Below are 63509 nucleotides of genomic sequence, written 5' to 3' on the forward strand. Positions count from 1 at the left end.
CCTAAACTGAAACATAACCAGAAGGCAATCTGTAATATAGAGCGCTTTGTTTCAGACTTTCTCCTCACCTAGAGGACAGGCAGTCTGTCCCAATGCCCAGCAGCGTGCCAGCAGGCAGCTGGGGGTTCCTACAGCTTCCTGCTGCTGGGGGGCCTGGACTGGAGAACAATCCACCAGAATGTGAGAACAGCAGGACACAAACTGCCCTTTAACACATTATGAACTGGAGCTGACAGGAGTGAAAAGGACTCCCAAAGGCTAAATTTGACCTGCTTGTCATTTGCTTATAATTCCGCAAGGGAGGGGGAAGACCGTTGTAGATCTCAGTACCTCTTAAGTATCATCTCCTCTTCCCCTCCCCAATACAGGGAGTTAATTTCAGTTGAAATAAGATGTAGTCTTTATCTCTCGGACATCTGAGACACAAACTCACCTCTGTGTATTCCTGGATAAACAAGTTATTTTCCCTGTGTCTGAGGCTCACCGGGTGCCGCTGTCATTGCATACTGTTCTTAGAAGACTGCAGTTCATCGAGGTGCTCCGGGAGCCTCACTCGCTGTGATCTGAGCCTCACTGGCAGCAACCACCATCTGGGAGCTTCAGGTAGGTTTTCTCAGTACCAGTTTGTCCCTGAGAATGGAACTCTAATCCTTATGGGCCCGTATTCATGAAGATTGTGAGAGTTTTGTTAATAGAATAATGAACGTTTTCTATGGAAATGGGACAGTTTTGAAATTGGAGTCTCTGGAAGAAGAAAAGATCAACTTGAAGAGGGAAAGTGGCCCAGTTGGTTTTAGAGTAGCACAAACCAACCTGACCCATTCCCAAGACCTAAAGCACTCATAACTATTTGGATTTTAAAACTGGAAAGTACTGGTGTTTATAACTTTAAACAGTGATTTGGGGCCATCATGTCCTAATTATCTGCCTGGCTGAGGCCAGGGTCCAAAGCAAAACGAAGTGGAACCTGAGCGAATATAGGAATCCAATTTATAAACAGTAGGGTCAAAAGGAAAGCCACAATGTCATGGGAGAAAAAGAGGATAATCATAAAGTGAAACTGGGATTATCAGAATGTGTGAGTTACAGCCAATAATCAAACTGCACTAATGTTCCTGATGGAGGCAAATGATCAGAAGCAATTAATTCTGTCTCTCTTTGTAGTTATATTTTCACATTTGACCCATTCCAGATTTACTTTATCAGAGAGACAAATCCATGAGTATATTTGACGGCTTTGCTCAAAACAGGAAATTCAAACACATCATTACTTATTAAGCCAACCAATATTAGAGATTGTCTTTAGAAAGAAAACTGTCAGCAAGAGTTTAAGAATGAAGCATGTCTCTTTTTTTGCTAAAGATCTTGACAATATTTTCTTAAATTGTGATACCCAACCAATTGTTTGGAAATAAGCACAGCACGTTCAAGTCTGCTGAAACTTGTAAAATGAAACTTTAAATCCCAAACAGGATAACTGGAAAAAGAAATAAAGGGATTTTGAAAAGAATAGTTTAAAATGGAAAACGGGTTAACAACAAAAATTAAAACTAGGCTGACAAAAAGGGTGCAGGTATGTAGAAAAGCACTCTTCGATAGTTTCTCCCATTTTAAAATTTGAGTCAGGTAAATATTCAGTTAACTCAAAGTCAACATTGGGATTCTATGCCCCCAGTCTGTCCCTTGACTCTCTCACGTCCCCGGATGGGTCTGGAAGGAGCCTTTGGTGGTCCTGCCAGCCAGATAGGCACCTGTGATCTCTCGGACTCTGCTGTCTCCTGTTGATCCCTGGTTGAGAAGTAGCTTTTCTCATCTAAGTTTGGGGCACAGACTTCTGCCCCAGCTTTACCCACCACTGATGTCAGTAATGGTGTGTCCCTTCAGAACTTTTAGCAGGGCAACTGCTCCAGGAAACCTGGCAAACTCCCTCTGCTGACTGGGTCTCACTGCTGGCCCTCCACTGGTACTTGTGAGGCTCCGCTCGGCCTGCCTCTGGCTCCCGTCTCTGGGCTGTCCCCTGCCATGACACTCCTGTAACCACGCCCATACATGGCGAACCCTGGGCAGTCACAGTGACTCTTCATTCTGAGCGCTCTTCTAAATTATTCATGGGTTCTTCCAGGAACTCTTCCATGCCACAAGAAGGACCTTTTCAATGCTCCCTGGAGCCCATCTCTAGTCCCCCGATCCTACCAAAGCAAGCCTGGTAGGGCGCCAATGGGGAGAAGCAGAGCATCAGCCTAGGCAGACTCAGATTCTCTTTCAAGCTGTCTTAGCTTTTAAACTAATGTCTTATTCATCACCCAAGACCAAGACATGGGGACTGATCGTCTCTTACAGATCAGGAACAATCCTTGACACCAGTAAGAAACTCTGAACCTCAGTGTCTCTTCTCTCATTCCCTTTCCTGATTCCTCCCTTGTCCTTCCATTGCCATCTCACAGGAACCACCTTTATATCATAGAGCCATTGACTCCACACTGTGGCTTATAACACAATGACCTCTAGTCTTTGCTGTGAACGTGTAAATGAAGGCTTTTAGAATTAAGAAAACTCTTCTCATTCAACAAAACATGGCTCTCGAGATTACTTACTACTTTGATGAGGACTGAAAGCCAACCTGTGTTCAAGACAGCACCAACCACCCCTTGAAGGCATAAGGTATGCCAGTGGCACAGAGAGGACAATGAGAGGGTAACATGATTTCTAGGCAGGAAAGATACATCTTTTTAATATTAACTAATATCCCCATTGTGTTGTTATGTGTTTATTAAGTGTAAAAGGCTTTATATTGTTTGTCTCCCGAAATAATTTCAACAACCTAGTTAGATAGATACTGACATTACACCCATTTTGTAGTTGGGGAAACTGAGTCTTAAAGAAGTTAAGGATTTCTGAGGGTCACAAAGGCCAGAAAATGGTGGAGCTGAGCTTCAAATCCAGGAAGACTGTCTCAGTCACACTTTTTCAGTCTCAAAATCTTATTCAGAAGAACTGTATAGTGGTTGCCACCACTGTTCTTGACTCTTAGCTGTTTGTATTTCCAGCAGAGAAGGGAAAAGTGTAGGCAATGGCATTCTTCCTTTCTCTTAGCTCAGATACTTTGCTTTCTGTACCTACTTCATTTGGTGGTCTTCAGCCATTAAGGATATGAAATGTAGCTCTTAACTAAATGTTGGGGCATCCCTGACACAGACTCTGTAAAGAGATAGATAGACCATTCTTTTTCAAAACTATTGAAACAATACAGTTATTCCAATTAAAAATGAGGTAAGAATAATGGGGACCGTAACTCCCGACTCATAAGTGTGAGCTGTGCAATGACTTTATTCTAAAGAGTATGGGAAGGGGGAGAAAAGAGAAACTTTACAGAGGAGAACACTGAGAAATACCACATCCAGATGATCAAGGTCAACATCAACAATGAGGCTAGCTTCGGGACCAACAGACAAGGTGGGAAAGCAGAGTAATGGGTTGGAGACTTAGTGTGCCATTTTACAAGGCTAGGGGAGTACAGGGTGCCTCAGATTAAGATGTAGACACATCTGGCAAAGTCTCATTAGGATGGCAAGAGGTGGGATCTCTTGGAAAATGATGAGAATAAAGAGGAAGGTGTTATGGTGATTGAAATTGATAATATACGGAAAGTGTAGGGTATGTGTGTTTGGTAAAAGAAGGCATGAGGAATGGAAATGCATTTTTATTAAAGGAAAAGAAAGTAATTTTGTCCTAAAGTAAAATGATTGCTCCAGAATAAGAGAGGAAAAAGCTGAAGGATTTATGAAAGTTGTAGAAGGTTTGTGGAAGTTACAGAAGGTTTATGGAAAAGGAATCTTGAAAAAGAAATCTTATGTACGGTTAAACTAACCAAGATTGTGAGGGATTTATTTAACTTTTACTATCAAAAACACATTGATGCACAATTAGAATTTGTTTTTCTCTCTGTTAAAAGAACAAAATTTTTCTGTATTTTGCTATGCTCTTAATAAGAAATTTTAAAGGAATACAAATATTTTGTGTTTTATTAAGACGATTTCCTATGCTCTCCCTCATAAGGTCTTTGATTACTTAGGTAAACCAAATCTCCTTAGTAATAAAAGAGGTAAATTTTGCTTCTATCTATTATTTAACTTTCTATATTTGCCTGCGATGATTAAATGAATAGTTAAGTATTGTTCCACAATGACCTATGATCCTATTTGACCCAGTGTTCTAAAACATTTGATATATTTGAGAATTTCAAATTTTAAATAGAATCTTAACCTTAATGTGAAAATAACTTGAGACATTTTCCTAAGGAATCTCTCTTTACAACAGAGGGAAATTAAATTAATTAGGCCTATTCGATATGCTAGAATTGCTATTTGATAGGCTAGAACTAAGGTTTGAAAAGTGAATTTAATCCAATTGCCCTTTCTCAAGAATAAATATGTGCTAGTGATGAACGGTATGGATTTTCATTGGGTAGAAGCATTCCTATGTTAAAGCGCTATAGTCACAACAACCACTAAAATACTTCTAGAAAGGATTTTCCAATTTGGAGAACCCCCACAGAGCTGTATAGTGATGGGGGAACCCACTCTACAGGACAAACGCTATACCAGGTATGTGAAATTCCTCCAATATTACAACATGTCCATTATGCTTATTATCTCCATTCTTCTGGAATTGTAGAACAAATGAATGAAATAAGCAAAACTCAGTTAACAAAATTAATTGAATCTTTTTATCTGCCTTGGCCTAAAGCCCTTTCCTTAGTGTTACTTAAGATCTACTCCCTTTGGTAAACATTGATTTTTTCCTCTTGAAATCATTACTGGGAGACCTGTGGTAACTAGAATTGGAACTATTAATAGATGAAATCCAGGCACAAGCCAAATAATTAAATGCAGTGCCAGCTGACAACGTCATAGTTCTTTAATACCTTCAGCTGCCTGCCCTCAGGTATTGCCTCTCACTTCAGATCTGTTCTTCAAATTGACCTTAACATCTTATGTGTTATTATAGAAATTTTTGCTGTTATAAATCTTTGTTTGTTTTGCATAGCTTGATGTTAAAAAGACACTACTCTAATAACGGTTGCTCAACATTTTGAAATGATTACTAAGGCCTATGAGACTTCATATGAACAACCTTAAGAAACTACACAAGATATTTGCTTGCCCCTAGAAACATGACAGTAAAGCCTTCCTCTGTGCTGGCACCCTTGTTGCTCAAATGTGCCTAAAGCTTCTAAGCAAAAAACAAACTACTTTCCCTCCTATGTGGGACATGATATACTGGGAATAAGTCTTCCTTGTGACAAGGGACCGACAGTGGCATGACATACCCAAAATGAGCCATCCTGACAATAGAAGACCAATGATGCTTTCAATAACTGATCAGTACTGCTCTCTGATGATTAATTAACAGTGTTTTCAAGGAAAGATCTTAATCAAAAGGGAGGAAATATAAACAATAAAAAAAAAAAACATCAACAATGATAAGTCATGTTGATATTCTGTACCCTTGACATGATATGAAGTTAATGGCACTTTACCTCTGTGGTCTTCCTCCCATGAACCCATAACCCCAGTCTAGTCATGAGAAAAACTTCAGACAAATTCCAGCAAAGGTGTACCTTATAATATACCTTACTACACTCCTCAAAACTGTGAGACAGAGGTGACATCATCAAAATGGCGGCAGGAGGAGAGTCTCTGGAAATCTCCCCTGGAATTTAAAACAAACTGAACAACTATAACTCCATAAAGGACCCCATGCACAGCAGACAGGAAAGACGAAGAAGCTCACTACTGAATTCACCTAAAGGTGGGTGTGTGGACAAAGGCCCGGAGAGCAGTTTCCAGGCTCTCGACCTCATGCGGAGGCGTGCTGGCTTGGGTAGTGGATGGCCATAAGGTGTGGCTGGTTAGCTGTCGGCTGTGGCCGGTAGGCCAATTGGCCACTGATATGGCTGTCGCAGCTGCTCTGGGGAGTCAGTCAGTTGGCAGAAAAGCGGGCAGCAGGTCGCACATCTAGGCTCCAGTGAGACAATAGTGGTATGGCTCCATGGGTGTTCCTTTTTGGCCTTACCTATGGCTCTGTGCGTGTTCCTTTTTGGCCTAGGCACATTCTGCATTCTTATGTGGGGAGTGAGAGCTGACACCCCGCAGGCAGCCCCAAATGAAGGTTGGCAAATTGCGTGAACAGGGGAGGAGGGAAGGGAGAAGTGCGGAGATAGAGCTATGCGGGGTGTGGGATGCAGACCTAGCTTAGTGCTCCGAGATTGCTGCATCCGGAATTACCGCAGCTGCAGGAGAGGGAAGAACTCAGTCGGCTAGGGTCCTGTTTACGGCCCACAGGGCTGAGGGGACAGCATATGACACAGCTGAACCCAACGCTCACGGCAGAGACCTCGGAGCAAAGACTGAGGGAAGAAGGCTGAAAACGGTGGTTGAAGCCCTCACTGCCAGCAGAGAATGGAAGACTTAGGCAATGACTCTAGCCGTCCCATCCCCACCCTCCCAGAGCTCGCCCTGCCCCCACCTCCCCAGAGCTAGAAGTAGAACAGTAGCAGTGTCAGATCAAAAGAACAGAAGATTTTCAGTTCTGAGAACTGTGGTCCACAGACACAGATTCGCAGCCAACTAGTTCTGGCAAAGGGGAGGGAGCTGTGGCGGCAGGACTGGCTATGGTGGTAGTCACTGCCATTGCTCTGGGCCAATTCTCACAACTCACCCCACCCCTGTCCCCATCTATCTGGGTGGATACCTGCAGGAGTAAACAGAACTGCTGAAACACAGGGGCTCTGAATCTGGTGCAGGAAGAGTTTTGGAACTTCAAAAGCTTTCCACATCCCCACAGGGACGTGGTACCCTATGACCCAGGCGAACTGTTAACAGAGGAGAAGCCCGCCTTCCAGGAAATCCCACCATTGTGTGAGAAGCTGGAATAGTGCAGAGAAAACATAACACTACAGTGTGAAAGAGAAAAAGAAGGCTGCAGTCGGAGAAAAAATAAAACATTCTACCAAGAAGTACTGAAAACAAAGAAAGACCTCTTCCTATCAACCTGTTGGAGAAGCCACTCCTGTAGATGTCTAGGAAGAGAAATGATAAATCATTAATTGTCAGGAATAACCAAGGCAACAAGATAGCTCAGAAAGAAAGTGAAAAGTCTCCAGAAAATAAACTTAAAGATATGGAAATATGTGACTTAAATGACAGAGAATTCAAGATTGCAATTCTGAAAAAACTCAATGAGATGCAAGAAAACATAGAAAGGCAGTTTAATGAACTCAGAAACACAATCAAAGAACAACATGAATATTTTACCAAAGAAATTGAAATTTTAAAAAAGAACCAAATAGAAAGTCTGGAGATTAAGAACTCAATAGAAGAAATGAAGAACGAAATAACCAGCTTAGGCAGTAGATATGACCAGATGGAATAAAGAATCAGTGACATCGAAGATGTCACAGATTGAAGAAGAAAGAGACTTGAGACTTAAAAGAAATGAAAGAACTCTACAAGAACTTTCTGACTCCATCAGAAAGAGCAATATAAGAATAATGGGCATACCAGAAGGAGAAAAAAGAGAGAAGGGAACAGAAAGTATATTCAGACAAATAGTTGATGAGAGCTTCCCAAACCTGTGGACAGAACTGAATCCTCGAGTCCAAGAAGCAAATAGAACACCTAATTACCTCAACCCCAGCAGGCCTTCTCCAATGCACATTGTATTGAAGCTGTCAAAAATTAATGACAAAGAAAGAATCCTCAAGGCAGCCAGGGGAAAGAAGACGGTAACCTACAATGGAAAGCTCATTAGATTGTCATCAGATTTTTCAGCAGAAACTACAAGCCAGGATGGAGTAGAATCAAATATTCAAACTATTGAAAGAGAGAAATTATGAGCCAAGAATCATATACCCAGCAAAGATATCCTTTAGATACGAAGGAGGAATAAAGACCTTTCCAGACATACAGAAACTGAGGGTATTTTCTAATACATGACCTGCACTACAAGAAATACTAAAGGAGGTTATTCGACCACCATCAATAGGGACAATTTGTGGCAACCAAAACTTAAAAAGGGGGAGAGTAAAGGCCTGAACCAGAATATGGGAATGGAGAAAGGAAGCATGCTGAAGAAAATGGAATACTCTCCATGTGAAGCTTTTTTTATATATATAAACTTTATGGTAACCACTAAAAAAAAATCCAGAACTGAAATATGTACTGAAATAAAAGAAGAAACAGAGGGAAACATCATAGAATACCACCACACAGAAATAATAGACAACAACAAAAAGGCAAAGATACCAAGGCGACACAGTCTTATGAGAAAACTAAAGATAGAATGATAGGAAATCCTCACATATCAATAATCACCCTAAATGTAAATGGACTGAACTCAACAATAAAATAGCACAGAGTAGCAGATTGGATCAACAATCTAAACCCAACCATATGCTCTCTCCAAGAGACACATTGCAGCTAAAAGGACAAGCATAGACTCAAAGTGAAAGGGTAGAAATTGACACTAAGCAAATGGTACCCAGAGAAAATCAGGTGTAGCCATAATGATATCAGATGAAAGAGACTTCAGGGTGAAAAAGATAACAAGAGACAAAGATGGACATTTCATAATGGTAAAGAGGACTATACAACAAGAAGACGTAACAGTCATCAATATTTATGCCCCACATCAGGGAGCACCAAAATATACCAAGCAACTACTAACAGAACTAAAGGGAGCAATTGACCAAAACATAATTATACTAGGGGACCTAATTACATCATTGACAGCTATGTATAGCTCATCCAAACAGAAAATAAATAACGAAATAGCAGCCCTAAATGACACATTAGATGAAATGGACATAATGGACATTTATAGAGCACTTCATCATAAAACAGCAGACCATACATTTTTTTCTAGTGTACATGGAACATTCTCAAGGATGGACCATACATTGGGATATAAAACTAACCTCAACAAATTTAAGAAGAGTGAAATCATACCAAGCATTTTCTCTGACCACAAGGCTTTGAAATCGGATATCAACTGCAAAAAGAAAGCAGGAAAAAACACAAATACATGGAGATTAAACAACATGTTTTTAAAGAACGACTGGGTCAAAGGAGAAATTAGAGGAGAGATAAAAAATACATAGAAACAAAGGACAATGAAAATACATCCTACCAAAATTTTGGGGCTGCAGCAAAAGCAGTTTTCAGAGGGAAATTTGTATCATTACAGGTCTATCTCAAGAAATAAGACAAATCCCAAATAAATAACCTCACGTTACACCTTAAAGAACTAGAAAAAGAAGAACAAATGAAACCTAAGGTCAGCCAAAGAAAGGAAATAACAAAAATCAGAGCAGAACTAAATGAAATAGAGAACAAAAAGACAATAGAAAAAATTAATGTGACGAAGAGCGATTCTTTGAAAAGATGAACAAAATTGACAAACCCTTGGCTAGGCTCAGTAAGATAAAAAGAGAGAAGACACTAATTAACAAAATCAGAAACGAAAAAGGGGAAGTTATCACGGACACCACAGAAATACAAAGGATCATCTAAGAATACTTTGAAGGACTATATGCCACCAAATTCAATAACCTAGAAGAAATGGACAAGTTCTTAGAAACATATAGCCTTCCAAGGCTGAACCGTGAAGAACAGGAAAATCTAAACAAACCGATCACCAGTAAGGAAATTGAATCAGTCATCCAAAACCTTCCCAAAAGCAAAAGTCCGGGACCAGATGGCTTCACTAGTGAATTCTACCAAACCTTCAAAGAGGATCTAATGCCAATCCTGCTCAAACTCTTCCAAAAAATTCAAGAAGAGACATACTCCCTAACTCATTTTATGAGGCCAACATTACCCTGAAACCAAACCTGGTAAGGACAACACAAAAGAAAGAGAACCACAGAACAATCTCTGATGAATACAGATGCAGAATCCTAAAAAAATTCTAGCAATTCGAATGCAACAATGCATTAAAAAGATTATTCATCACGACCAAGTGGGGTTCATCCCAGGGGCACAAGGGTGGTTCAACATCTGCAAATCCATCAATGTGATCCATCACATAAACAAAATAAAGAACAAAAATCATATGATTATATCTATTGATACAGAAAAAGCATTTGACAAGACACAACAACTATTTATGACTAAAACACTTAATAAAATAGGTATAGAAGGAAAATACCTTAACATATTAAAGGCCATATATGACGAACCCTCAGCTAATCTCATAATTAATGGTGAAAAACTGAAGCCCTTTGCTCTACGTTCAGGAGCACGACAGGGCTGTCCCCTATCACCTCTGCTTTTCAACATAATGTTGGAAGTCCTAGCCAGAGCAATAAGGCAAGATAAATAAATAAAAGGCATTCAAATTGGGAATGAAGAAGTTAAATTGTCACTCTTTACAGATGACGTGATGCTATATATAGAAAACCCTAAAGAATCCACCAAAAAGCTATTAAAAAAAATGAACGAATACAGTAAAGTTGCCAGCTACAAAATCAATACACAAAAGTCCATTGCATTGCTATATACTAACAATGAAATCTCAGAAAAAGAAATTAAAAAAATTCATTTTGCAATTGCAGCAAAAAGAATAAAATGCCTAGGAATAAACTTAACCAAGGACGTGAACGACTTATATGCTGAAAATTCTGACATTTTTAAAAGACGTTGAGGAAGACACAAAGAAATGGAAAGACATTCCGTGCTCAAGGATTGGAAGAATCAACATAGTTAAAATGGCCATATTACCCAAAGCAATATACAGATTTAATGCAATCCCCATCAAAATCCCAATGGCATTTTTTAAAGAAGTAGATAAAAAAAAATCATCAGATTTGTATGGAACCACAAAAGACCCCGAATAGCCAAAGGAATCTTGAGAAAAAAGAACAATGCTAGAGGTATCACACTCCCTGACTTTAGCTTGTACTACAGGGCAACAATAATCAAAATAGCATGGTATTGGCAGAAAAACAGACACATAGACCAATGGAATAGAATTGAGAACCCAGAAATAAAACCACATAAATATGGACAGATAATTTTTGGCAAAGAAGCAAAAAACATACAATGGAGAAAAGACAGCCTCTTCAATAAATGGTACTGGCAGAATTGGAAACCCACATGAAAAGAATGAAAGTGGACTGCTATCTGTCACTGTGTAAGAAAATTAATTCAAAATGGATCAAAGACTTAAGCATAAGACCTGAAACAATAAACTGCATAGAAGAAAACATAGGTATTAAACTTATGCACATTGGGTTCAAAGAACATTTTATGAATTTGACTCCAAAGGCAAAGGGAGTAAAAGCTAAAATAAATGAATGGGACTATATCAAACTTAAATGCTTCTGCCCAGCAAAAAAACGATTGACAAAATAAAGAGACAACCAACTGAATGGGAGAAGATTTTTGCAAACACTGCCTCAGATCAGGGGCTAATATTCAAAATATACAAAGATCTCACGCAACTCAACAACAAAAAAAACAAACAACCCAACTGAAAAATGGGCAGAGGACCTGAAGAGACATTTCTCCAAAGAGGACATACAAATGGCCAATAGATATATGAAAAAATGCTCAACATCACTAATCATGAGAGAAATGCAAATAAAAAACACAACGAGATATCACCTCACTCCAGTCAGAATGGCTATCATCAACAAGACAAATATTAACAAGCGTTGGAGAGGCTGTGGAGAAAAAGGAACCCTTATACACTGTTGGTGGGAATGCAGACTGGTGTAGCCACTATGGAAGGCAGTGTGGAGGTTCCTCAAAAAATTATGAATAGAGTTACCATATAACCCAGCAATCCCTATTGTGGGTATCTACCCCAAAAATCTGAAAACATTTATACATAAAGACAAATGTGTTCCAATATTCTTTGCAGCTTTATTTACGGTGGCCAATACATGGAAACAATCAAAATGTCCTTCAATAGATGAAGGGATAAAGAAGTTGTGGTATACATACACAATGGAATACTATTTGGCGGTAAACGGTGATGAAATAGAACCATTTGTGACAACATGGATGGATCTTGAGATTATAATGCTAAGCAAAATAAGTCAGACAGAAAAAGGAGAGAACCATATGATTTCACTGATATGTGGTACATAAACCAAAAACAACAAAAGAATAAGACAAACAAATGAGAAACAAAAACTCATAGACACAGACAATAGTTTAGTGGTTACCAGAGGGTAAGAAAGAAGGGGGGTGGTAGATGAGGGTAAAGGGGATCAAATTTGTGTTGATGGAAGGAGAACTGACTCTGGGAGGTGAACATACAATGGGATTTACAGATGATGTAATACAGAATTGCACACCTGAAATATATGTAACTTTACTACAATTGTCACCCCAATAAACTTTAATTGAAACAAAACAAAACAAACAAACAAAAAAACTGTGAGACATCAAAAACAATTACAGTTTGAGATAATGTGATGGTCAAAGGAGCCTAAGACACAACAACTAAATGTAATGTAATATCCTAGATGTGCTCTTCGAACAGAAAATGAATTCAGGTTTAAAAATTACACATATATACACAATCATTTACACCATTTCAAAGTGGTGCAAAGGGGAAGTATAGTGTATTATGACCATGAATAAGAAGGATTATCAAAGGCTTTCTCTAAGGAATTTATGTTTGAGCTAAGAATTAATGTGTAATTAGGCATTGGCCTGGTGAAGACAAGGCAGTTGGACTCCAAATGGGGAGAACAGTTTTAAGGATCTCAGAATAACTAAAATGATAAGACTTAAATTGTGTACATGAAAGAATGGAGGTGATGTATGGGAGATATGTTAATTGACTATTATAATGTTTGGGATGAATACAAGCTTAAGGGGTTCAGTTTAACGAACGGCTAATGCCCTTACAGCTGATGTGAGGAATACAGAGGAAAGAACATCTTTGAGTGATAAGATGATCCATGGATTCTTTTGGACAAGTACTCAGTATAGGTAGACTTCTTTTCTGTCAGAGAGACAGTGTGTGCCCCTATATTGTTTCAGTTGCACTGTTCTCTTCCTCCATTTTGTGCTTCATTTTCTTTCACTATGCTGTAATAAATAAATAAATAAATAAATAAATAAATAAATAAATAAATAAGGACCACTTGTTAAAAGGTCCAAAAAAGTGCAATAAGTAAACACTGTGTGCCACTTCCTGTTGTCACACTACGTCACAATTAAATTATACAACAGTCAACCTCAAGAGTCATCCGAAGACTAGTTAAACAGAAGCCCTATAACTAAGGATGTTAAAAAGAGGCCACATCACAACTGGTAGGAGGGACGGAGATACAAAATGGGCTGACCCCAAACCCAGAGATAGTGGTTGAACACTGGGATGGACACTACTGGAGAACGTCCCTCCCAGAATAGTAAGGTGACCCAGCCCAATACTAGGCTCTCCAGCCCAGGGTTCTCGTGTCAGGAAGACGATATCCCATGACACCTAGCAGTGATAATCAGCCAGGATTCTCTCAGCCTATCCCAGTGACAGGAGGCCAGCTGGAAATATAGATGCCATCTTAAAGGGCAGGTGCACAGACTCACTGATGTGCTCTACAGCGGATGCATGACAGATTGGGAGGCACCAGATATATATGGGGAAAGACTAAGTTGTGTGGCTCCTGAGTGAGGGCTGAAGGGACAGACGTTATTATGATTGTGGGGAGCTTGCCTCACGTGTAGCTTACAGGAGGGCGCCATCTGATGTATGCTGAACTCTCCATCAAAGGACCAAATCTCAGACAACATTGATCTGCTAGAATCCCTGCCCCACCAAGCTAGTGAGGCATCACCGAAGGGACTCTCAACACTCACTACACCACCTTGGCAAATACATCTAAAGAAGCTGTCTCAAAGGCTCAGCCTTATGGGCAGCAAGCAGGTGGCAATAGGCCTAGGCAACCCAGGGCCTTTTGCTAAGCTATCTGAGGTTGACTACTAATGGCAGCCAGCCTGGGTTCACAGAGAGGCCATGGCCTCACACATTTAGGTCCACTAGAGGCAGGAGCCAACCACAATAGCTTTGTACCTCCTACCAGGTAACCAGTAAGCCAGTAACAGGCAAGGCTAACATTAGCCTACACAGGAACCCCCACCCATAGACACCAAAAACAACATTCCCAGAGGCCAACTTCAATCCATACCTGAGCACTACCGGGTTACACCCACAAGTGTCACCCTAACGGGGGGTCTCAAAAGGCACAGCGCCTGTGGGGGCAAATACCCCTCTCAGGGGTCAGCCCCAACACAGCAGCTCATTCACTGTGGTCATAGTCTAGTCTCAGTCAATGAGCCTGGAAGTCAATCTCACCCACTGAAGTTCCAAAAGCTATCAAGGCTCACCTACAACAGAAGAACACACTCAAGGGAAACTATTAGAACACACACATAGGTGACCAGGCAGATTGTGCCATGGACACAAAAGACACATACTACATAAGGCAATCAAGCAAAGACAGAAAGACATAGCAAATCTATCTAATACACAGAAGCAAACATAGAGAGGCAGCCAGAATGAGGAAACAAAGAATCATGTCCCAAATAAAAGAATAGCAGGAACCTCCCAAAATTGAACTAAAGGAAATGGAAGAAACCAACCTACCAGAGCAGAGTTTAAAATACTGGTTATAATACTGCTTAAGAAACATAGTAAGAATTTCATCAACGATATAATAAGCATAAAGACAGCCATGTAATCCACAAAAAAGAACCACACAGAAATAACAAATACAATAAGTGAAGAATACACTAGCAGGAATCAACAGCAGATCAGATGAAGCAGAGGATTGAATAAGTGATGTAGAAGACGAAGTAGAAAAAAAAATACCCAATCAGAAGAAGAAAAAAGAATAAAAAAAGAAGAAATTTTAAGGGACCTCTGGGACAACATCCAGCATAATAGTCACATCATAGGACTTCCAGGAGGAGAAGAGGGGGAGCAAGGGATGCAGAACCTCTTTGAAGAAATAAAGATGGAAAACTTCCCTAACTGGGAGAAGGAAAGAGACCTGCAAGGCTGGGAAGCGCAGTCAGTACCAAACAAGATAAAAGCAAGCACGCCCACTCCAAGACACATTATAATTCAAATGGAAAAGTTTAAATACAAAGAAAGAATCCTAAAACCAGCAAGAGAAAGGCAACTAGTTTCCTTCCAGGGTGCCCCCATAAGAGTGTCAGCTAATTTCTCAACAGAAATTTGCTGAGCAGAAGGGAGTAGCAGGACATATTAAAAGTGATGAGAAATGAGGGCCTACAACCAAGGCTACATAGAAAAGCTATCATTCAAAATTAAAATAGAGATATAGAGTTTCCCAGACAAGAAAAAGCTAAAGATTTCATTACCACCACACCAGTACTGCAAATGTTAAAGAGACTTCTTGAAGAAAAGGGGGAAAACAAACAAAGGAAAGAAGATAAAAAACGTGAATCATAAAATGACCATCACTTGTATCTATCAATGATCACTTTAATTATAAATGGTAAATGAATCAATCGAAAGGTAGAGGGTAGTAAAAGGATAAGAAAAGAAGACCCTTATGTATGATGTCTACAACAGACCAACCTCAGATCAAAGATACACATAGACTGAAAGTAAAGAGATGGAAAAGATATTTCACATGAATGAAAATGGAAAAACAGCTGGGTCAGACAACATAGACTTTAAAAGAAAGGCTGTAATAAGAGACAATGAAGGACATTACTTAATGTTAAAGGGATCAGTCCAATAAGGGGACATAACCCTAGTAAACATCTATGCACCCTACATAAGTGCACCTAAATATATAAAATAAATATTGACTGGCATAAAGGTAAAGATGGACAGTAACACAATCAGAATAGGGGACTTTAACATCCCATTTTCACCAATGGACAGATCTTCCAGACAGAATATCAACAAGAAAACTGCGACTCTAACTGACACACTGACCAGATGGATTTAACTGATATTTTCAAAGCAGCAGAACATACGTTCTTCTCAGGTGCACATGGAACATTTTCCAAGATAGACCACATGTTGGGCCACAAAACAAATTTAAATATTTCAAGACAATTGAAATCATATCAAGTGACTTCTCTGACCACAGTGGTATGAAACTAGACATTGTTTCCAAAAATAAAAAACTGAAAACACTCAAACACAAGGAATAACATGCTACTAAACAATGAAGAGGTTAACAACGAGAGCAAGGAAGAAATCAAAATATATCTTGAGACAAATGAAAATGAAAGGACACTGACAAAAATCTGTGGGACCCAGCAAAAGCAGACCTAAGAGGGCTAATTGTAGCCATGAAGGCTTACCTCAAGAAACAAGAAAAATCTCAAATAAAGAATCTAACTTTACATCTATGGGAACGGGAATAGGAACAGCAAACAAAGTCCAAAGTGAGTAGAAGGAAGGAAATAATAAAAATCATGAGGAAACAAACAAAATAGAGGCTAAAAAACTATACAAAACATAAACGAAACCAAGAGCTCCTTCTTTGAAGAGATAAACAAAATTGACAGAACTTTAACCAGGCTAATCAAGAAAAATAGAGAGGGCCCAAATAAATAAAAGCACAAATGAAGGAGGGGAAGTTACAACACACTGGACAGAAATGCACACAATTTTCAGAATGTACTACAGGAAATTATACTCTAACTAACTGGCCAGTAGGAAGAAATGTGTAAATTCTTAGAAGCATAACATTTTCCAAGGCTGAATCAAGGAAAAACAGAAAATCTGAACTGACGGATTACTACTAAGAAATTTGAATCGGTAGTCAACAAGCTCCCAACAAACAAAAGACCTGGACCAGAAGGCTGCACAAGTGAATTTTACCAAAAATTCAAAAAAGAATTAACATCTATTCTTTTCAAACTATACCATAAAATTCAAGAGGAGGGAAGCCTCCCAAACTCATTCTTCAAGTCCACCATTACCCTGATTCCAAAACCAGACAAAGACATTACAAAAAAAGAAAATTATAGGTGGATATCCCTGATGAATATAGATGCCTCAACAAAATATTAGCAAACAAATTCAGCAGTACATGGAAAGATCATGCACCACAGTGAAGTGGGATTTATTCCTGGGATGCAAGATTGTTTCCATATTCGCAAATCACTTAATGTGAAACACTTCAAAAATAAAAATAAAAAGAAAAATCATAGATCATATCAAGAGATGCAGAAAAAATGTTTGACAAAATTCAGCACCCGTTTATAATAAAACTTTCAGGAAAGGGAGAATACAGGGATACCTCAACATAATAGAGGCCATATATGACAAACCCATGCCTAACATCATGCTCAATGGGGAGATCTAAAAGTATTCCCCTTAAGATTAGGAACAAGAAAAGGATATCCGCTTTCACCAGTTTTATTCCACATAATACTGGAAGTCCTAGCCACAGCAATCAGACAAGGAAAAGAAGTAAAAGGCATCCAAATTGGAAAGGAAGAAGTAAAACTGTCATTACCTGTGGATGACATGATACTATATGTAGAGAACACCAAGGATTTCACCAAAAAATATTAGAACTGACAAATGAACTTAATAAAGAGCCAGGATACAAAATATATATTCAGAAATCATTTGCACTTGCTGTACCAATAACAAACTATCAGAGAAATTTAGAAAAAATCCTATTTAAAATTACATAAAAAAACAACAACAAAAAACTACAAACAAATTCAACCAAGGAAGTAAAACACCTGTACTCAGAAAATTATGACATTACAGAGAGAAATTAAAGAAGATACAAATAAATAAAAGCATATACCATACTCATGGCTAGGTAGAATTAATGTAGTTAAAATGTCCATACTACCCAAGACAATCTATAGATTCAATGCAATCCCTATCAAAATACCAACGGAATTTTTCACAGAACTAGAACAAATAATCCTAAAATTTAGATGGAACCATAAGAGACCCCAAATAGCCATGGAAATCTTGAAAAAGAAAAACAAAGCTAGAGGCATCATGCTACCTAATATCAAATTATACTACAAGGCCATAGTAATCAAAACAGCTTGGTATCGGCATAAACACATACACGTAAATCAACGGAACAAAAGAGAGCCCAGAAATAAACCTATGCCAGTATGATCATTTAGTCTACGACAAATAGAATTTACACTGGGGCAAAGACAGTCTATTCAATAAACAGTGCTGAGAAAATAGAACAGATATGAGGTCTGACAATTAAGTTCACAGCCAAAGTCGCAATGATGTTGCTAACCTTATTTGATATCAGAGGGATTATCACTGTGAATCTGTACCAACTGAACAAACAGTTAACTGAGTTTACTACTTCAAAATGCTAAAAAAGGCGGCATGACAAGATTAGACGACCAGAATTTTTCTGTAACAATTCATGGCTTTTGTATCATGACAATGCACCAGCTCACACAGCACTGCCTGTGAGGGAGGTTTTACCCAGTAAACAAATAACTTTATTAGAACACTCTCCCTGCTCACCTAATCTGCCCCAAATGACTTCTTTCTTTACCTAAAGATGAAGGAAATATTGAAAGGAAAACATTTTCATGACATTCAGGACATCAAGGGTAATAAGACGACAGCTCTGATGGCCATTCCAGAAAAAGGCTTCCAAAATTGGTTTGAAGGGTGGACTGCAGGCGTTGGTGTCGGTGCATAACTTCTCAAGGGGAGTACTTCAAAGGTGACTGTAGTCATATTCAGCAATGAGGTATGTAGCACTTTTTATAGGATGAGTTTGCAAACTTAATTTTCCAATGTTCATACAAGCAAAAAAAGAGAAAAAAAGTGAAAATGGACCACCTTCTTACTCCATTTACAAAAATACACTCAAAATGGTTTAAAGACTGAAACATAAAACCTGAAACCATAAAACCCTTAGGAGAAAATATAGGCAATAAGCTCTCAGACATTACCTGCGGTAATATTTTACTGATATGTCTCCTCTGCCATGTGATGTCTGTGAAGTGGCATGCCATTGGAGTTTTATTTTGCATTTTGTTGTTTACTATGGAGGGAGACATTTTTTTGTGAATTTCTTTGTCATTTGTTTTTCTCTTTCTTTATCCATTTTTCTCATAGGTTATTTCTTTTATCAGGAAGAGTCCTCCATGTATGTTGAATAAAAATTTGCAAAAGATACAGACTAACAGAAGATTGGTTAATTTAATGTTTCTTTCTAGAGGTGACTGTATTTGTTTTCTCCTTACTTTGAGCTGAACACAGGTCTCCTTTTAGTCCTTTTATAAATCAACTTCAGCTCAGCTGGGTCATTTAAGTTTTGGTTCACAGTGCTTTTGCTTTTATTTGTCATTTGTTTCTAATTAAATTTCATTTGTGACTTCCTCATTGACACGTGAGTTTTTTAGAAGTATATTTTTTGACATTACATAGGAGATCTTGTAACAGTTTCTGTTGAAGGTAAAATCATGTTTAGATTGAAATTGTGGCATGCATTAATACTGATTTTCTTCATATCTATTGGTATTTTCCTTTGCTGGCTTATTTAGTGTTGGGGGTCTTTGTTTTTCTATTTCTTCATCTCCTCTTTTCCTATTTAGCACCTTTGTCATTGGAACTCTGACTGAACAGAGTCATGATTGGTTTGGCAGTTTGGAGTTTCTACCATAGGGCCCTCTTGTGATATTTATGTGGAGGCCTTGGCTCAGTTACTGGTCTTGAGGGTCTTTTTTCCCCCTTAGTTTGTACTTGTTGCCGGCCTGGAGCGTTGCAAAGAAAGGACTGTACCAATGTATTGTAACACTTTGAATGCTATTTATTATAACTTGCATAAAATTTTGTAGTTTTATCAAATCACTTTTCTTTTGTCATTAAAGGTCTTTATGTCCATATGTTTACATTGTGAAATGGGTTGTCTTACCTTGTTTACGTAAGGAAATTAGTATCAACTGATGTAACATGAGTTTGTACTTTAGACAGGTTTTTATGTTTCTCCCTGAAATGTGCGGCCCTGCCTTTTTAAAGTTTATTTCTTTAGGAGAAAAACATCAGCTTGGTTTGGTGTGAGCCTGGTGCAGATTTGTAAATTTTGCTTATTTTCCTTCAGTTTCAATTTTTAAAAATATAACTATTTAACTGAATCTCAGGTTGACACCTGTAGCTCAATGTTAGCCATTTCACTAATTTAATTTGTGTTTATTCTGATTTTGCTGAGTTGAGACATTTGGGGCGTGGTGGTGGTGCTTAACTGTTTCTTGATTATTTTGCTCTTACTATCTGGTATAGTAACTGTCAGGAACTTTATGACCCTCTACACCGCCCCCCCCCCCCCCCATCTTACCTCCTCTCTTATCTAGGTCCCCTCCCTTCCTCTGTAGGGATTGTTAGTCACTAAACATTGTCATTTTGCCTCTACTGTGATGTCAATCTCATTTCTATAATGAAAATGTTCATTGATAGTGTTAATTGGATAAAAATAACCTTTTAGATAGTTCATCAAAAAAAGGGTTTATTCAGGTGGTGGCCAGTTAGCTCAGTTGTTTAGAGCATGGTGCGAATAGCACCAAGTTTGCCGATTTGATCCTCATATGGACCACTGTGAGCTGTGCCAGCCTTAAAAAAAAAAAAAAAAGAAAAAAAAAAGTGTACTGGGGATAAGAAAACAAAACCAGCACAGCAGTGTGGGAACACACACTTTCGGGCCATTATCCACGTGCAAAACAAGTGCTCTCTCAAGAAGGTTCCCTTATAACACCTCCTACAGGAAGTTAGAACCATAAAGTTTAACAGGAAGCTGGGACTAGAGAGTAACAGGAAGCCCAACTCCAGCCATAGACCTCCCAAGCCCTGGTCAGTTTCCTTAAACGGCCCGTTGGCTTTTACCAATAGAGAATAAGTGAGTGGTATATGATGAGACTGGTATTCGGGAGATTTAAATGCTTGATATTATCAGGTCAGGTACAGCCCTGCCACTTAGTGGCGTGGATGACCTTGGTAAAAGTAACCTTTTTATACATCAACTTCTTCCTTTCCTTCCTTCCTTCCTTCCTTCCTTCCTTCCTTCCTTCCTTCCTTCCTTCCTTCCTTCCTTCCTTTATTTGGAGAAAGTGAGCTGATGTTTTATGCTGTATTGTTTGTGGTCAGGAAGGTGCTCAGGAGCCCTGGGTGGGGCGAGCCTGCTTCCTCTTCAGTGTCCCTGGCTCCTGGCTGCGCAGGATGGCACTGGCGCTGTGGGTGTCGGCCATGCGCAGACCTCGGCGATCATGTTCCGGATGCTGCTGAGGGGGGCCCGAGCCTTCGTGTTGATGTTTGTCCTCATGTAGGAGGTGGATGGCTTTCACTGGCTAGATCTCCACTTCATGACGACCACCACACCTCTGCGGTTGGCTCCTCGCTCCAGGTCCATATTCTTGCGGTGAATCAGCCCGTTACAGCGGAAGGAGTTGCAGGCTTTCACATTATTGGGCTCAGTGCTGTATGTAGGCTTGTTCCTTCTGATCAGGATGCTAGAGCAGTTGCGCACAGCCTTCCGTTGCAGATGCGTGAACATGGTGACAGCGCCTCTCCTTGCAGCAGCGGTAGACAGAACGGGCAACTTCCTTCTCTTTAACTTGGAGATGTGAATAGTAAGTATATTTAGCTTGTGTCTGTAGGATGTCTGCTGTTTAAGCTACAGGATATTAGGCCATATATCTCCATGCCTCAGTTTCCTCTTGCACAGCAATGGTGTCTACCTCATGTGAGATAACCCAAGTAAAGGAATTATAAAGTTAACATATAGTAAGTCCCACATTTTCGGTGGTTGTGTTCAGTTGAGGTTTCTGTAAGCACCCAATTATAGACTTTCTTTTTGCCAGCTTAGTGGGACCCACTTCTGATCAACCAAGTCAAAATTTGGGTGAGCATGGTGGAATCAAATTTAGGGTTGTTTCAAGGTCAATATATAAGGAAACAGTATGTCCAAGCTTAAGGAGTAGGCGTGAGAACGAGGTTATTCAGTTGATGTGTCCAGGTGTTATAAGGTTCTAAAGGGAAGAAAATAAGACTAGTCGTTGGAGAGGGGAAGGAACATACCTACAGAAATAACCAAATATGTCTTTTGGTGTTTTTCTTCCCCCACAGATTTGATTATAAAATTCACACAGAAGAAATGTTGAAAGAAGTGTGCAGTGGACAAACATATTACCAGCACCCAGATACTGATATTTTGTTGTATTTGCTTTACCAAATGAATATCCATCCCATTATATTTTGGGTGTATTACAAACTAAACTTAAGGTATGAACACACTTCACCCCCAAATACTCAGCATGCATTGTTCGAACTAGAATTAAATATGTATTGTGTGTTTAATTTAGCAAGAATTTACATGTAGTGAATTGTAAAATTCTTAGGTGTACCACTGAATGAATTGGACAGGTGTTTACACCTGTGTAATTCAAAGCCTACCGAGGTGTGGAACATTTTCAGTCCTGCGGAAAATTCACTCATGCTTTTTCCCAGTCAATAATACTCATTGTCTCCCCCCCCATGGCAATCAGTGTTCTCATTTATCCCTGCATCTATTAGTTTTGCTTGTTGTAAATGATCATATCAGTGCAGTTACTCAGTGGGTAGTGTTTTCTACCCTGCTCTTATGAAAAGCTGCTGTGAACATTCTTGTATCTCTTTATAGACATATGTTTATTTCTCTTGGGTAAATACCTACAAGTGGACTTGCGAGTAATAGTTTGAAGGTGTGTGAACCTTTCCGTCACTCTACATCCTTACCAGTAGTTGGTTGCACTCTTTTAAATTGTAGCCATTCTGCTTTGTGTATGCTGCTGTGTCATTGTAATTTTACTGTGCATTTCCCTCATGACTAGGAGTACTGTGTTCTTGTTTATGTGCTTCTTGGCCACGTGCATGTCTTGCTTTGTGAGGTCTCTCTTCAGAACATTTGCCATTTAATAACTTGAATTGTCTTTTTATTATAGAATTATAGGAGCTCTTTATACATTCTGGACACAAGTACTTTGTCTGATACAGGCTTTACAAATATTTTTCTCCCAGTCTGGCTTGACTTTCATTTTCTTAATATTATCTCTTGATCAGCAGATGTTGTACATTTTATGAAGTCCCTATTTCATGTATTTTCTGCATTATTTCTACTGTTGTTTGTATTCTATGAAAACTTTGCCTCTTCCCAGGCTGCAAAGAAATTCTCCAGCGTTATCTTCTAGAAGATTTTAGGGATGGTTTTATGTTTTCTCTAAATTCCTTTGACTTCTCATGTGATCTGTGTGTGATTGTGATTCCTACTTAATCATGACTTTAATATTTTAAAACACCTCGAGACTCCTTTTATAGCCCAGTGTATGATGTGCTTGATGAGTTTTGCAGAAGTTATATTGTGTAGTTATTGGGTATTTTGACCTCTAGAAGTCAGATAAATGACTGATAGTATTTCTTACACTGTCTTTGTTCTTGCTGATGTTGTTTTTTTTTCTTTGTGGGTGGTGACTGGTTAATCTTTTAAAATTGAGTGATAGGAGTTAATATTATCAGCTTTCCATTTGGTGAATTTGTCTTTTTCCCTTAATTATGTCAATTTTTCTTCATGTATTTTGAGACCCTCATGACAGCATGCACCTTACATTTATTATGGCTCCTTGGTGATGTGGCCCTGTTATTATTACTGACTGTATTTTTTTTTAAGTGTTTTGAAATAATACTTTTTCTTGTAATCTACTTCATCTGGTATTCATATAGCCTGCCATTCTATTACTAGAATAACGCTTCTTACGGCAGGTTCTATCTTTTTCATCCATTTACTTTCAACCTGTGTGTTTATATTTAAAATAAGTCTCTTGGAGACAGCACATATGTGTTTCTTTCCTTCTTATCTTTCTGCCTGTTCATTGGAATGTTTGTAATTAATGAAATTATTTATACGGTTGGATAAATACCTACCTTTTAAAAATTGTTTTAATTACTTTTTGACTTCTTATCTCAATCTTTGTGGTTCCTCTTGGGATTGCTATACATGTCCTTAACTCTTTTACATTCTACTTTGTGTTTATCTTGTACCACTTCCTGTACAAATTTAAGAATCTTGCACTTTTATAGTTTGATGTACTACCCCCTTTCCTTGGTTGTGCCGTACTTGTCATTTCTATTTCATTTAAATAGACTATAATCCCACAGCATATAATCTTTGCTTTACACAGTTATGTGTATTTTAAAGAAATTTAGAGAAAAGTAATTTTTTTTTTTTTTTTTTTATGTCTTCTCACATAGTCTCCTTTTTTTTTGGAAATCTGCATTTCTATTTGGTCTCATTTCCCTTCAGCCTGAAGACCTCGTAGAGCAGGTTTCATGGAAACAGATTCTCTTAGATTTCTTTTATCTGAAACTGTCTTTATTTTCCTTTTTTGAGGGGAGGTTGACTTTACTGAGGTGTGGTTTATGTATAATAAACTGCATCCATTTGATGTTATTCAGATTGCTTTGGTGGCAGTGAACTTACCTGAACTCAAACCCTGTCTCCTCTGTGGTGGGCAGCAGCCGAGACTCTTTAGTCTGAGTTGGCTGTTGGGTGTCCGTCCATCTTCCACTCATGTAGTTACAGGTCTGCCAGGTATTTGGGCAGCTGCCATGCAGATCGGGACTCCCCTTCTGTGGCTCTTCAGTCATGCATCTCCTGTCATTTTCTAGCTGCTGTTGTCACTTAGTGTGTCCTCTGATTCTTCAACACATTTGCTGTTTTTCTGTGCATTTCAAGTGTCCAGTGGCCCCAACTCATAAAGAGAATAGGAAGCTCACTCAATGCTTTTCTTTTCTTCCAGATGGTTCCCCTCCAGTTTCTTCTTGTTGTGAATTATACTTTAACATTTTCAGATGTTTGTTTTCAATATTTTGGCCAGAGTTTGTAATTATTATGTCAGAGTGTTGGGCAGATACCAGCTACTCTACCAATAGCAGAACTGGAACTTGTTTTGTTTGTTCTTAATCTGGATCATGTGAGACTTGGGGTGGCCTTTGCTGTATTGGGTTAAAAACCAAGGCAGTTAACCAAACTCATGAAAAAAGACATTTATTAAATGTTTGATTTATATGCCATGACCCCATATCACTTTATGTTCCATGTTAATACCACCACTTGGTCTATTATTTTTCCCCTCATTTTCATCAACTAGGAGATTGGTACTTAGGGCTGTTAGGGTCCAAGTCGCATGGCTGGCTGGTGGCACAGCTGGGATTCAAATCTTGCTTGGCTTTTGATTCAAGAGTCACATTGTAAATTAATACTGCAGGATGCTACTTTCTCCCTGTCTAAATCAGTTATTTCTCCAGGGAACCCTGCTTCCTTGTCATGGAGGAACTCCTCAGTTTCAGGGAATCATTTGAAAAGGAATGTCTTTCTCAATTTGCTTGTATGTTTAATAGGCCATAAGAAGACATAAGTAAAAGTCTTTTTATGGTTGGTAGTGAATTAAGTTTGTATACTACCATTTTATTTAAAGCACAGTTGTGCTCAGTGACGTTTTATGTGCCAGTAATTACACCCTTACACGTGTGTACCATTCAGAAAACAGGGTATGTTACCAAGTTTAGGATTCATTAAGTGAGCACCATGAAATTCCTGATTCCAAATATTAAATCTCACAGACAGAAGGAAAAGAAAACAAATAAGCAAGCATTTAAATATGGTGTGTTCATTTTTTTGTAGACTGGAAATGAAAAAATATATGACACCAGGACAAAACAGAGAACAACAAGAAAGGTATTGTCATCTCTATAGCTAAACATTATATTGAATTTGTAAGGTTTAGATTTGATTCACATAAGCCTTTTTGAAGATTAAGTAAATTTGAAAAACAGCCTTTTACACAAAGAAATCTATCAGCTTTTAAAATCACATTCAGCTGTACCTTTATTTTCTTGTTAGTAGTTCTCTAATTTTTAGGTAATCAGTTCACAAATTATGGAGCAGAGTAATATATCATTTGCCTTAATTTCCTTTAATTTTTCTTTTTGCTTAGTGGTTTTTCTCCCCCCAATTTCAGTATATCTGCAACCAATGGTTTATCTTCTGGAGTAGATAGTGGAGGTGGCAAGATGAAATGGGAGAGAACACACATTGTGGTAACTAAACCCCCAGAGGAGGAGGTAGGTTATATAGTCAATACTGTTGATGTTTATTAAAGGCCTTGGTGTGCTGTGGTGGGGATGGGAGGTGTGGAGGGGTGGGCTTTGGGGTGACCCAGCACAAGATTAACCTGCCACTGAAACAGTCCCTTCAAATTGTGTGTGTGTGTGTGTGTGTTTTAAACTACCAGGCTTTTAAATTTTAAGTCATGTTCACTGTGACAACACAGAAAACCTAACCTAGCCCCTATAATTATGATTATCATCTAAAAGCCATAATTCGTCCAAACAGAATTGCAACTGAAACTATTTGACCCTCAGAATATTATTACATAATTAGGTTTTGCTTATTTCTGAAATGTCTTTAAATGGATTAATATTGTGTGTATTCATCTCACTTGCCTTTTTCTTCATAGGATTTATTCAACCTGTCAGTGTCATAAAAGGTAACTCCGGGTTATTCAATTTCACTGTTATATATTTATCCAGTAGGAAGATTTCCCACAATCCATTCTGCAGAGTGCATCCTAATACGTGCTGAGGGGAATGTACATGCACTGCTCCCTGGACAAGGTGCCGTCTGTTCTGTAGGCTCTTTATGTAGGAATGGGGTTGGATTATAGGGGGTCATACACACCTTCAGATGTGTGATGTGTTGACTCATTGCTCTTCAAGGTAGTTTTACAGCTTCCCACTTCCACATGACGGTGCGTAGCTCTGCTGTTCCTTGTCCATAAAGTACTGATTTTGTTTATTTCTAAACTTTTGCCGCTGTGGTGTCAGTGAAGCGGCACACCAGTGGAGTTTCATTTTGCGTTGTGTTGTTTACTACGGAAGGGAAAGATTTCTTTTTTTTTTGTGAGTTTCTTTGCCACTTGGGTTTTCTCTTTCTTTATCCATTATTTTGCATGGGTTGTTTCTTTTGTTAGGGCGAGTCCTTTATATGTTCTCAACATAAAAGTCTGAAAATGATGTAGACTGCAGATTGTTTAATTTATCCTTTCTTTCTGTACGTTTTTATTTGTTTTGTTCCTAATTTTAGGTGAACCCAGGTCTCGTTTCAGTCTTTTTGTAAAGGAATTTCAGCTTAGCTGGGTCATTTAAGTTTTGGTTTATAGTGCTTTTATGTGTCATTTGTGTCTAATTAAGTTTCATTTGTGACTTCCTCATTAACGTGTGAGGTTTTTAGAAGTAAATTTTTAGACCTTAAGTAGGAAATCTTGTAACAGTTTCTGTTGAAGGTAAACTCATGTTTAGATTCAAATTGTGGCATGCATTAAAATTCATTTTCTTCATGTCTATTGACATTTTCCTTTGCTGGCTTATTTAGAGTTGGAGGTCTTTGTATTTCAGTTTCTTCATCTCCTCTTTCTCTATTTAGCACCTTTGTTATTGGGACTCTCTGACTGACAGAGTCACGACTGGTTTGGCGGGTTGGGCTTTCTACCATAGGGCCCTCTTGTGATATTTATGTGGAGGCCTTGGCTCAGTTACTGGTCTTGAGGGTCTTTTTTTCCCTTAGTTTGTACTTGTTGCTGGGCTGGAGTGTTGCAAAAGGAGGGAATGTATCCATGTATTGTAATATCTTCAAAGAAGGTGTCTTGAATGCTATTGATCATAACCTGTATAAAATTTTGTAGTTTTCTTAGCAAATCGCTTTTCTTTTGTCATTAAAGCTCTTTATGTAGACACATTTACATTTGTGAAATGGGTTATTTGTCTTACCTTGTTTACATATGAAAATTAGTATCAAGTAACGTAACATGAATTTGTACTTCAGACGAGATTCTATATTTTTCCCTAAAATGTGTGGACTTGCCTTTTTAAAGTTTATCTCTGCATATGGAAAAAATCAGCTTGGTTTGGTGTTTGCCTGATGACAGAGTTGTAAGATTTGTCTATTTCCCTGCAATTCTAATGTTTGAGCTATAATTCCTGAGATATAATTCTTTAGGTGAATCTCTGGTTGGTACCTACAGCTCAGTGTTAGCCATTTCGCAGATTTGTATTTAGTCTGATTTTGCTGAATTGAGACATTTTGGGGGTGGTGGTGGTTAAATATTTCTTGATGATTTTGCTCCCACTACCTGGTATAGTAACTGTTAGGAGTTTTAAAACACTTTAACCCCCAGAACCCTCTTCTCTTTTCTGGGTCCCCACCCTCCCTCTGGTGGAACTCCGTGTCAGTCACTAAACATTGTCATTTTTCCTCTCCTGTTATATCAACCTCGTTTCTATAATGAAAATATTCACTGATGGAGAATAAATAAGTAGTATATGATAAGACTGGGTTTCAGGAGATTTAAGTGCTTGTTTCATCATGTCAGGTACAGTCTTGTCACTTAGTGGTGTGAGTGATGGTGATAAAAGTAACCTCTTTGTATAGCAGCTTCCTTCTCTTAATTTTATTTATTTATTTGGAGAAAGTCAGCTGATGCTTTATGTTTTATTGCTTTGGGGTTGGGGAGCTGCTCAGGAGCTGTGGGTGTGGTGAGCCCGCTTCCTCTTCAGTGTCATGGGCTCCTGGCTGTGCAGGATGGTGCTGGCTCTTCCGATGGCGGCCTTGCACAGGTCTGGACATACTTCTTGGAGATCATGTACCAAATGCTGCTGAGGGGGGCCCAGGCATTCGTGTAGATGGTGGTCCGCATGTAGGAGGTGGCCAGCTTTTGCTGGCCTGAACTCCGCTTTATGATGATCACCACACCTCTGCCGTTGGCCCCTAGCTCCAGGCCCACTGTCTTGCATTGAATCAGCCCGTTGTAGTGGAAGGAGTTGCCGGCTGTCAGAATATTGGGCTCGGTGCTGTATGTTGGATTGATCCTTTTTTTTTTTTTTAATTACACTTTGTTGAGTTGACAATTGTTAGTAAATTTGCATAGGCTTCATGTGTACAATTCTGTAGTACATCATCTATATGTCACATTGTGTGCTTACCTTCCAGAGTCAATGCCCCTTCCATGACCATATATTCGATCACTTTTACCCTCATCTACCACCTTCCTTAGCTCTGGTAAGGACTAAAGTGTTGTCTGTGTCTATAAATTTTTGTTTCTTCTTTTGTCTGTCTTGTTCCTTTGTCGTTTTCAGTTTTATATACCACATATCAATGAAATCATTTGGAGCTCTACTTTTTCTGTCTGACTTATTTCACTTAGCATAATAATCTCAAGATCCATCCATGTTGTCTCAAATGACATTATTTCCTCTTTTCTTGTGGCAGAATAGTATTCAATTGTGTATATATACCACATCTTCTTTATCCAATCATCTCTCGAAGGACACTTTGGTGTTTCCATGTTTTGGCCACCATGAGTAAAGCTGCAGTGAACACAGGAGCACATATATCTTTATGGATAAATGTTTTCATAATTTTGGGGAAGATACCCAGGAGAGGGATTGCTGGGTCATTTGGTAATTATATTCTTAATTTTTGAGGAACCTGTGCACTGCATTCCATAGCAGCTGCACCAATCTGCATTCCCACCAACAGTGTATGAGCCTTCCTTTTTCTCCACAGCCTTTCCAATACTTGTTATTATTGTCTTATTGATGATACCCATTCTAACAGGTGTGAGGTGATATCTGATTGTGGCTTTTATTGGCATTTCTCTGCTAATTAGTGATGTTGAGCATTTTTTCATATGTCTATTTGCAATTTGTATGTCCTCTTTGGAGAAATGTCTCTTCAGGTCCTCTGCCCATTTTTTAATTGGATTTTTTGTTGTTGTTGTTGAGTTGTATGATTTCCTTATATATTTTGGGTATCAGCTGCTTATCAGAGACATTGTTTGCTAAAATCTTCTCCCATTAGGTTAGTGGCTCCTTTAATTTTTGGATGGTTTCTTTTGCTGCGCAGAAGCTTTGTAGTTTGATATAATCCCATTCATTTATTTCAGCTTTTACTTCCCTTGCCTTTGGAGTCAAATTCATAAAATACTCTTTGAACCCGAGGTCCATAAATCTAGTACCTATGTTTTCTTCTGTGCAGTTTATGTTTCAGGTCTCGTGTTTAGGTCTTTGATCCATTCTGAGTTAATTTTGGAACACTGTGACAGATGGCAGTCTAGTTTCATTCTTTTGCCTGTGGCTTTCCGATTCTCCCAGCACCGCTTATTTATTGAAGAGGCTGTCTTTTCTCCATTGTACGTTTTTGGCGTCTTTGTCAAAAATTACCTGTCCATATTTATGTGAGTTTGTTTCTGCGTTTTCCATTCTAGTCAACTGGTCTGTGTGTCTGCTTTGCTGCCAAAACCACACTGTTTGATTGTTGTTTTGCCTGTGATACAATCTGAAGTCGGGGAATGTGATACCTCCAGCATTGTTCTTTTCTTCTTAGGATTGCTTTGGCTCTTCAGAATCTTTTGTGGTTCCATACAAATCTGATGATTTTTTGTTCTATTTCTTAAAAAAATGTCATTGAGTTGTTGATAGGGATTGCATTAAATCTGTATATTGCTTTGGGTCATATGGCCAGTTTAACTATGTTGATTCTTCCAATCTATGAATGCAGACTCTTTCTATTTCTTTGTGTCTTCTTCAATTTCTTTTTAAAATGTCTTATAGTTTTCATTCTATAGGTCTTTCACATCCATGGTTAAGTTTATTCATAGGTATTCCATTCCATTCTTGCAATTGCAAGAGGAATTTTTTTTTTTTTAATTTCTTTTTCTGAGACTTCATGGTTAGTATATAGGAATGCAATTGACTTTTGTACGTTGATTTTGTAGCCAGCAACTTTACTGTATTGGTTAATTGTTTCTGATAGCTTTTTGGTGTAGTCTTTGGGGTTTTCTATGTATAGCATCATGTCATCTGCAAAAAGTGACAATTTAATGTCTTAATTCCCAATTCAGATGCCATTTATTTCTTTTTCTTGCCTGATTGCTCTGGCTAGGACTTCCAATACTATGTTGAAAAGCAAAGGTCATAGGGGACAGCCCTGTCGTGTTCCTGAACGTAGATCAAAGGGCTTCAGTTTTTCACTGTTATTTATGAGATTAGCTGAGGGTTTGTCATATATGGCCTTTATTATGTTCAGGTATTTTCCTTCTATATGCATTTTATTAAGTGTTTTAATTATAAATAGATGTTGTATCTTTTGAAACATTTTTTCTGCATCTAGTGGTATAATCATATGAGTTTTGTCCTTTATTTTATTTATGTGGTGTATCACATTGATTGATTTGCATATGATGAACCATTCTTATACCCCTGGGATGAACCCCACTTGGTGGTGATGTATAATCTTTTTAATGCATTTTTGCATTTGATTTACTAGAATTTTGTTTAAGATTTTTGCATCTTATTCATCAGAGATATTGGTCTGTAATTTTCTTTTTGTGTGTTTTCCTTACCAGGTTTTGGTATCAGGGTAATGTTGGCCTCATAAAATGAGTTAGGGAATGTTGTCTCTTTTTCAATTTTTTGGAAGAGTTCGAGTAGGACAGGTATTAGATCCTCTTTGAATGTTTGGTAGCATTCACTAGTAAAGCCATCTGGTCCTGGACTTTTTCTTTTGTGAAAATTTCGGATGACTGATTCACTTTCCTTACTGTCGATTGGTCTGTTTAGATTTTCCAGTACTTCGTGGAAAGCTATATGTTTCTAACAACATATCCATATCTTCTAGATTATTGAATTTGTTGGCATATAATCCTTCATAATATTATGGATGATACTGTATATTTCTGTGGCATCTGTGGTAAGTTCCCCTCTTTCATTTCTGATTTTATTTATTTGTGTTTTCTCTTTTTATCTTAGTGGGTCTGGCCAAAGGTTTGTCAATTTCATTAATCTTTTCAAAGAACCAGCTCTTTGTTGCCTTAATTTTTTATATGGTCTTTTTGTTCTCTATTTCATTTAGTTCTACTCTGATTTTTATTATTTCCTCCCTTCTGTTGACTTTGGTTTTCATTTGTACTTCTTTTTCTAGTTCTTTAGGTGTAATGTGAGGTTATTTATTGTTGCCACCTAGCAGCCTACCCGTGTGTCCCCTCGTACCTGCCCCTAAAGAAAGGAGAGTCTGTGAGACTGATCCTTTCATGGACTTTGCTTCACCTTTTTGCTTACACCTTATGTCTGTCTCCCTGTTTGGCCCCAAAGGATGGCTGGTTAGTCAATGACAGGTAAGATTCCTCAAGGAAGGAACAATGTAAGCCAGGCGCAGTCACATATGGCCATCTGGAGAACTCACGGGGTTGATAGACGTGGGCAAAGACCCCCTTCTTCCCCTGGCTAAGGAGAGCTTTTGCCTCTGTGGCTACATTCCTTCCCACATCCTGCTAGGTAAGAGATTCAATGATGTGATAACATCAGCTCTCCATCTATACATATGCATAAAGGTTTTGTCCCTTGGGAGCTACATACATCCTGAGACTTAGAGTTCCAGCTGTCTGCAGGCAAGGGTAATTGGTTTGAATCAGTTTCCTAGTATAACGTGTGAGATTCAGATCTTGAGATTAACAAGCTTTAGTTTCTCATTCGTTAATCAATAAAAGCTATGTGTTGGCCCGATTCTGGTCTCTCAGTCCTTGAGGCTGGAGTCCTTTGGCCCCGCTTGCACTTTATTCGTGAATACTGAATTTCTTATCCCTGTGCCATACTTCTTGCTTCCCACAACTTTTGTCAAGTGACGCGACAATTTATGTGGGATTTTCTTGTTTCTTGAGATCAGCCTATAATGACATAAATTTCCCTCTTAAAACTACTGTCACTGCATCCCCCAAATTTGGGTAGGATGTATTTTCATTCTCATTTGTTTTTATGTATCTTTTGACCTCTCCTCTTATTTCTTCCTTGACCCAGTCATATTTTAAAAGTATATTGTTTAATCGCCGCATATTTGTGGTTTTTCTTGCTTTTTTTTTTTTTGCAGTTGATACCCATTTTCAAAGCCTTGTGATCAGAGAGTATGGTTGGTATGATTTCAATCGTCTTAAATTTACTGAGGCTTGTTTTATGTCCCAATACATGATCTATCCTTGTACACTAGAATGTTCCATGTACACTAGAACATAATATATAGTCTGATGTGCTAGGATGAAGTCCTCTATAAATGTCCATTATGTCTGTTTCATCTAATGTTTCATTTAGGGCTGATATTTCTTTACTTTCAGTTTGGATAGTCTATCCATAGCTGTCAATACTGTATTTAGGTCCCCTATTCTAATTGTTTCAGCTTTTCCCCTTAGTTCTGTTAGTGGCTGCTTGGTATATTTTGGTCCTCCCTGATTGGGGGCATAAATACTGATGACTGTTATGTCTTCTTGTTGTATAGTCCTCTTTATCAATATGAAATGTCCATCTTTGTCTCTTGTTACCTTTTTTATCCTGTAGTCTGTTCCACCTGATGTCAGTATGCCCACACCTGCTTTTTTGTGAATACCGTTTGCTTGGAGTGTCAATGTCCACCCTTTCACTTTGAGTGTATATTTGTCCTTGTAGCTGAGATGTGTCTCTTGGAGGCAGCATATTGTTAGGTTTAGTTTTTTGATCCAATCTGCTACTCTGTGCCGTTTTGGCGAGTTCAGTCCATTTACATGTAGGGTTATAATTGATATATAAGGTTTCCTATCATTCTAGCTTTGGTTTTCTGTTAGGACAGTGACTCCATTGTTTCTTTGTCTTTTTGTTTCTGTCTATTATTTCATTGTGGTATTCTATGATATTTCTGTTTCTTCTTTTTTATGTTATATTTTTCAGTTCTGAGTTTTTTTTAATGGTTGTCATTAAATTTATGTAAACAAAAGTTTCATATTTAGAGTATTCCACTTTCTTCAGCATGCTTTCTTTCTCCATTCCCTTTTGCCAGTTAAGACCTTTACTCGCTCCCATTTTATGTTTTTGTTGTCACAAATTATCCCTATTTATGCTGTGAGTTGATTTCTGTGCTGCAATAGCAGGTTTTCTTTTTCCTCTTTTTTTTTTAAGTGTATTTTTTATCCCTTCTTTACTCTGTATGTTATGTTTAAGTGTATGGTGTCCTATTTGATATAGGGACTGCCATATCCTACTCCTGTCTGTCTGTTCATAATACTACTCATGGTTTTGTATTCTTTGGTATTTTTTGGTTCAGGCTGAATAGCCTCCTTCAGTATTTCTTGTAGTAGCCTCCTTTGGTGTTTCGTGTTAGAAAATTCCCTCAGCTTCTGTATGTCTGGAAAGGTCTTTATTCCTCCTTCATATCTAAAGGATATCTTTGCTGGATATATTATTCTTGGCTCATAATTTCTCTCTTTCAAGAGTTTGAATATTTGATTCTACTCCATCCTGGCTTGTAAAGTTTCTGCTGAAAAATCTGATGATAATCTAATGGGCTTTCCTTTGTAGGTTACGGTCTTCTTTTCCCTGGCTACCTCAAGGATTCTTTCATTGTCATTAATTTTGGACAGCTTCAATATAATGTGCATTGGAAAAGGCCTTTTGGGGTTGAGGTAATTAGGTGTTCTATTTGCTTCTTGGATTCAAAGATACAGTTTGGGAAGTTCTCATTGACTATTTGTTTGAATATATTCTCTGTTCCCTTCTCCCTTTCTTCTCCTTTTGGTATGCCCATGATTCTTATAATTGCTCTTTTTGATGGAGTCAGAAAGTTCTTGTAGAGTTCTTTCATTTCTTTTAACTCTTAAGTCTTTATCTTCCATCAGTGTCATTTCAAGATTTCTTTCTTCGATGTCACTGATTATTTTCCTCCACCTGGTCAGCTCTAGTACCTAAGCTGTCTGTTTCATTCCTCATTTCTTTTATTGAGTTCTCCAGAAATTCTATTTGGTTCTTTTTTAAAATTTCAATCTCTTTGGTAAAATGTTCATTTTATTCTTTAATTGTGTTTCTGAGTTCATTTAACTGCCTATCTATGTTTTCTTGCATCTCAATGAGTTTTTTAAGAACTGCAATCTTGAATTCTCTGTCATATAAATCACATATTTCCATGTCTTAAGTTCATTTTCTGGAGACTTTTCATTTTCTTTCTGATCTGCCTTGTTACTTTGGTTATTCATGGCAATTAATGAATAATTATTTCTCTTCTGAGTCACCTGCAGGATTGTGTTCTGCAACAAGTTGATAGGAAGAGGTCTTTTGTTTTGCTTTCCAGTAGGGGTTGATGGAATGTTTTATTCTCTCTCGTTCTGCAGCCTTTTATTCTTTCCCATGCTGTAGTGTTTATTTTTTTCTGCACTCTTTGGGCTTCTCACACAATGTGAGAGGTGGATCCCTGGAAGGTGGGCTTCTCTTCTGTCAGCAGGGGGATGTGGAAAGCTTCTGAAGTTCCAAAGCTCTTCCTGCACCAGATTTAGAGCCTGTGTTTCTCAGTGGCTCTGTTTACCCCTGCAGGGATCTGCCCAGATAGTTGGGCCTGGGGCAGAGTGGGTTGTGAGAGGTGCCTCTGAGCAATGGTGGAGACCACTAGCACAACCAATGATGCAACCAAGCTCCCTCCCTTTTGCCAAAACTACTTGGGCCAACATTCCCTGGCTGTGGGTCCGCAGTTTTCAGAACTGCAAATATTCTGTTATTTTGATGTGACAATGATATCTTTCAGCTTCTAGCACTGGGAGGATTGGTGGCTATGAGTACTGGAAGGGTAAGGTGGGGTCGGCTAGGCTCCATGCCTGTGTCTTCTATCCTCCTCCTGGCAGTTAAGGTTTAAATCACTGTTTTCTCACTTCTTCCCTCAGTCTTTGCTCTGAGGTCTCTGCCGTGAGTGTTGGGTTCAGCCTGTTATATGCTGATCTCTAAGGCGGAATGTGGGCCCTAAGGGGAGTGCTAGCAGTCTGAATCCTTCCCTCTCCTGTGGCTGCGGTAGCTCAAGCATGCAGAGAGCTCTGAGCTCCAAGATTGGTCTGCTCCTGATCTCTTAGGCCTGAGTCTCCTAACATTCCCTTCCCTCTTCCCCGACTCACCCAATTTGCCTACCTTTAAATGGGTTCAATTGCGCGTCTCTTACTCTTGCCTGTCTGCTGCGCGTGGAGTCCTTTTTGGAATTACAGTTGTTCAATTTGCTTTAAATTCTAGGGGAGACTTCAACAGTCTCACCTCATGGCGTCATATGTATGTTGTAATCCTTGGCTAGTTCCTTTGGATCAGGAAGCTGGAGCAATTGGGCACAACCATCCATTGTAGATGTGCAGATTGGCGACAGTGCCTCTCCTTGCAGCAGTGGGAGATGGAAAAGGCAACTTCCTTCTCTTTAAAATGAAGATACGAATGCTAAGTATATTTAACTTGTTTCTGCAAGATGTCTGCTATTTAACAGCTATGTGGTATCGGGCCATATATCTCTGTGCCTCAGTTTTCTCATCCAAGCAATAGTGTCTACCTCATGTGAGACAACCCATGTGCAGGTATAAAGTTAATATATAGTATGTCCAATATTTTATGATGGTTGTGTTCCAGTTGAGGTATCTGTAAGCATACGATTTCAGTGGTTGGCTTTTTTTTTCCAAGATTTTTGGGACACCCCTTTGATCCACCAAGTCAAAATTTGTGTGACAAGGAATCAAATTTAGAGTTTGTTCAAGGTCAATATGTAAAGAAGCAGTATGTCTAATCTTAAGGTATTGGCGTGAGAACTAGGTTATTCAGCTGATGTGTCCACGTGTTATGAGGCTCTAAAGGGAAGAATATAAGACTAGTGGTTGTTGATGGGAAGAAACATCCCTATAGAAATAACCAAATGTGTCTGTTGTTTTTTTGGTCACCCCGCCAAGATTTGATTATAATTTTCACACAGAAAAATGTTGAAAAAATTGTGCAATGGACATACATCACACATGTTCTCAGCTCTTAGATTCTAATGTTTTGTTTTATTTGCTTTACCAAATATATATATATATATATATATATATATATATATATATATATATATATATATATATGTTTTGGGTGCATTGTGCAAACTAAGTTTAAGGTGTGAATACACTTCATCCCCAAATACTTCAGCATAGATTGCTGGAAGTAGAGTTAAATATGTATTTTTTTTTTTTAATTAAGGAAGACTTTACATTAGTGAATTGTAAAACTCTTAGGTGTACCATTGAATGACTTGGACAGATGTTTACACCTGTGTAACCCAAAGCCTGCCGAGCTGTGGAATATTTCCAGTCCTGCAGAGAATTCATTCATGTTCCTTCCCAGTCAATACTTATTGCCTCCTGCGCCAGGGCAGTCAGTATTCTCATTTTTCTCACCATCTATTGGGTTCGCTTGTTCTAAACGTTCATATCAGTACAGTTACTCAGTGTGTTGTGTTTTCTGCCTGACTCTTATGAAAAGCTGCTGTGAACATTCTTGTATCTGTTTGTAGACATACGTTTATTTCTCTTGGGTAAATACATATAAGTGGAGGTGCAAATAATAGCTTAAAGTCCCCCCAACAGTGTGTGAACCTTTCTGTCACTCTACATCCTTATCAGTAGTTGGTTGTCCTCTTTTAAACGGTAGCCATTCTGCTTTGTGTATGCTGCTGTGTCATTGCAATTTTACTGTGCGTTTCCCTCAGGACTAGTAATGTGTTCTTGTTTATGTGCTTCTTGGTCACGTGCGTGTCTTCCATTGTGAGGTCTCTCTTTAGAACGTTTGCCCTTTTAAAAATTGGGTTGTCTTCGTATTCTTGAGTTGTAGGAGCTCTTTATGAATTCTGGACGCAAATACTTTGCAGCATGCCTTACAAATATTTTTCGCCCACTTTGGCTTTCTTTTTTTTTTCTCCCTCCATCCTTCCACTGCTCCCTCCATTCCTCCCTGTTTTGTTTCTATTTTCCTTCCTTTCTTTCTTTCCACCTTCAACATTAATTTATATTAATTTTATGTGTACTCCATAGTGGTTAGTCATTTATATAAATTAAAAAGTGATCCCTCTGACTAGTGTAATGACCACTTGGCGCTACGCATAGTTTTTACCATATTCTGGACTACATTCTCTGTGCTGTACTTTACATCCCCGTGACTATTTTGACCCATTTGTACTTCTTAGTCCTGTCACCTTTTTCACCCTGCCCTCAACCCCCCTCCCAAGTATCACCATGGTAAACCTAATACCAAGTATCACCATGATAAACCATCTGACACCATACATAGTTATTACAATATTATTAACTGTACATTTTTATTCCATGCTCTACTTTCCCATGACAACTGTGTAATAACCAATTTGTACGTCTTGATTTCTTCCTTTTCTCACTCATCCTCACCCCTGTCCCATCTGGCAAGCATTCATATATACTCTGTATGTATGAGTTTGTTTCTGTTTTATTTGTTTGTTTATGTTGTTTTTAGATTCCACCAATAAGCAAAATCACATTGCATCTGTCCTTCTCTGACAGACTCCATCCAGCCCAGTACCCTCCTGTTCCATCCATATCACTGTCGATGGCAAGAACCCATTCCCTTCCATGGCTGAGCAATATTCCTTTGTGTATATGTACCTACTCTTTATCCATGCATCCATCAACAGACACCCAGGCTGCCTCTACACCTCAGCTATTGTAAACAATGCTGCAATGGATATATGAATGTATACAATCCCTTGAAGTGGTGTTTTGGTTTCTTCAAATAAATGCCCTGAAGTGGGATTACTGAATCGTTATTTGTCCTTTTTATCGTCTTTGTTTTAAATTCTGTTTTGTCTGGTACAAGTACTGCTACCCAGATTCTGTCTGTTGGGTTTTTCTGTTTCAATTTTCATGATTTTTTTTTTCTTTCCATTTCTTTACTTTCAACCTTTTTGTGCCTTTTGATCTGAAGTGAGTCTCTTGCAGTCAGTGTATTTAAGGGTCTTGTGTTTTTTGTTGTTGTTGTTGATTCAACCACTCTATCTTTTGATTGGAGCATTTAATCCAGTTATACTTAAAGTAATTGTTGATATATATGTAGTTACTTCCATTTTATTATTCATAGTTTTGATTTTCTTTGTTTTCTTCTTCTTATCACTTTATTCCTGCCAATCCTTCTGCGCTACAAAGTTTCTGTTGAGATATCAGCTGATAGATTTATGGGAGCTCCCTTGTAGGTGACTAATTTTTTTTCTCTTGCTGCCTTTAGGATTCTCTCTTTGTCTTTAACCTTGGTCATTTTAATTATGATGTGTCTTGGTGTGGGCCTCTTTGGGTTCATCTTGTTTGGGATTCTGTGTTTCCTGAACTTGTATATCTACTTACTTTGCCAGGTTAGGGAAGTTTATTGTCGTTATTTCTCAAAATAGGTTTTCAATTCCTTGCTCTATCTCTTCTTATTCTGGTACACCTATAATATGAATGCTGATACACTTGATGTTGTGACAGAGACCCCTTAAACTCTCCTCTTTGATTCTTTTTTTGATATTTATTTTCTTTTTCTTCTTTTTTTTTTTTGCTCTTCTGCTACCTTGTCTCTGAATCACTGATTTGATCCCTGTTTCATCTAATTTACTGTTGATTCTCCATTTGTTTTCTGAACAGTATTTCTTGAACACCAGATGTTCTAAATTTTATGAAGTTTGAATTTATGTGATTTTTTACCCCATTATTTTTACTGTTCTTTGTGTCCTAAGAAACGTTTGCCTCTTCCTAGGCTGCAAGGAAATTGTCCTATTATCTGTTAGACTATTATAGTAGTGCTTTTACGTTTTTTTTAAAAATTTCGTGATTGATCTCTTATGTGATTCCTGGATTAAAACTGATTTTATGCATAATTTCAATGTTTTGAAATGTATGGAGAGTTGCTTTATAGCCCAGTGTATGGTTTACTAGATGAATTTTGAAGAAGGTATATTACGCATTTGTTGGCTATAGTGTTCTAGAGAAGTCAGATAAGATGACAGGTAGTATTTCTTACATCTTCTTTGTTTTTGCTGAATGTTTTTTTAGGAGGTGGTGTATGATTAGTCCATTAAAATTGTTGAGAGATAGGAGTTAAAGTTATCTACTTACCTTTGGTGAATTTGTCTTTCCCCCTATACTATATCAATTTTTGCTTTTTGTATTTTGAGGCCCTCATGACAACATGCACCTTACATCTATTATGGCTCTTCAATCATGTACCCCTGTTAATATTAGTAATTGTCCTTAAAAAAAAGAACTTTGGAAATATTCTTTACCTTGAAATCTACTTTATCTGGTAATCATACAGCCAGCTATTCTGTTAGTAAAGCAACAGAGAACCTGCTTACTAATTGCAGTTCTATCTTTTCCATCCATTTACTTTCCACCTGTGTCTTTATATTAAAAATAATTATCTTATAGACAGTATATAGTTGAATATTTTCCTTTTATCTATTTCTGTCTTTTAATTTGAATATTTATATTTAAAGTAATTATTAACATGGTTGGATAAAGACTTGCCATTTTTAAATTGTTTTCATTACTTGTTGATTTTTTTATCTCTATCTCTTCATATTACTTATTGGTTCATTATGGAATTACGATACATGTCCTTAACTTTTTCCATTCTATTTTATGTTAATATTGGGCCACTTCCTGCCAAAAATGTAAGAATCTTGCACCTTTATATTTTGATGTACCACTTTTTCCCTTGTATCTGATGCAGTACTTAATTTGTTTATTACATTTAGATAGAGAGGATATAAACCCATGGCATATAATTTTTGTTTTATCCAGTTATATGTATTTTAAAGAAATTTAGTGAAAAACAGTGGGGTTTTTATGTTTTTTTTTTTTTAATGATTTGTCACATATTCTCCATTTTTTCCAAAACGCTGAGTGTCCATTTGGTACCATTACCTTCACCCTGAAGACCTCATACAGCAGGTTTTATGACAACAGATTCTCTTAGGTTTCATATATCTGAAAGTGTCTTTATTTTTCCTGTTTTTGGGGGAGGTTGACTTTTCTGAGGTGCAGTTTATGTATAATTAACTGCATCCATTTGAAGTTATTCAGATTGTTTTAGCTGGCAGTGAACTTACCTGAACTCAAACCCTGTCTCCTCTGTGGTGGGCAGCAGCTGAAACTCTTTAGTCTGAGTTGGCTTCTTGATGTCTGCCATCTTCCACTCATGCAGTTTACAGGTCTGCCAGGTATTTTGACAGCTAATATGCAGACTTGGGGCTCCCCTCCAGTGGCTCTTTAGTTGTGCATCTCCCATCATTTTCTAGCTGCTGTGGTCACCTAGTATGTCCTCTGATTCTTCACCAACACATGTGCAGTTTTCTCAGTGCATTTCAAGTATTCAGTTGCCCCAACTCATAAAGAGGTCAGGAAACTCACTCAAGTGTTTCTCTCTTTTTGAGGTCTCTTCTCCTCTTCAGGTTCTGCTTCCTTTTGTTTGCTCTTTAATGTTTTCACATGGTTGCTTTAATATTTTGTCCAGAGTTTATAATTGTTATGTCAAGGAATTGACATATATGATCTATTCCTCCATGAACAGAGGCGGAACTCTTTGTTTTAGTCTGGGTCATGTGAGACTTGGGGTGGCCTTTGCTCTATTGGGTTAAGAACCAAGGCAGTTCCCCAAACTCATGAGAAATGATGTTTATTAAATGCTCGTTTAATATACCAAGACATATATAACTTTGCGAATCATGTTAATACCATTACTGTGGGTATTATTTTTTCCTTATTTTCACCAATTAGGAGATTGGTACTTAGGGCAATGAGGTTCACATTCAGATGCCTGGCTGATGGCAGAGCTGGGATTCAAGTCTTGTGTAGTTTTTTTGGTTCAAGAGCTCACATTGTTGATTAACATGGCATGGCGTGTTCTTCATGTTCTAAATTTACCTCTAACTATATAAATTCTACCTGAAAAAATATAGAGATAAAAGAATGACAGAAAAGATGAACTATAACATTATAAAACATACTGTGTTCTAGGAAATGGAAGTACCAGTATTACCGAGACTCACTCAACCCATCACCAGTTTCACAGCCTCCAATCAGTTTTAGTTTTTCTGTGATGACTTCTTCTCCATCACTGATTAGTCCTGCACAGTCATCAGCAAACAAGGTTTCAAACCATAATACAATTTGAGGTGATTTTTGTGTTTTTCTTATTGTTTATTTAAAATATCTAATATTAAGTTTGAAGCAGTGATTAATTTTTGCTAATTCAAACCAACAACTCAGAGAAGAGAACAAAATGGAAATGCTATTTGCCTTTCTTTAGTGTACATTATAATGGGATCCATTATAATGGGAGTGTTTGTCACGTCTTACGCAAAGCATTAGGGAAAGCAATGATTGTAAATTTGTTTCCAAACAATGTTTTCAATGAAAATACTCTTCTTTTTGTACTCATAAATGCATGTTTTTATTTCTCAAGAAGAAATAATATCTTCAATCCGCTCATCATATTTGTCCTTTTGAGTTTGCATTTACTTTTTGTGAACGTATAGATGTTACTTTTCTCCTTCAGAGAAATATCCATCTCTAAAGGAGTGTATACTCCTATTCCAAGAGGAGGCAGATGTCGCAGAAGAAACTTAAGAATTTTTCAGAAGTTTTAAAGTGAGTTTTAAATCTAAAAAGGACAATATTTACTTTCGGCTTCTTAGGAGTAATTAATTTGCTTATGACCTATTTTATTGTAAATTTCTTTTTCTAAAAGGTTGTTTTTATATATTTTTTTAATTTATCGGGGAGACAATTGTTAGTAAAACTACATAGATTTCAGGTGTACAATTCTGTATTACATCATCTATAAATCCCATTGTGTGTTCACCACCCAGAGTCAGTTCTCCTTCCATCACCATATATTTGATCCCCCTTACCCTCATCTCCCACCCCCCACCTCCCCTTACTCTCTGGTAACCACTAAACTATTGTCTGTACTATGAGTTTTTGTTTCTCATTTGTTTATCTTGTTCTTTTGTTGTTTTTGGTTTATATACCACATATCAGTGAAATCATATGGGTTTCTGCTTTTTCTGTCTGACTTATTTCGCTTAGCATCATACTCTCAAGATCCATCTATGTTGTCACAAATGTTCCTATATCATGTTTTCTTACTGCTGAATAGCATTCCATTGTGTATATATACCACAACTTCTTTATCCATTCATCTATCGAAGGACATTTTGGTTGTTTCCATGTGTTGGCCACCGTAAACAAAGCTGCAATGAACATTGGAGCACACGTGTCTTTAAGTATAAATGTTTTTAGATTTTTTTGGTAGATACCCAGGAGAGGGGTTGCTGGGTCATATGGTAACTCTATTCGTAATTTTTTGAGGAACCTCCACACTGCCTTCCATAACGGCTACACCAGTCTGCATTCCCACCAACAGTGTATGAGGGTTCCTTTTTCTCCACAGCCTCTCCAACACTTGTTACTATTTGTCTTGTTGATGATACCCATTCTGACTGGGGTGAGGTGAGAGCTCATTGTGATTTTTATTTGCATTTCTCTGATGATTAGTGATGTTGAGCATTTTTTCATATGTCTCTTTGCCATTTGTATGTCCTCTTTGGAGAAATGTCTCTTGTGGTCCTCTGTCCATTTTTCATTGGGTTGTTTGTTTTTTTGTTGTTGAGTTTCATGAGTTCCTTGTATGTTTTGGATATTAGACCCTTATCGGAGGCACTGTTTGCAAAAATCTTCTCCCATTCAGTTGGTTGCCTCTTTATTTTGTCGATGGTTTCTTTTGCTGTGCAGAAGCTTTTAAGTTTCATATAGTCCCATTCATTTATTTTAGCTTTTATTTCCATTGCCTTTGGAGTCAAATTTATAAAATGCTCTTTGAACACAATGTGCATAAGTTTAGTACCTGTTTTCTTCTATGCAGTTTATTGTGTCAGGTCTCATGCTTAAGTCTTTGATCCATTTTGAATTAATTTTGGTACATGGTGACAGATAGCAGTCCATTTTCATTCTTTTGCACATGGCTATCCAATTCTCCCAGCACCATTTATTGAAGAGGCTGTCTTTGTTCCATTGTATGTTTTTAGCTTCTTTGTCAAAAATTATCTGTCCATATTTATGTGGTTTTATTTATGGGCTCTCAATTCTATTCCATTGGTCTATGTGTCTGTTTTTCTGCCAATACCATGCTGTTTTGATTATTGTAGCCCTGTAGTACAAGCTAAAGTCAGGGAGTGTGATACCTCCAGTATTGTTCTTTTTTCTTAGGATTGCTTTGGCTATTCGGGGTCTTTTGTGGGTCCGAACAAATCTGATGATTTTCTGTTCTATTTCTTTAAAAAATATCATTGGGATTTTGATGGGGATTGCATTAAATCTGTATATCGCTTTGGGTCATATGGGCATTTCAACTATGTTGATTCTTCCAATCCATGAGCATGGAATGTCTTTCCATTTCTTTGTGTCTTCTTCAATTTCTTTCTAAAATATCTTACGGTTTTCAGCTTATAGGTCCTTCACATCCTTGGTTGAGTTTATTCCTAGGTATTTTATTCTTTTTGCTGCAATTGCAAAAGATATTGTTTTTTGTATTTCTTTTTCTGAGATTTCTTTGTTAGTATATGGGAATGCAATAGACTTTTGTACGTTGATTTTGTAGCCAGCAACTTTACTGTATTCGTTGATTGTTTCTAATAGCTTTTTGGTGGAGTCTTCAGGGTTTTCTATATATAGCATCATGTCATCTGCAAAGAGTGATAATTTAACTTCTTCATTCCCAATTTGGATGCCTTTTATTTCTTTCTCTTGCCTGATTGCTCTGGCAAGGACTTCCAACACTATGTTGAAAAGCAGAGGTGATAGGGGACATCCCTGTCATGTTCTTATATATGGTTCTTATATTTGTGTCCTTATATATGGTGTATCGTTGAGAATGTTCCATGTACACTAGAAAGGAATGTATAGTCTGATGTTGTTAGGATGAAGTGCTCTATAAATGTCAATTATGTCCATTTCATCTAATGTGTCATTTAGGGCTGCTATTTCGTTATTTATTTTCTGTTTGGATGTCTATCCATAGCTGTCAATGATGTATTTAAATCCCCTAGTACAACTGTGTTTTGGTCAATTTCTCCCTTTAGTTCTGTTAGTAGTTGCTTGGTATATTTCGGTGCTCCCTGATTGGGGGGCATAAATATTGATGACTGTTATATCTTCTTGTTGTACAGACCCCTTTACCTTTATGAAATGTCCATCTTTGTCTCTTGTTATCTTTTTCACCCTGAAGTCTGTTTCATCTGATACATTATGGCTATGCCTGATTTTGTCTGAGTACCATTTTCTTGGAGTGTGAATTTACATCCTTTCACTTTGAGTCTATGTTTTTCCTTGAAGCTGAGATGTGTCTCTTGGAGACAACATATGGTTGGGTTTAGTTTTTTGATCCAGTCTGCTACTCTGTGCCTTTTTATTGGTGAGTTCAGTTCTTTTACATTTAGGGTGATTATTGATATGTGAGGTTTCCTATGATTCTATCTTTAGTTTTCTGGTAAGGCTGTGTCTCCATTATTTCTTTGCCTTTTTGTGTTGTCTATTATTTCTGTGTGGTGGTATTCTATGATGTTTCCCTCTGTTTCTTCTTTTATTACAGTGTATATTTCAGTTCTGGATTTTTTTTTTTTTTTGAGTGGTTACCCTTAAGTTTATGTAAAAGAAAGTTTGATATCTAGAGTATTCCATTTTCTTCAGCACACTTACTTTCTCCATTCCCATATTCCAGTTCAGGCCTTTACTGTCCCCCTTTTTATGTTTTGGTTGCCCCAAATTGTCCCTGTTAATGGTGGTCGAATAGCCTTCTTTAGTATTTCTTGTAGTGCAGGTCATATATTAGAAATTTCCCTCAGCTTCCGTATGTCTGGAAAGGTCTTTATTCCTCCTTCATATCTAAAGGATATCTTTGCTGGATATATTATTCTTGGCTCATGATTTCTCTCTTTCAATAGTTTGAATATTTGGTTCCACTCCCTCCTGGCTCGTAGAGATTCTGCTGAAAAATCTGATGATAATCTAATGGGCTTTCTTTGAAGGTTAGCATCTTCTTTTCCCTGGCTGCCTTGAGGATTCTTTCTTTGTCGTGATTTTATACACCTTCAATACAATGTGTCTTTGAGAAGGCCTGTTGGGATTGAGGTAATTAGGTGTTCTATTTGCTTCTTGGATTCGAGGATCCAGTTCTGTCCACAAGTTTGGGAATTTCTAATCGACAATTTGTTTGAATATATTCTCTGTTCCCGTCTCTCTTTCTTCTCCTTCTGGTATGACCATTATTCTTGTATTGCTCTTTCTGATGGAGTCAGAAAGTTCTTGTAGAGTTCTTTCATTTCTTTTAAGTCTCAAGTCTCTTTCTTCTTCCATCTGTGTCATTTCCAGGTTCCTACCTTCGATGTCACTGATTGTTTCCTCCATCTGGTCAACTCTACTACCCAAGCTGGTTATTTCATTCTTCATTTCTTCTATTGAGCTCTTAATCTCCAGAAATTCTATTTGGTTCTTTTTTAAAATTTGAATCTCTTTCGTAAAATGCTCACGTTGTTCTTTGATTGTGTTTCTGAGTTCATTAAACTGCCTTTTTCTGTTTTCTTGCAGCTCGTTGAGTTTTCTCAGAACTGCAATCTTGAGTGCTCTGTCATTTAAGTCACATATTTCCCTATCTTTAAGTTCGTTTTCTGGAGACTTTCACTTTCTTTCTGAGCTGCCTTGCTGCCTTGGTTATTCATGGCAATTACTGATTTATTATTTTTCTTCCTAGATATCGACAGGAGTGTCTTCTGCAACAGGTTGATAGCAAAGGTCTTTCTTTTGTTTTCCAGTACTTTTTGGTAGAATGTTTTATTTTCTCTCCGACTGCAGCCTTTTTTTTCTCTCTTACACGGTAGTGCTATGTTTTCTCTGCACTATTCCAGCTTCTCACACAATGCGGGGATTCCCTGGGAGATGGGCTTCTCCTCTGTTAATAGTTCGCCTGGGTCATAGGGCGCAGTGTCCGTGTGGGTATGGGGAGAGCTTTTGAAGTTCCAAATCTCTTCCTGCACCAGATTCAGAACCTTTTTTTCAGCAGTTCTGTTTACTCCTGCAGGGATCCGCCCAGATAGGTGGGGCCAGGGGAGGGTTGAGTTGTGAGAGGTGGCCCAGAGTAATGGTGGAGACCACCACTGTAGCCGGTCCTGCTTCCACTGCTCCCTCACCTTTGCCAGAAATAGTTGGGCTGCGAATGTGTGTCTGCGGTCCACAGTTCTCAGAACAGAAAACATTCTGTTCTTTTGGTCTGAGACTGCTACTGTTCTGTTTCTAGCACCGGGCATGTGGGGGCGGGGCGAGCTCTGGGAGGGTAGGGAGGGGGCGGTTAGTCTCAGTGCCTAAGCCTTCCGTTCTCTGCTCGGCAGTGAGGGCTTAAACCACCGTTTTCAGCCTTCTTCCCTCAGTCTTTTCTCCGAGGTCTCTGCCATGAGTGTTGGGTTCAGCCATGTTATGTTGCCCCCTCACCCTATGGGACATAAGCGAAGCCCCAGCAGTCATGTTCCTCCCTCTCCTGCAGCTGCGGCAGTTCCGGGATGCAGCGAGCTTGGAGCACTGAGCTATGTCTGTGTCCTGCGCCTGCGCGGCTCCGTCTCCTCACTTCTCCCTTCCCTCCTCACCCCCCCACGCAATTCGCCCACCTTGAGGTGAATTCAGTAGTGGGCCTGTTTGTCTTGCCTGTCTGCTGTGCAGGGAGTCCTTTGTGGTGTTATTGTTCGATTAGTTGTAAATTCCAGGGGAGTTTTACAGGGGCTCACCTCATGCCACCATTTGGATGATGTCCTTATATATTTTTAATAATCCTGAAAACCAGGTAGAAACAACCTCTTTGAACAACACTGGCCATCCCATAGGTTTTCATCTCCAATTGTACCACCTACTTATGCAGATGTGAGTAGTAACAAGGGAATATTTCATATGTATGTATTTCAAAGGCATAATGTATTTTTCTTAAATCCAAGATGCTGTTGGTGGTAACAAATACCATTTTTTTCCTTCCACCACCAACAACAATATTGCAATGTATAGAAAACTTGAATGAGTGAACACCTACATATTTTCTTTTATATATATAACATATATAATGCATATAATATATATTATATATATGTATATATACACATACACAGACGTGCACACACACAAACACACACACACACACACACACATACACAGACAAGCATATGTATTTTTTCACGTACCGTTCAAAAGTTAAGATGCAGACATCTTGAAACCCTAATACTTTTCCATATACCCTGAAGTAGTAGCACAACGTCTTTGAATACCCACAACTCGGTTAGTGTACCCTCAAAAATAACATGATATAGTAATAATACAGTCCATATTCAGATTTCCCCATCCATCCCAGACTGTCCTTTAATTGCTGTTAAGTTTCTCTTGGTCCCAGATCCAATTAAGTTAGGACCTAATCAATTACATCATAATGCAGTTAGTTAACATTATTAGTCTTGAATTGCCTTTAACCCAGAAAAGTCTTGTGTTTTTATCAACATATGTTTGTGTTTATTCCTTTATAAATAAGAAATATATATTTTCAAAAAGAATGAGTTCAGTCAATGTCCAATTTGCCCCACCTTTATCTGGCATGTTTATCAATTTGCTATCCTGTCCTTTCATTTTCACTATTTCCTTGTTTTCTCTGACTATTCATTTTGTGGTTTCTGTACTGCATTCCTGAGATCTATGTGTTGTCCAAAAAGTCTCATACTTTTTACTAGAAAATGACACTTGGAAACCCAGAATTGGACATTATGGACTGCATTGAAAGAAAAAATACCCAAGAAATTAAAACCACAGCTGTTATGCTATGACACACCATTCTTTATCAGCATCCCAATTTTAGATACTAAAATATGAAAAACTGTGACTTAGAAAATTTCAAACATTCTCAGAAGTCTCACGGTAGACTGAATCCCCATACTCTTTACTCGGCTTCAACATTTACCATTTTGTGAACAATCTTGTCCCTCCTTCTCTCCCTCCCTTTCTTCCTTCTTCCGTTTTCACACATACAGACACTCCTATGAGGTTATTTTGAAACAATCCCATACATTTTCTATTTTATTTATTTTTTAAATACATTTTATTGTGGAATATTGGGAATAGTATGTTTCTCCAGGACCCATCAGCTCCGAGTTGTTGTCCTTCAATCTAGTGGTGGAGGGTGCAGCTCGGCTCCAAGTCCAGTTGCCATTTTCAATCTTCAGTTGCAGGGGGCACAACCCACCTTCCTGAGCAGGAATTGAACCAGCAGCCTTGTTGTTGAGAGCTCACGCTCTAACCAACTGAGTCACCCGGCTGCCTTACTGGAAGCTCAGCGGCAGCTCATTGTCTTCAATCTAGTTGTGGAGGGCGCAGCTCACTGGTCCATGTGGGAATTGAACAGGCAACCCTGTTGTTCAGAGCTTGCACTCTAACCAAGTGAGCCATCCGGCTGCCCCCCCCCCCCATACATTTTTAAATCTGTAGACAGAAACTTCCCCTTTAAAAATATAACTATGAAACGACTATCATACTCAAAATATCCATTTCTTCTTTCAAGTGAAAGGATATATTGGTTTTGGAAAGTTTGGAAAATATGGAAAGTAAAAGCAGTAAGTAAAAATCACTCATCCTTAGCAGCAGTCATTACTCTTTATATGTAAACATTCAAAACATTGTATACTTTTTAGCCTGCTTTTACCCGTAGCTATAGTTCTTTTTTTATTAGTTTCAAGTGTGTAAAACACCATAACGATTAGACCTTAACACACCTCAAAAAGTGATAACCCCAACTAGTCTACTGCCATCTGACATCATACATAGCTATGACAATACCATTGACTATATTCCCTATACTGTGCTTTACATCCCATGAATATATATATATATATATATATATATATATATATATATATATATATATATATACACAATATTATTTTCTATCAGTTTCAGGGCTAGAGCACAGTGGCTAGACATTTATTTAATTTAAGAAGTTTTCCCACCGATAAATTTAGTATCTATCTGACACCATACGTAGTTTTTACAGTATGGACTATATTCCCCACACTGTAATTCACACCCTCATGACTATTTTGTGACCACCCATTTGTATTTCCTAATCCCTTCACCTTTCTCACCCATCCTTTCCTCTAGCAACCATCAGTTTGTTCTCTGTATCTGTGAGACTGTTTCTGTTTGGTTTGGTTTGTTTATACTGTTCTTTAGAGTCCACATATAAGCAAGATCAAATGGTATTTACCTTTCTCAGTCTGACTTACTTCACATAGCATAATATGCTCTAGGACCATCCATGTTGTTTCACATGGTAAGATTTCATAATTTTTTATGGTAGAGTAATACTCCATTGTATAAAAGTACCACAATTTCTCTATCCAGGTGTCTATTGAAGGGCATTTTGGTTGTTTCCATATGTTGGCTACTGTGAATAGCATTGCAGGAAACATAGGGGTGCACATATTTTTTCAAATTAGTATTTTGAGTTTCTTTGGATAATACCCAGGAATGGAATTGCTGGATCATAAGGTAGTTCTTTTTTAAATTTTTTGAGGAACCTGAATACTGTTTTCTTTAAGGTTGCACCAAATTGCTATTTCACCCACAGTGCACGAGGATTCCATTTTGTCCATATCCTCGCCAATACTTGTTGTTTGTTCATTTATTGATGATAACGATTCTGACAGGAGTCTGGCAGTATCTCACTGTAGTTTTATTTGCATTTCACTGATCATTAGTGACGTTGAGCATCTTCTAATATGTCTATCGGCCACCTGTATGCCCGCTTTGTAGAAATATCTCCTCACATCTTTCGCCAATTTTTTAATTGGATTCTTTGTATTTTGATGTTGAGTTGTATGAGTTTCTTAATAAATTTTGGACATTAACCCTTTATCACGTGTACCATTGGCAAATATCTTCTCCCATTCTGTACGATGGCTTTTTTTCTCACTTATTCACATATAAAGTGTATTTCTTTCTATTTTTTATTAGCTTCAGATGTTCAAAGCGATGTAATAGTTAGACATTTTCAGCCCTCGCAAAGTGATGAACTCCCCACCCCCCAGTTTACTACCCTTCTGACATCATTTATAGCTGTTACAATACCATTTACTATATTCCCAATGCTATACTTTACATCCCCTGACTACACGAGTTCTAACAATTACATTCGCGAAATCATGCAACAGAAAGATATACATACCTCATTGCTGAATATCATTATGGTCACCTGCGAAGTACTCTCTTTGGGAAGCTATGTACTGACACTAACGCCTAGTCCACTCTTCAAAGCAATTTTGGTACTCTTTTTCTGGAATGGCCATCAGAGCTTTCGTCGTATTACCCTAGATGTCCTCAACATCATCAAAATGTCTTCCTTTCAATATTTCCTTTATCTTCGGGTAAAGAAAGAAGTCACTGGGGGCCAGGTCAGATGAGTAGGGAGGGTGTTCCAACACAGTTATTTGTTTACTGGCTAAAAACTGCCTCACAGACAGTGCCATGTGAGTTGGTGCATTGTGATGCAAGCATTGTGGGCAAAAAGTTCAGGTCGTCTTTTGCATGAAGCCTTGTCAGCACTTCCAAATAGTAAATTTGGATAACTGTTTGTCCAGTGGGTACAAATTCATAATGAATAATCTCTCTGATATCAGAAAAGGTTAGCAACATCGTTGTAACAAGTTTACAAACTTAATTGCAGACCTCATATATATATATGAGGTCTTTTTGTTTGTTGATGGTTTCCTGTGCTGTACAAAACATTTTTAGTTTGATGTAGTGCCACTTTCTTTCCTTTGTTTCCTCTGCCTGAGTGGATATATTAGCAAAAATATTACTAAGGGTAATGTGTGGGAGTTTAGTTCCTATATTTCTTTCTAGGAGTTTTATGGTTTTGGGTCTCACCCTTAAGTCTTTAATCCATTTTGAATTTATTCTTGTATACAGTTTAAGGTGGTGATCCATTTTCATTTCTTTTGCATGTATCAATCCAGACTTCCCAGCAACATTTATTAAATAGACTATCTTTACCCCAGTGTAAATTCTTGCTTCCTTCGTCATAGATTAAATGACCATATCAGCATGGGTTTATTTCTGGACTCTCTATTCTCTTTCATTGATCCTTACTCGTATGCCTGTTTTTATTGCAGAATGATTCTGTTTAGATTACTGTGGCCTTGTAGTATTATTTGATATTTGGTAGCATGATACCTTCAGCTTTGTTTTTTCTCAGGATTGACAAGTCTATTTGTGGTCTTTTATGGTTCCATATACATTTTAGGATTATTTGTTTTAGTTAAGTGAAAAATGTGGAATTTTGGTGTTTTGATAGGGATTGCATTGAATCTATAGATTGCTTTCGGTAGTATGGATATTTTAACTATATTATTTCTTCCTATCCATGAGCATGGAAGATGTTTCCATTTATTTGCATCCTCTATCATTTCTCTCTCCAATATTTTATAATTTTCTTAGTACAGTTTTTCACTTCCTTGGTTAAATTTATTCCTAAGTATTTTATATTTTTAGAATACTGTTATAAATTGGATGTTTTTCTAAATTTCTCTTTCTCATGGTTTGTTTTTGGTGCATAAATATACAACCGATTTCTGAAGGTTAATTTTGTATCCTTTTACTGTGCTGAATTCATGAATCGATTCTAATAATCTTTGGTGTTCTCTCTATATAGTATCATTTCATCTGCAAATAATGACAGTTTTACTTCATCCTTTCTTGTTTAGATGCCCTTTATTTGTTTTTCTTGTCTGCTTGCTCTGGCTAGGACTTTCAGTACCATGTTGTATAAAAGGGTGAAAATGGGCATCCTTGTCCTGTTCCTGGTCTTAAGGAGAATGCTTTGACCTTTACCCAATTGAATATGATATTAGCTATGGGCTAGCCATATCTGGCCTTTCTTATATTGAGAAATGGCCCCTCTATTCCACGTTTGCCAAGAGTTGTTATCATAAATAGATGCTCAATTTTGTCAAATGTTTTTTCTTGTTCTGTGGATATGACCATATGATTTTTTATTTTTGACTCCCTTTATGTTCTGAATAATGTTAATTGATTTGAGGATATTGAACCAAACTTGCATAGCAGGAATGAATCCGACTTGATCGTGATTTATGATCTTATTAACATATAGCTGAATTTGGTTTGGTAATACCTTATTGAGGATATTGGCATCTATCTTCATTAGGGATATCAGCCTATACTTTTCTGGTTGTTGTTATTGTTTTGTTTTTATGATATCTTTGTCTGATTTTGGATTCCAGGTAATGGTAGCCTCAGAAAATGAGCCAGGGAGACTTTTCTACTCTTGGAATTTTTGAAATAGTTGGAGGACAATAGTTGTTCATTGTTTTTTGAATGTTTGGCAAAATTCACCTGTGAAGGCATTGGGCCAGGACTTTGTTTGTTGGGAGCTCATTGATTACTGATTGAATTTCACTGGTAGTAATCTAAGTGTTCAGATGTTTTGTTTCTTGATGCAACTTTAGAAGATTGTATGCTGGTAGGAATTTATCCACTTTTCCAGATTATCCACTCTGTTGGCCTGTAGTTGCTTGTAGTATTTCTGATTTTTTTTTTTTTTTGTATTTCTGTGTTGTCTGTTGTCACTTCTCCTCTTTCATTTCTCATTTTATATTTACATCCTCTCTCTTTTTTCTTGATTAATGTGGTTAAAAGCCTGTTAATTTTGTTTATCTCTCAAAAAAAACACACAAAAAACCCCAGTTTTTTGTTTCATTGATGTTTTGTCATATTTTTCAGTTTTCATTATTTCCTTCCTTCTACCTACTTTGGACTTTATTTGCTCTTCGTTTTCCAGTTCCCTTAGGTGTAAAGTTAGACTGTTTATTTGAGAGTTTTCTTATTTTTTGAAACAGGCCTGCATTGCTGTGAATTTTACTCTTAGGGCTGCTTTTGCTGCGTCATTGTTTACATTTTCGTTTGTCTCAAGGTCTTTGGATTCCTTCCTTGATATCATTGTTGACCCATTCATTGTTTAGTAGCATATTATGTAGCCTCCATGTGTTTGTTTGTTTTTCATTTTTTTCTTGTAACTGAGGTAGTGTCATACTTTTGTGGTTAGGGAATAATACACTTGATATGAATTCAGTGTTCTTAAATTTATTGAGAATTGCTTTGTGGATTAATGTGGACTATCTTGGTAAATGTTCCATGTGCACCTGAAAGGAATGTATATTATGGTGCTTTGGGGGAAATGCTCTAAAAATATCAATTAAATTCATCTGGTCTAGTGTGTCACTGAAAGCCATTGTTTCCTGGTTGATTTCCTGTCTGGAAGATCTGTCGATTAGTGTCAGTGGGGTGTTAACGTGTGCTACTTTGATGGGGTTACTGTGGGTCTCTGCCTTTATTCATTCAATGTTTGTTTTATCTACTTAAGTGCTCCTATGTGTGGTGCATGAATGTTTACTAGGGTGATGTCCTCTTATTGGCTTGACTGTTTTATTATTATATAATGTCCTTCTTTTTCTCTCATTATAGCTTTGTTTTAAAGTTTATTTTGTCTTATATAAACATCCTTACCCCAGCTTTTCTTCCATTTTCACTTGCATAAAACATTTTTTTCCATCCCTTTGCTTTCAGTCTTAGTGTCTTTCTATCTGACATGAGTCTGTTTGAGACAGCATATGTACGGGTCCGGTTGTTTTTTTTCAAAACAAATTTATCATTTTTATTGGTTTCAGGTGTACAAACCAACATATTAGGTTAAGTTTAAACACCTCATAAAGTGATAATCTACCCCCCAATCTACTACCCCTCTGAGATCCTCTATAACTGTTACAATAGCATTGACTATCTTCTCTATGTTGTACTCCACATCCCATGACTATATATACCTATATATTTAATTATAGTTGACATTAAGTATTATTCTACTTCAGCTTCAGGTGTATAGTGTATTGGACACAGTCTATGAAGTGCACCTTACATGATCTTTACAACATTGGTGATTATATTCCCCATACTGTATTAACAACCTATTTGTGTTTCTTAATACTTTTCCCTTTTTCCCCCTGCCCCTAACCCCATTTCTATCTATTAGCCTGATAGATGGTGTAGCTATCTGGCACTGCACATAGTTATTACAATATTATTCACTATGTTCCTTATGCTATACTGCACATCCCCATGACTACTGTGTAACAACCAATTTGTACTTCTTAATCCCTTCCCCTTTTACCCATCCTTAACCCCCCTCCCATCTTCAAGAAGTCCCTCTAAGAGTCCTTGTATTACTGGTTTGGTGGTGATGAGCTCCTTCAGCTATTCCTTGTTTGGGAAGCTCCTTATCTGTCCTTCAATTCTAAATGATAGCTTTGCTGGGTAGAGTAATCTTGGTTGGAGGTCGTTGGTTTTCATCACTTGGAATATTTCCTGCCATTCCCTTCTTGCCTGCAAACTTTCTGTTGAGAAATCAACTGCCTGTCTTATGGTGGCTTCCCTGTAGGTAACTAACTGCTTTTCTCTTGTTGTTTTTAAGATTCTCTGTTGGTATTTGACCTTTGGCATTTTAATTATGATATGTCTTGGTGTTGATCTCTTTGAGTTTATCTTGTTTGGCACTCTTTGTGCTTTCTGGGGTGGTATGTGTATTTCTTTCACAAGGTTAGGGAAGTTTTCTGTCATTATTTCTTCAAACAGGTTTTCAATCCCTTGCTCTCTCTCTTCTCCTTCTGGTACTGCTATACTGCGAATGTTGGTACACTTGATATTGTCCCCAAGGTTACTTAAATTTTCTCAATTGTTTTTTTTGGGGGGGATTCTTTTTTCCTTTTGTCTTCTGGTTAGGTGTTTTCTGTTATCTTATATTCTATGACACTGGTTGGATCCTCTGCTTCATCTAATCTACTGTTGCTTCCCTGTAATATATCCTTCACTTTTGTTATTGTATCCTTTATTTCTGACTCATTATTTTCATGGTTTCCACGTCCATTCTTATGCTTCCTATCACTCTGTTAAAGATCTCCCTGAGATCACTGAACATTCTTATAACTAGTGTTTGGAACTGTGCAAGTGATAGATCGCTTATCTCCATTTTGCTTAGTTCTTTTTATGAAGCTTTCTTCTGTTATTTTATTTGGGACATGTTTCTTTGTCTCCCTACTTTGGCTGCATCCCTGTGTTTGTTTCTATGTATTAGGTAGGGCTGCTATGTCTTCCGGTCTTAGTAGAGTGGCCTTATGTAGTAGGTGTGCTATGGGTTTCAGTAGCATAGTCTTTCTGGTCACTGAGCCATGTACTTCAGGAGTGTCCTTTGTGTGGGTTGTGTGTGCCCTCCTCTTGTACTTGAGCCTTGGTTGATAATTGTATATCAATGGGAGGGACTGACCCTTTGGCTCACTGTTTGTCAGGACTGGCCTTGACTACAGTGGAAAAGTTGTTGTGCATGGGCTGATCCCACAGAGCAAGATCTGCCTCAGAAGGACTGTGATATCTGCTCAATCCGCCCCTTGGGTGTGTCATTCTAGGACGTGGGGGGTGATTCTCCAGCTTGTTTTGAAGCTGTCCACTGGGGGCGCCAGCCCCAGGACCACTTTGGAGGGGTCCGATGTAGGTCAAGTCAGCCACAACCAGTGCCCCACCTAGGGCAACCTATCATTAACCACAAGGACATCCGCAGATGGCTGCCACCTGTGCTATGGTTGGAAGCACCTGGAGAGGCCAAGCCTTGAACCAAGGCTGGCTACCGCTGGTGGCACGCTTAAGGCTGCTTAGCCAGAGGTACAGGACATGCTTAACCCAGATGCTGCTTGTCTGGATTCCACGAACCTTTGAGAGACCCTAGGAAAGTCTGCAGCTTGAGCCAAAGCAGGTGGTCTACAGGAGAAAGCCACGGGAAGAGGCCTGGGTGTTCCCGAAAGTTTGTCGGGGCCAGGTCTTAAATGGCAAGGGTGGGGTGAATGAATAAGGGAGACTCAAATATGGTGGCTCCCTGCATAAGCATGTGGGGAAGGGGGAGGGCTCAGCAAATAAACAACGGCCTCTGCTAGCTCGCCCCGTCCAGGAGAAAGCTGCCTCTCCAGCCCCTGTACCATGACAGACAACTCAGTTCCCCAATACATGTCCCTGCTGCCTTTTCAGCTGCTGCCCCAGCACTGGAGCTCAGAGCCAGTGATTCTGTTGGTGGGTAAACCTGTGCACAGTCCCTTTAATGGGCCTTGCAGTGCAGCCACCCTTAATGTCAGTCACAATCTCCACTGGTTTTCATTACCAGAAATTATGGCGACTTCTCTCCCTGGCACTGGAAACCTGGGCTGGAGTGGAGCTGAGACCTCTTGCTCCTCTGGGAGGTGGGGAGGGGGACCCCAAAGCTGAAATATCCCTCCTGATCTTTAGTAGTCACATTTTGGTGTGGGACCAGCCCGTTCTGCATCTGTGCCCTGCCTACCAGTGTGGAGGTAGCTTCTTCTGTGCGTCCTGAGTTGAAAAGCTTCAGTTCAGCTTGATTTTAGGTGATTCTCAGTAACAGTTGTTTTGTAGATTAGTTGTAATTTTCATGCACTTGTGAGAGAGGGTAAGCACAGTGTTTACGTACTGCGTCTTCTTTGTTGTCTCCTGAGTCCTATTTGCTTATGCATTCAGCTAACTCATGTCTTCTTTTCATTGGAGCATTTGATCCATTTACATTCAAAGTGATTATTGTAGGTACATCTTTACGGCCATTTTATGAATCATTTTTTTAATCTTCATTTGTTTTTGTTTTTTCGTCTTTCTTCTGCTTAAAGATGTCCTTTTAACATTTTTTACAGACTGGCTTGGTGGTAATGAATTCCTTTACCTTTTTCTTCTCTGTTAAGCTCTCTATCTCTTCTTAAATTTTAAATGGTGGTCTTGCTGTGTGGAGCAGTCTTGTTGTAGGCCCTGGTTTTCCATTACTTTGAATATTTACTTGTGCTGTCTTCTGGCCTGCAAATTTTCTGTTGAAAAGCAGCTCATAAAAATTGGTAGCTCCCTGGTGAGTAAGTAGTTGTCTTTTTCTTAATGCTTTTTGAGTTGTTGTTTGTCTTTAAGCTTTGCCTTTTTCATTATAATGTGTCTGGATTTGGGGATCATCTTTTTTGGAGCTCTCTGCACTTCCTGAGCTAGTATGTCAATTTCCTTTACCAGGTTAGGTAAGGTTTTAAACATTATTTCTTCAAATAGGTTCTCAATCCCTTGTTCCCCTTTTTTCCCACCTGGTACACCTAAGATGTGAATGTTGTTCCACTTGATGTTATCTCACAGGTCCCTTAAAACATCTTTGTTTTGTTGTTGTTGTTCCGATTGGGTATTTTCTATTTCCTTGTCTTCTACATTGCTGATTCAATCCTCTGCTTCATCTGATATGCTCTTGATTCCTCCTAGTGTAGTCTTCACTTCACTTATTGTATTTTTGTCTTTTTATTTCTGATTGAGTCTTTTTTATGCTTTATGTGGTCGCCTTTATGCTTACTACAGCTTTGTTGAAATTTTCACTACCTTCCTTAAGTTTTTTATAACAAGTGGTTTAAGCTCTGCTCTGGTTGGTTGGTTTCGCCCATTTCATTCAGTTCTACCTCTGGAGGTTTCTCTTGTTCTTTTATTTGGGACATGTTTCTTTGTTTCCTCATTCTGGCTGCCTCTCTGTGTTTGCTTTTGTGTATTAGGTAGATCTGCTATGTCTCTCAGTCTTTTCTTGATGGCCTATGTTGTATGTGTCCTGTGTGGTTCCATGGCTTAATCTCACTGATTACCAGTGTGTGTGTGTGTGTGTGTGTGTGTGTGTGTGTGTGTTCTAGGAGTTTCCCTTGAGTGTGTTCTCCTGTTGTAGGTTAGCCTGGATTGTATTTGGTGGTACAAGGTGGAATTGACTCCCAGGCTGACTGACTATGAGAATTGGCTATGACCACAGTGCATGAACTGCTGTGTGGTATTCCTGAGAATGGAATTCATCGCTATGGCCTCAGTGTCTGTTGATATCCCCCCTTATAGGGTGCCACCTGTTGGGCTAACCAGGTAGTATCCTGGTGTGGTTTGAGGCTGGCCTCATGGCATGTTGTTTGTGGTGTCTCTTGGCTGGTTGTTGTGTAGGATAATTTCAGCCTTTCCTGTTACTGGCTTGCAGTTTCCTGGTAGGATTCACAAAGCTATATGTGGTTGGCTCCTGCCTGTACTGTACTATGTAGGTGTGGCTTACCTATGAACTGAGGCTGGCTGCCACCAGTAAAAAGCCTGGAACAGCTAAGCAAAAGGCCCAGGGCCCCCTAGGCCTATTGACACCTGCTGGCTACTCATAACGCTCATGCTTTGAGAGAGTCTCCTTACGTGTGCAGGCCAGGTTGGGAGTGGGGACGGTGTTGAGAGTGTCCTCCATGATGCAACACTTGTTAGGTGGGGCAGAGATTCTACTCTTTCATTGCTGTCTGAGATTTGGTCCTTTGATGGAGACTTCAGCGTAGAACAAATGATGGCCTCCTGTAGGCTACACATGAGGCAGGCTCCACACAATCATAGTAATTGCTGTAGCTCCAGCTCTCGCTCAGAAGCCACTCACCTTACTCTTACCCCATATATCTGTGGCGCCTCTCAAGTTGTCACCCCTCCACTGGAGACCAAGTGAGTGAGTCTGTGCACCAGTCCTTTAAGATGACATCTAGGTTCTAGCTGGCTACCATCTCATTGGGATGGGCCAACAGAATCCTGGTTGATTTCATTTCCAGATTTTGTGGGAACTCTTCTTGCCACAGCACCCCTCGGCTGGGGAGCCAGTCTTGAAGTGGGACCTCTTCCTCTTCTGGGGCGACCTTCTCCAGTGAGGTGTCTCTAACTGGAGTTCTGCCACTATATGTGAGTTTAGGGTCTACCAGTTTCAAGTGTCTGCCCCGCTATAAGTCTCACTGTGGCCTCTTCTTTGTATCCTTAGTTATGGGGTTCTGTTCAAGTAATCTTCAGATTGTTCTTGATATTGATTATTGTATAATTTATTTGTAATTTTAGTGTGATCCTGGAATACGGTAGTCATAGCATTTGCCTAATTCGCCATCTTCACGTTGAAGGAATACAGGTTGGTTCAGTATCATGTTTATTTTTTCAAATTGGAACAAAATGAAATTTTGCTGATATCCCTAAGGAAAATAGTGAATTCGATATATAAAGAAGAGATCGCCCACTTCTGAGACCTCTGCTCCTGAGTGCCACCATTTCTTCCCTTAAATTGAGGGTCACTGTTTTGGTCCAGCACCCCAAGGACAGCTGTGGCAGGGGGTGGGAGTGCCAGCAGTTAGCAAAACAAAGAGCTGACTGAACTAGAAAGCAGCTATGTGGAGGATAAGGTCATCCTTACTCATAACTGTTCTTACAAACCAAGCACCCATTTGTTTAAAAGGCTTTAACTTCCTCTGCACTGATCTTCATGCAGAATCTGCATTGCTGGCCGACATCAGCTTTTCGGTCCCTCTTCTAACAAATCCAGGAAGGACTCGGGCCAGAAGTCCACAGGATCGTTCTCCATCCTGGGACTGTGCTCCCGAATGTAAATGTGCGCTGAACTCCCAGGGGGTTTCTGTGAGGGAGGTGCCTCTTCACATTTCCATTCCCAGGTTCATTGTTCCCACACTTAAGATTTTGCTTCAGACGGACTGGAAGGGGTGGGGACAGGTTTGTACAAACCCTCCGCAGAAGTAATGTGACCGGGGGTGTCTGAGAGCTGCACTGACAAAAACACAGTCCATAGAAGGGGGAAGAGGTGTAACAACCCCCTCATTTCATTGCCTAGAGTATTTAGAACCCAACAAACAGGAAGAAAACCTGGTTTTTGCTTTGGGAAGTGTCATGCGGGAGACCCTGCTCGCTGCGCCATTTGTCATGCGGGAGACCCTGCTCGCTGCGCCATTTGTCATGCGGGAGACCCTGCTCGCTGCGCCATTTGTCGTGCGGGGCGGCCTTGGGGGTCTCTGGTCCCGCTCCCCACAAGAGAACGCAGGATATGGTGAGGCCAAAAAGGAACACCCACGGAGCCATAGATGGGGGAGTCATACCACTATATTCTTTCTGGCGACACTATACTCTCACTGGAGGCTGGATCCACACTGTCCGCAAACCGCCATCCACACTTGCCAGCCCAGCCGCCATCTTCTTGCTAGCGTCATTCTTTCTCCTCCCTCTTTCTGCTAGCCTAGCCGCAGCAGTTATATTAGTGGCCAATGGCTCACTGGTTACAGCTGACGGCCAACTAGCCACAGCTGATGGCCATGCAATCACAGTTGATGGCCATTTACTACCTGAGCCAGCACCTGTCTATGTGAGGCCGAGAGCCTGGAAACTACTTTCTGGGGCTCTGCCCCCACACTCCACCCCTACAGGCTCTCGCCTCACAATCTACGCGACAAGCGTCTTCCGCGAGGGGCCCTGTGCGAGGAGCCTGGAGGTGAATGCAATATCCTGGACACAGCCAGGCTCTCTGGGCACAGCCAGCGTTTCTCAGGGCACCACCAGTGCTTCTGGGCACGGCCAGACTTCCTGGACTTCTTAGGGTACCACTAGTTTTCCCGGGCACAGCCAGGGTTTCTCAGGGCACCACCAGTACTTCTGGGCACAGCAAGACTTCCTGGACTTCTTAGGGTACCACTAGTTTCCCCGGGCACAGCTAGGATTTCTCAGGGCACTGCCACTCTCTCTGGGAATAGCCTGACTTCCTGGGCACAGCCAGGGTATCTTCAGGGCTCAGCCAGACTTCCTGGACTCAGCCAGGGCTCTCAGGGCACCGCCACTCTCTGTGGGCACAGCCACACTTCCTGGACACAGCCAGGGCCTCTCAAGGCACTGCCACTCTCTCTGGGCCTCTCAGGGTACCCTGCTGGAACAATAGCGACTCACAATCAAGGTGCTTACATATTCTCAATGGCGGCCAGTCAAGACACAAAAGCAAATATCCCCCAGTTCCACTACATGGTGGTATGTTCCCAAACAGTCAGGCGGTCCATTAAATTAGGGATGGAAGGCAATTCCCCATAGTCCATAGTCATTCACCAGGGCTGTCCTGGGGGTGAGGGATGACCTTGACCTCACCCTTATCTCCCACGGAGGACTCAGCAAGCGTTACCTCCTGGGACTATAAGTCCTGCATCCGGGCTGCCTGAGCAGGAACTTCCCCGGCCCACAGGGCTGCAACGACCTTCGCTTTCTTCGGCCTGTGCTGGTTGGGAAACCGTCCACATCTTTCCACCTCTCCACGGGGCTCCATCTCTCCAGCAGCTGCATGGCTTTTCCTGTGCTGGTGGGAGAACCGTCCACGTCTTCCCACTCCTCCACGGCGGTCCAGCTCTCCGGCAGCTGCTGCTCCTGGTCTTCCTCAGACTGAGTGTTCATAGACACAAACTGCTCCACCACTCTTTTGGAGAGCTTTGGCTGGCACCATACCCTGCTCGCTGCGCCATTTGTCATGCGGGGAGGCCTGCAGGGTCTCTGGTCCCGCTCCCCACATAACGCAGGATATGGTGAGGCCAAAAAGGAACACCCACGGAGCCATAGGTAGGGGAGTCATACCACTATATTCTCTCTGGCGACACTATACTCTCACTGGAGGCTGGATCCACACTGTCTGCAAACCGCCATCCACACTTGCCAGCCCAGCTGCCATCTTCTTGCTAGCCCCCATTCTTCTCTCTCTCTCTTCTCCTTCTCTCTCTCTCTGCTAGCGTAGCCACAGCAGTTATATTAGCGGCTAATTGGCTAACTGGCTACAGCTGACGGCCAATCAGCCACAGCTGACGGCCATCTGCTACCCGAGCCAGCACTCCTCCACGTGAGGCCGAGAGCCTGTAAACTACTTTCTGGGGCTCTGCCCCCACACATGCTGTGGCCTAGCGGGACCTCAGACCACTGTGGAGATGCCATGTGCTTAGTGGGCCGCCTCCTTTCCACTCCTGAGCAGTTAGTAGAAAAGTGCATTGTCACCTGGGTGAGTCGACAGTTTCTGCTTTTTTCAGAAAGCCTGAGAACTGAAAATCCTGGATTAATGAAGAGGCAGAGTTTTTGTTTGCACTTACTACACACCCCACTGTGTAGAAATCAGCACAGATTCAAACAAAGTTATTCTTGTACAGTTTTAATATGTTCTTACTGTAGAATCTCGAGGTGATACTCTAATTTGTTATTTTATAAAGAATATATATTATGTATATGAAATGTGTGTATAACATGTCTCTTAGGAGACAGATAAGACTACACAGTAAAATGTAGAGAAAAGTGATTTGTAGAAATTCATAAGGTAATAGACTTTGTTGCAGAGCAACTTGGGCGATCTCATGTGCATGTTGCAGGAGCAAACACAACTGCTTTTATTGCCTGGGAATGAGGTTGTAAATCCTCTTTGCAGAAGAGGTTACAGATGCTGCTCTATGTAACCAGAGATCCTACACAGGCCTGAACGATTTTGCTGTCCACTCGTGTTTTATGTGTACATGTACTTTGACTGCAAGTTTG

General features: G+C 39.1%; 2 pseudogenes; both read right to left on the reverse strand.

The window, feature by feature from the left end:
• Window positions 1-21161: 21161 nt before the first annotated feature.
• Window positions 21162-21559, reverse strand: LOC148755731 (large ribosomal subunit protein eL28 pseudogene; annotated as a pseudogene).
• A 7052-nt stretch (window positions 21560-28611) lies between these two features.
• On the reverse strand, window positions 28612-41124 carry LOC148755732 (large ribosomal subunit protein eL28-like; annotated as a pseudogene).
• Between the last annotated feature and the right edge of the window lie 22385 nt (window positions 41125-63509).

The sequence above is a fragment of the Rhinolophus sinicus genome, chromosome 14, assembly GCF_057876585.1.
Source record: "Rhinolophus sinicus isolate RSI-liver-muscle chromosome 14, RSI-T2T, whole genome shotgun sequence".
NCBI lineage: Eukaryota > Metazoa > Chordata > Mammalia > Chiroptera > Rhinolophidae > Rhinolophus > Rhinolophus sinicus.